Source organism: Thalassophryne amazonica, chromosome 23 (assembly GCF_902500255.1).
Source record: "Thalassophryne amazonica chromosome 23, fThaAma1.1, whole genome shotgun sequence".
Lineage (NCBI taxonomy): Eukaryota > Metazoa > Chordata > Actinopteri > Batrachoidiformes > Batrachoididae > Thalassophryne > Thalassophryne amazonica.
In genome coordinates, this window is record NC_047125.1 from 8,393,373 (window position 1) to 8,465,461 (window position 72,089).

General features: G+C 40.9%; 2 protein-coding genes across 2 annotated transcripts; one reads left to right on the forward strand and one right to left on the reverse strand.

Moving 5' to 3' along the window:
- Positions 1-4,625: 4,625 nt before the first annotated feature.
- Positions 4,626-38,167, forward strand: mpdu1b (mannose-P-dolichol utilization defect 1b). The gene is made up of 7 exons (XM_034164946.1): positions 4,626-4,799; positions 14,162-14,227; positions 20,655-20,787; positions 20,938-21,023; positions 29,299-29,417; positions 35,814-35,924; positions 37,684-38,167. The coding sequence occupies exons 1-7, from the start codon at positions 4,673-4,675 to the stop codon at positions 37,819-37,821; spliced, it is 780 nt and encodes a 259-aa protein (XP_034020837.1). The 5' UTR covers positions 4,626-4,672; the 3' UTR covers positions 37,822-38,167.
- A 14,656-nt stretch (positions 38,168-52,823) lies between these two features.
- On the reverse strand, positions 52,824-71,217 carry sox19b (SRY-box transcription factor 19b). The gene is made up of 2 exons (XM_034164769.1): positions 70,471-71,217; positions 52,824-53,116 (listed from the first exon to the last, which is right to left on the reverse strand). The coding sequence occupies exons 1-2, from the start codon at positions 71,094-71,096 to the stop codon at positions 52,855-52,857; spliced, it is 888 nt and encodes a 295-aa protein (XP_034020660.1). The 5' UTR covers positions 71,097-71,217; the 3' UTR covers positions 52,824-52,854.
- Positions 71,218-72,089: the final 872 nt, after the last annotated feature.

Sequence of the window (72,089 nt, forward strand, 5' to 3'; positions counted from 1 at the left end):
GGCAAATTGTTTTGGTTGTTTTTGTGTGTGTGTGTGTCAGTACCGAATTCCTTGTTTCTTATGTTGCTTATGTTAATTGCTTTAAATTTTAATTGTTTGTGGCAGTTGTGGTGGCCCGAGTGAGTGGTCACCAATAATGTTCAACCTTGTTCTTGTGAAGCACCTTGGGGCAAATTGTGATTTGGTGCTGTGGAAATAAGTTTTAATTGAATGGAATTACTTATGCAAATTATCACTTTTACAGCAAGTTTTTTTTTTTACAACTTTATTTAATTAATCATTAACAATTACAGTCTGGTAAATCTGACAGGAGTCAGCAATTCTGTTGACTCCTGCAACTTGGCTGTTGCACCACCAGCTGCTGCTTCATAGTGGAGTGGAACATAGAAGGCTTTTATATACAACATAAAGTGGGTCAAATCAAGCATTGAGTGTTCCATGTGTCTTCTGAAAACTGAAGCTGAAATCCTTCTCGACGATGTTATTTGATCATAAAGATTTATCTCTGTAGCAGAAACAATAAGAATCACCTCACTCTTCTTTGAGTTCAGACGTAAAACATATGAGCACAACTTCTCACTGCAGCCTGACGGGCTTCTGGTGGTGCAATGTGGCACATTATCTACATTTAGATCTGCAGAACAGTCAAAGTCAATCCCGTTGCTGTGTGTAACCCGGTGCTACAAGTCGTCTGCATCGCATCTGTTCCACATTGGATGTGAACACATGACCTCAGGCACGAGAGGCAGATGCTCTGACAAGAAGGCTGAAGCCCAAGGTCTGTCTTTTGGTGCTGCAAGAAAGGTCTACACAGTGCACAGCACCCACTGGCAACATTACACTCAACCTCATATCTTACCACCATGTACTTACTTGACGCCACCAATGTAACCTGCTTCGTGTCCGTCTCACAATGGGCTCAAACTCTGGATCTCAGATATAGCCCATGGGCCAAGCATGGTCCTGCAACACATGTACCCCTCCCAAAACCCTATAAATTTGGTATCAAAACAAAAATAACTGGTAATAGTAAAAATCCTGGGACTCACGATGGCATGAACCCAGTATTTTTGAGACTTAATGATCTATCCTAGCCAAACGAAAATGTCCGATTATGAAATCTGATATTTTGTGTTGATATTATTTGGGTTTAGGTTATGTATGAAATGTGACTTTGGGAAGTTTAAATTACAATGGCTGCCTTTTGTGTACAGTATCGTATCTAAAGCAACTGCCTAAATTAAACAGTACTGGGCCATGGGCTACTCGGGTCCTCGGTGTCCCCTCACCACAACTCAACAAAATGGGTATTTTTGGAAAGCTTGGGATGTAACAATATGAAATAAAATGGTAACGGTGAATAAACTGGGACTCATTATCAATTGCCAGCATTTCTACACTCAACAAAAATATAAACGCAACACTTTTGGTTTTGCTCCCATTTTGTATGAGATGAACTCAAAGATCTAAAACTTTTTCCACATACACAGTATCGCCATTTCCCTCAAATATTGTTCACAAACCAGTCTAAATCTGTGATATTGAGCACTTCTCCTTTGCTGAGATAATCCATACCACCTCACAGGTGTGCCATATCAAGATGCTGATTAGACACCATGATTAGTGCACAGGTGTGCCTTAGTATTTAATGGCCACCTTAAATACCCTTTCTCGTGATTGGATTCACTTGTGTAAGGAGGTCAAGGGTCAATGAGCTTACCAAACCAATTTTGTGTTCCATTAATTAGTGCTAAATGTATTCAAATCAATAAAATGACAAGGGTGCCCAAATTTATGCACCTGTCCAATTTTGTTTATATAATTATTGCAAACTTTCTGTAAATAATACAAACTTCATTTCACTTCTCAAATATCAGTGTGTTCGTCTGCTATATGATATATTTAACTGAAATTTCTGATCCAGACAACCAATGATTTATAAAGGAAAATCATGAAAATTAGCAGGGGTGCCCAAACTTTTGCATACAACTGTATCTATCACACTATTAAATATTTTATCATCCTTTAGAGGACAAAAATATTTATAATTGCCACAAATAAATAATTTATATATTCCCATTACACCCATCCCATCCAAATCCTACTTTTTTTTTTTTTTTTTTTTTTAACAAAATGCTGGTAACTGCCACACAGTTACCAGCATTACAATTTACTGTTTTGAAAAGTGCTACTTTTGTGCCAAAGTAAACAATGACATCATCAAATAAAATTCTTGAGTAAACTGTATTAAACATGCTGTCATTGTCACTTTCATTATTGTAGCATTCCACAAATTCTGGCTCAACTGCAAAAAGGTATTCATTTCCAAGTCCACGTTGTCAGTCAAAACCCTGTTGTGTCCATACATACTGATCACTACACCATACTGCCAGAAGTCTGACAACCTGGACCTTGTTTTCTTCATTTGAAAGAAAGAACTTCCAGTCTGTCAGCTTCTTGGTTGTGTTGCCTTGTGTTTCTCTCTCCATTGGTTCAAGTCTGAAATTCAAGGACAAGAAGTTCAAGACAAATTCCTAAAATCAGGTGTCACTGTTTCTAACCTATAAAGAGTCTCTGTAGGTAAAAACCTTGAGTGACTTGAATAAAACAGCCAAAGTTACCACAAGTAAAAGCAAGGTAATGTTGCTAAAGGATTTCACTTCATTGTGAAAGTCAACATGTATGCATTCTTCAAAAATATCATTGCTTTTATGCGCCATAGGAACCCATGAGAGATATCACATGAAAGGTGAAATTCTACTCTTTCTTGTGTAATTCATTAACATTGTGTGTGTGTGTGTGTGGGGGGGGGGTCCTACAACCGTAGCAGAAAAGAAAACACATGGAAAAAGTTGTTTTTGTTGAAGCTTTCTTCTGAAAAGATTGTATCAGTTTGTGTTCATACCGTACAATATACCTTAAAGGAAACGCACATCATTTACTCATGTTTGATTCTTGAATTGATAATGTTTATTTTGGCATATAAGGCAATAAGTGTCATATAAAAACTGTTGGCTCTGATAAAAAAAAAAAAAAAAAAATATTGAAGCCCCCTTTCTATTTTTAGCATCAAGCGCCAAAAAATTTTTGTACGGTAACAAAAATGCTGGAAAGAGATACTGATTACCAGTTTATTCACTGTTCTTTAAATTATTACATAATCTAAGCTCCTTGATTTTGTGTGAAAGACGAAGTGAACACAAGAAGCAGTAAAAGCTGATGCTCCTCAAACAGCAGGGGGCAGTATAGGCTTGCTCTGCACAGAGCCCTTTATTCAGACAGCAGCGTCAACTCAGAACATGGCGCCATTTTGGGGCCAAATGTACTGAGTCTTTTTTGTTTTCAAAAAAATGTTTTAAAATCATTTAACCACATACAGCAACACATCCAGGTACAAGTACTATCAAAATAAATATAAAAATAGTTAAGCTATCAAATTTACATGAATTTACAATTACTGATGATTTATTTAATGAATTTAAAGCCTGATTTATGCTTCTGTAACTCTGTAACTCCGTGTCATGATGCTGACGTCCGTGACAGTTTGAAATTGCTGTGTCACTGGGTGATATTTTATTCTTTACTAATGTGTCCCTCAACAAGCTTTTCTTTCTACAATCATCACTTCCAATTCAAAGGTAAGTTGTACAATTTCCTCTTTTCCAACTCCATGTTGTAAATCTGCAGACTTTTCTGCCAAATGTATGTGTTCTTGAAATGTAATCAGCATCCACACTGCAAAAACTATTAAAATAAGAGAGGAAAGAGTGAAAGCGGAAAAGTGTCAAATCACAACATTTTGCTGTGTCTGATTTAACAAGTGCACACCAGGCTGTGGCTCTGTGTCTGAACTGTTTGAAAAAAAATAAACGGTTTTAATCAGGGAAATGACTCCAGTCCCACATGCAAGGGGTTTTTAATGGAAATACATTGCGATCGGATAGGACTTTTTATCCGATGTGAGCGAAAAGATCTGTTACACAAAATCTGTATATGATTATTACATGGATAACAATGCAAAAACTTTGGGACTTTTTGTCTGGTGACTGCGAATATCCGGTTCATATGATGACAGTTCAGGGGAGTTTTACTGTACATGGGACTGATCAATAAATTTACATCCCACACAGCTGACTTTATTTTCCCAAATTTTTCTTTTGTTCGGATCTGAGGGGAATCTGTACATCTTGAAGCCCTTGTGTCTATTTGTGCTTCCAAATGCATAACAATCCGGCATTTTCAGCAAATAAATTAATAAAATTGCTGCATTTACATGCAGACACATTAACAGCGAAGAACATTTTGGCCCCAAGATGGCACCACGAGTCACGTGACCGTTTTTTCCGGCTCGTCATGTCGCTATTGGCTCTGCAGTCGTAAAAGCAGAAGAGGAACAATTTTGTTGAACACACACACACAAAAAAATGCTGACGCCTTCTCTATAAGGAACTTTTTTATTTTTCTTGTATATCTGTTTCAATTTATAACGGTGATACTGTGACTTTTCTGTGGCCTTGTGCTTTTTTCGTTTGTTTGTTATTGTATTTGTTGAAATAAAGTTTTGGGAAAAATAAAAGAGAAAAAAAAAAAGCAGAAGAGGAAGAAGTGTTCCGGTGGAATGTTTGTGTCGGAAGTGTTTATGTGTTACACGTGCGTCCAGTAAGGCTTTACAATGGCGGAGAGTTCGGATTTGGATAAAGCCTCCTGTTTTATGGATCCACTCAAAGGCGTCTTGTTGGCTTATATTATGCCAGAGTCATGTTACGACGAGTTTTTTCTTAATTTCAATTTTTTAGACGGTAAGTACTGAAAGTAGCTTCCAAGGTGTCACACAACCCAGCAGACTTTGACAAGACTCACTTCAGTTAGTGTTTGATTAACCTGTTATCAAAATGTACTCTGTGACTTCCGCAGAATCACCTTCAAAACCACTGTTATCTAGCAGGTACTTTTTTAACACAAGAAGAGTGATACAGACGGTCGCCCAGTTACGAATCACCTTTTTAAAAGTCGGAGCCATAATGCAACTGAATGTCCTTTATTGTGTATTGTTGTATTCGGGATTTGGATGTTATTTAGCTGAAAAGTCTGGGTGGAGTAGCGCTTCTACTTAAAGTGTGAAGCCACATTATGTGTGGCGCAAGCATTTGCCAGAAACGGATCACTTTTGCCAGTTCCGGATTACGACACTCTGCGTCACTTTGGGTTCGTTCCTGCCATCTGGCTGGAGCCCTTCTAATGCAGAATGATACACACTGCCCGAGAATGTGTTTTGAACACAAAATGATAGAAATAATACTTATTAAATGAGAATTTACTTCGTTTCGAAAAGCGCCGTTATACGTTTTTACGAGCAAAAAATGAAGTGTGGAGGTGAGATTTCTCCCGAATTACAAAGTAAAAGCCCCCACATTCATGCCCATTCGTGATGTTGAGATGACCCCCAAAGTCCACATGGATCACAACTACAGACACGAGGCTGCTACTTCAGTGATCAGCAACCGGCAAATTTTCGCGTCGGAGATAAATGCGCGCAGCAATTAAACAGTAAGACATAACACACTGACATTTTCTACCCAAGTAAGTATTTTCCCACTCTAGAACCAAAGACACTGAATGGCTAACTCACCTTTGCTACGTTTTAGAGATCGTTACTTTAAACTTGCAGGAATGAGTGAGTCAGAAAAAGCGCGCACACCGCAGACACCGGCATGTTTTGATTCCTCTGCTGATCACAAGGACGGCTGGATCCGGTCGTTTGTAGACAAAACAATCTTTCCATTGGTACCAAGTATTAGCTTATTCGTGCTGATTATGAGAAATGGCGGCACAAAAACTACAGCAGTGATCCGGAACTGGGCAAGTGACTGTATTTATTGTTGTTTTTACAAAGCTGGTTTTGCTGCCTTTTACACCAGCAATTGCAATCAAATATTTTTGTTACGTCACTTCCGCTCACCATTTCAAATCAGTTTAAAGCAGACTGAAAGAACTATCTCAAGTGGGATTAATGGCCTGCCCTGCGAGTTTTACCTCTGTTTTTGGAATCTTATTGAAACACCACTGATGGAAATGTATAATGGAGAGATGGATAGCTTTATTACCGTTGTCATTACAAGTGCAACAACAACAACTCACATTTCCACAGACAAACAACAATTAATCCACAATTATTACTTGTTTACCATAATAATGGCACACATCAGAATTAAGACAACACATATACATTTGACATTGTTTATGTGCACTAAACTTTGAAACAGTCCGTTTTCTAAATTGAGGCAATGTGAAAACAAGAGCTAATTAGCTTGATACCAAAACTTAACAAAGATCCCCTATCAATTGAAAATTGGAGACCAGTTACCCTTTTGAATATAGACTACAAATTACTAGCACTTGTATATGCCAAACAATTAAAAAGACACTTTGAAGAAATTAGAAATGAATCTCAATCTGGTTTTACGTCATACGGACACATTAGTAATGATATAAGACAGATTTTTGATTTACTTGATTATTCAGAGTTTGTGGAGTCACAGGTAGTGTTAATAAACTTTTAAATACATGTTATATAATATTGAGTTCAAATGCTCTAAACCCATGTTGATACATTGTTGCATATCTGCTGGGAGTTACGTGAGGTTAAGAGAGATTACGGTCAGCAGGTTTGCACTGGGTCAATATGGTCATGATAGCTGCACAGTAATTCACTGTTAAGATATTTGTCTGCACTGAAAGTACGTCTTGTGAAAGCTAGTGTCTTTCACTATCTTGTTATCATGCGAAAAGTTGTAACGACAGGCAGTGGTTTCACCAACGCAAGGCCTTGTTTTTACATCTTTCAAGTTTGACCCAGTTAGCCACATGGCCTAAGCAACATTTTTTGATCACATAAGCGCACACATGGGAGGACCACTTCTTTTTTGTGAATTATGTCAATGGATGTCTATAAAAACCTTACTTTAAACTATGTTCAGGGTCTTTCTCGGACGGTGCTCCCACGAGCTCTGTCCGTGAGAGAACCAGGCCTGATCAACTTCACATGAAATTCAATAAATTGTCCTTTTTGTAATAACTGAGTCTCGTTGATCCAGGACAGACCCAACGAATCAGGGTTTAATACAGCTATTCTTTTTTTTGGACTTCTACGAAGCATTCGATACAGTGGAACACCCGTGTATATATGGATCCTTAAAATTGTTTGGATTCCGGGAAAATTTTATTTCAGTTGTGAGGACGCTTTACAAGGGCATCAGTAGGTGTTTGATGATCTATCCCAATCATTGATTTCTGTTAAATCAGTAGATGGAGGACTGGGGAGATCCGCTCATTCATGGGCATGATCAATGTTTTCAAGAAAGTTTCACCATAAATCTGCTTTTTCTGTGCTATTACTGTGCTGTTACATTTATTCAAACTCAGTTCCACATTTGTACAGCCACTATTTGTCAAAACAAATACAGAAGAGGATCAGACTATTTCATTCAAGTCTATTATATTAGACTTGAATGAATTTGTTAGTCCCAGTCCAGATGTTGTGAAGCAAGATCAAAAATAATACCATCAGTTTGTCAAACACACTATGTCTGCTATGACACAAGATACTAGTCTGATCCTTAATTAATTTCATTATGAAGTTAAGTTAAAGATGAGAAATAATCGGGTGAAAATAAGAGCTTCACACGCTTGCATCATTTTAAAGATATTAATATTAAAGACTGTTCTTAACCCATCTGCGGTGCCACTTTTACAGAGCCCTTCGCCGTGAAAATAAAAAATAAATAAATAAAATGAAACAGCCACCCTTGCCAGGGTGAAAATAACATTATTCAATCATTTCTGGACCAAGTTGAAAGAAATCTGAAAACACTACACTGGAATATGGATTATAGAGAAATTAATGTCATTCGTGTATATTCTTATATTCGTCGTTCGTTAATGCTCTGGGTTCTAACTGGAACAAAGGGCCTCCACTGCAGATTTCCAACGTGTTCGCTCTTGGGCTGCCCGCTTTACCTCTCCCCAGGACAGTTTGATGGTCTTCAGTTCGCTGTCCAGGGTCCTTCTCCAAGTTGTCCCTGGCCGTCCTCTTTTCCTTTTCCCCTGTGGGTTCCAGTCCAATGCTTGCCGCATGATGTTGTTTGGGCCTCGGCATATAGTGTGCCCGATCCACTTCCACTTTCCACTATATTCTTATATTAGTAGAATATAAAATGTCATAGTGACTGTCATGTGACCCACCAAATTGAGATTAAAAAACATTTCCATTCTATGAATTTGCTCTTACAGAAAATCTCAGGTTGGAAAACCTGATGTGAAGAAAAAACCCGAGGCTAATAAAAAAGGGATCAATTAAGTCTTATGAAAGTGGGACTTTCATAAGTCTCAATTTATCAACTTAGCTTGTCACTGCACCCGACCGCTGCACAAAACAGCATTTTCAGATCACTTGAACCCAAGTTTAAGTCAGTGCACATGGATTTCTATTTAATCTACTGCCCAACGATGCGTAATAACACTAGGAAAGATGGCGGCTGCCTGGCAAAAGCTCACGGGCCGCGTCCGCCATCTAGTAGATTAAATAGAAATAGATTATCCCAACAATTTGGAGAGATTTTCAGTCTGTCGATCAGTACGTCACGGTTGTTCAATTTCTCCCTTTCTATATTATAATAGCCAAGTGGCCTCTGTGTGCGTGCGTGTGTTTGGCTTTGATCACTGCGGTATTGTATCACTTCCTGTTCCGGAGCACAGCAGTGTTTTGCTGTATCTGTTAGCTGTTTAATCTGCGCAGTTAGATTGATCTAGTTACCTAGATAACGATTTGTTTCACAGTGTTATCTTCACGTGCCTTAACTAAAGCACTCCCTCTGCTGAATCACCTCTAAATTATTTACATGTTATTTACTTTGCGTGTTTTTAGGAATCCGCTAGCTTAGCGCAGCTACTAGCTCTTAGCCGGTTTAGCATGGCGGCTTCTCCTGTCTCTCCCGCACTTTTCTGCTCTGGGTGTGAAATGTTTAGTTATTCCTCGGCCTCCTTTAGCAGTAATGGTACTTGTAATAAGTGTAGCTTATTTGTAGCTTTGGAGGCCAGGCTGGGCGAATTGGAGACTCGGCTCCGCACCTTGGAAAATTCTACAGCTAGCCAGGCCTCTGTAGTCGGTGCGGACCAAGGTAGCTTAGTCACCGTTAGTTTCCCTCTGGCAGATCCCGAGCAGCCGGGAAAGCAGGCCGACTGGGTGACTGTGAGGAGGAAGCGTAGTCCTAAACAGAAGCCCCGTGTACACCGCCAACCCGTTCACATTTCTAACCGTTTTTCCCCACTCGGCGACACACCCGCCGAGGAACAAACTCTGGTTATTGGCGACTCTGTTTTGAGAAATGTGAAGTTAGCGACACCAGCAACCATAGTCAGTTGTCTTCCGGGGGCCAGAGCAGGCGACATTGAAGGAAATTTGAAACTGCTGGCTAAGGCTAAGCGTAAATTTGGTAAGATTGTAATTCACGTCGGCAGTAATGACACCCGGTTACGCCAATCAGAGGTCACTAAAATTAACATTGAATCGGTGTGTAACTTTGCAAAAACAATGTCGGACTCTGTAGTTTTCTCTGGGCCCCTCCCCAATCGGACCGGGAGTGACATATTTAGCCGCATGTTCTCCTTGAATTGCTGGCTGTCTGAGTGGTGTCCAAAAAATGAGGTGGGCTTCATAGATAATTGGCAAAGCTTCTGGGGAAAACCTGGTCTTGTTAGGAGAGACGGCATCCATGCCACTTTGGATGGAGCAGCTCTCATTTCTAGAAATCTGGCCAATTTTCTTAAATCCTCCAAACCGTGACTATCCAGGGTTGGGACCAGGAAGCAGAGTTGTAGTCTTACACACCTCTCTGCAGCTTCTCTCCCCCTGCCATCCCCTCATTACCCCATCCCCGTAGAGACGGTGTCTGCTCCCAGACCACCAATAACCAGCAAAAATCTATTTAAGCATAAAAATTCAAAAAGAAAAAATAATATAGCACCTTCAACTGCACCACAGACTAAAACAGTTAAATGTGGTCTATTAAACATTAGGTCTCTCTCTTCTAAGTCCCTGTTAGTAAATGATATAATAATTGATCAACATATTGATTTATTCTGCCTTAGAGAAACCTGGTTACAGCAGGATGATTATGTTAGTTTAAATGAATCAACACCCCCGAGTCACACTAACTGCCAGAACGCTCGTAGCACGGGCCGAGGCGGAGGATTAGCAGCAATCTTCCATTCCAGCTTATTAATTAATCAAAAACCCAGACAGAGCTTTAATTCATTTGAAAGCTTGACTCTTAGTCTTGTCCATCCAAATTGGAAGTCCCAAAAAACCAGTTTTATTTGTTGTTATCTATCGTCCTCCTGGTCGTTACTGTGAGTTTCTCTGTGAATTTTCAGAACTTTTGTCTGACTTGGTGCTTAGCTCAGATAAGATAATTATAGTGGGCGATTTTAACATCCACACAGATGCTGAGAATGACAGCCTCAACACTGCATTTAATCTATTATTAGACTCAATTGGCTTTGCTCAAAATGTAAATGAGTCCACCCACCACTTTAATCATATCTTAGATCTTGTTCTGACTTATGGTATGGAAATTGAAGACTTAACAGTATTCCCTGAAAACTCCCTTCTGTCTGATCATTTCTTAATAACATTTACATTTACTCTGATGGACTACCCAGCAGTGGGGAATAAGTTTCATTACACTAGAAGTCTTTCAGAAAGCGCTGTAACTAGGTTTAAGGATATGTTTCCTTCTTTATGTTCCCTAATGCCATATACCAACACAGTGCAGAGTAGCTACCTAAACTCTGTAAGTGAGATAGAGTATCTCGTCAGTAGTTTTACATCCTCATTGAAGACAACTTTGGATGCTGTAGCTCTTCTGAAAAAGAGAGCTTTAAATCAGAAGTGCCTGACTCCGTGGTATAACTCACAAACTCGCAGCTTAAAGCAGATAACCCGTAAGTTGGAGAGGAAATGGCATCTCACTAATTTAGAAGCTCTTCACTTAGCCTGGAAAAAGAGTCTGTTGCTCTATAAAAAAGCCCTCCGTAAAGCTAGGACATCTTACTACTCATCACTAATTGAAGAAAATAAGAACAACCCCAGGTTTCTTTTCAGCACTGTAGCCAGGCTGACAAAGAGTCAGAGCTCTACTGAGCCGAGTATTCCTTTAACTTTAACTAGTAATGACTTCATGACTTTCTTTGCTAATAAAAGTTTAACTATTAGAGAAAAAATTACTCATAACCATCCCAAAGACGTATCGTTATCTTTGGCTGCTTTCAGTGATGCCGGTATTTGGTTAGACTCTTTCTCTGATTGTTCTGTCTGAGTTATTTTCATTAGTTACTTCATCCAAACCATCAACATGTCTATTAGACCCCATTCCTACCAGGCTGCTCAAGGAAGCCCTACCATTATTTAATGCTTTGATCTTAAATATGATCAATCTATCTTTATTAGTTGGCTATGTACCACAGGCTTTTAAGGTGGCAGTAATTAAACCATTACTTAAAAAGCCATCACTTGACCCAGCTATCTTAGCTAATTATAGGCCAATCTCCAACCTTCCTTTTCTCTCAAAAATTCTTGAAAGGGTAGTTGTTAAACAGCTAACTGATCATCTGCAGAGGAATGATCTATTTGAAGAGTTTCTGTCAGGTTTTAGAATTCATCATAGTACAGAAACAGCATTAGTGAAGGTTGCAAATGATCTTCTTATGGCCTCAGACAGTGGACTCATCTCTGTGCTTGTTCTGTTAGACCTCAGTGCTGCTTTTGATACTGTTGACCATAAAATTTTATTACAGAGATTAGAGCATGCCATAGGTATTAAAGGCACTGCGCTGCGGTGGTTTGAATCATATTTATCTAATAGATTACAATTTGTTCATGTAAATGGGGAATCTTCTTCACAGACTAAGGTTAATTATGGAGTTCCACAAGGTTCTGTGCTAGGACCAATTTTATTCACTTTATACATGCTTCCCTTAGGCAGTATTATTATACGGCATTGCTTAAATTTTCATTGTTACGCAGATGATACCCAGCTTTATCTATCCATGAAGCCAGAGGACACAAACCAATTAGCTAAACTGCAGGATTGTCTTACAGACATAAGGACATGGATGACCTCTAATTTCCTGCTTTTAAACTCAGATAAAACTGAAGTAACTGTACTTGGCCCCACAAATCTTAGAAACATGGTATCTAACCAGATCCTTACTCTGGATGGCATTACCCTGACCTCTAGTAATACTGTGAGAAATCTTGGAGTCATTTTTGATCAGGATATGTCATTCAAAGCACATATTAAACAAATATGTAAGACTGCTTTTTTGCATTTACGCAATATCTCTAAAATTAGAAAGGTCTTGTCTCAGAGTGATGCTGAAAAACTAATTCATGCATTTATTTCCTCTAGGCTGGACTATTGTAATTCATTATTATCAGGTTGTCCTAAAAGTTCCCTGAAAAGCCTTCAGTTAATTCAAAATGCTGCAGCTAGAGTACTGACGGGGACTAGAAGGAGAGAGCATATCTCACCCATATTGGCCTCTCTTCATCGGCTTCCTGTTAATTCTAGAATAGAATTTAAAATTCTTCTTCTTACTTATAAGGTTTTGAATAGTCAGGTCCCTTCTTATCTTAGGGACCTCATAGTACCATATCACCCCAATAGAGCGCTTCGCTCTCAGACTGCAGGCTTACTTGTAGTTCCTAGGGTTTGTAAGAGTAGAATGGGAGGCAGAGCCTTCAGCTTTCAGGCTCCTCTCCTGTGGAACCAGCTCCCAATTCGGATCAGGGAGACAGACACCCTCTCTACTTTTAAGATTAGGCTTAAAACTTTCCTTTTTGCTAAAGCTTATAGTTAGGGCTGGATCGGGTGACCCTGAACCATCCCTTAGTTATGCTGCTATAGACTTAGACTGCTGGGGGGTTCCCATAATGCATTGAGTGTTTCTTTCTCTTTTTGCTCTGTATGCACCACTCTGCTTTTAATCATTAGTGATTGATCTCTGCTCCCCTCCACAGCATGTCTTTTTCCCGGTTCTCTCCCTCAGCCCCAACCAGTCCCAGCAGAAGACTGCCCCTCCCTGAGCCTGGTTCTGCTGGAGGTTTCTTCCTGTTAAAAGGGAGTTTTTCCTTCCCACTGTTGCCAAGTGCTTGCTCACAGGGGGTCGTTTTGACCGTTGGGGTTTTTCCGTAATTATTGTATGGCTTTGCCTTACAATATAAAGCGCCTTGGGGCAACTGTTTGTTGTGATTTGGCGCTATATAAATAAAATTGATTTGATTTGATCACGTAAAAACCGGGGAGAGCTGAAATTTGTTGTTTGGTATGCTTTTGTATTTTGGGTCAAGGATCAATGCTGCAAAAATGAAAAGTTGATAGGACAAATTTTTGGAGAAATAATTGTTGCAATAAAGTTTTGAAGAAAAAAATTGGTATTTCCGCACACGTGCGACTGACCGCTCGGTGAGTCGCTCCTTCATGCTTTTCAGTTGAAATCAGTTGGTTTTGTATTGTCTGGTTTGTTTTGTCGGCCAGCTGAAGGTCTTGATGAGATTTAATCACCAAATTGAGATTGGCGTAGTCAATAAAGTCAGTTTAATGGACAATAGTTCATTTCATGGCTTTGAAAAGTGACCAAATTGTATGTGTTTGTACTGAGTTCTGCAATATTTTCATTGAGTGAGAAACGACCACCAGGGGGCCGTGACGGGTAAACGACTTTGAGAATTTGCAGAACTGCCTCAATTCCACTTGTCCTGGGAAGTAAATGCAAACCATTTACCTCCCAGATTAGATGTTGAAGGAATTCTTTGCTTAAATTTGCATATTGAGGATTTCTGCTGTGAATATGACAAAATAACATGCAGTATTTTTAAAGTTTGGATTTATGTGCCCAAATGTTCTGCAGAGTACTGGACATGTTAAAGACACCGGCAAGTGTTGGCAGAAAAGTAGACAGTTGTGCCTTGTGTGGAGTTGTGTTGGCTTTCATCCAAGCTGTCAGACTCTGCAACTCAGCCCTGAAATCTGCTCAGATGTATGCTGGGAGAGTTATTTGGGAACGATGGGACTAATCGGTGACTTCTTTTCTTTTGTCGCAGTGCCATGTCTGAAGATTGTGCTAAGCAAAGGTCTGGGGATTGGCATCATTCTGGGATCTGTGCTGGGTAACTACTCTCCTTGTTTATATTGTTTATATTGTTTGAATCTATGAAAAATATGCCTTCATTTTTTTGTCATGTAATATCAAGTATGTTTCTGGGTAATGTTTTTAAATTCAGCCCAAACGTAGGGTGCATGGTTTGCCATGTTTATTATTTGTCTAAATGGTTTGCCAGTAAAATCTCAGCCACATGGGGTATGCAGCCAGTACTGGCCAGTTGCTGGTCCTAAACCCAGATAAATGAGTAGGGTTCCACCAGGAAGGGCATGCCATGTAAAACAAGCCAACCCAACCATGCAGAGTACAAAATGGAATTTCCATACCGGATCGGTCAAGGCCTTCGTTAACACCCGCTGCCACCAGTGCCAGCGGCTCAATAGGGTGCCGGCAGAAATTGAGTTAATGCTGGGGGAAGAAGAAGAAGAAGAAGAGGAGGAGAACATGTTCACAGACAGTGGGAGAAGAGGAAAAACTAGGAAGGGTGGAAGTGAGAGTCGGGACTTTGAATGTTGAGGGTATGACTGGTAAAGGGAGAGAGAGCTGGCTGATACGATGGAGAGGAGAAAGCTAGACATATTGTGTGTGCAAGAGACTGAAGGGAAGTAAGAGCACGCACATCGGCGATGGGTTCAAGTTGTTGTATTGTGGTAAAGATAGGAAGAGAAATGGTGTTGGGTCATTTAAAGGAAGAGTGTGTTACGAGTGCAGCTGACAGGGTGATGAGTGTGAAGTTGAAAATTGAAGGGGTGATGATGAAGATCATCAGTGCATATGCCCCACAGGTAGGTTGTGAGATGAAGGAGAAATAAGATTTCTGGAGTGTGTTAGATGAGGTGGCAGAGAGTGTGCCCAAGCATGAAAGAGTGGTGATTGGAGCAGACTTCAGTGGGCTGTTGGTGAAAGGATCAGAGGTGATGAGGAAGTAATGGGTAGATATGGTATCAAGGAGAGGAATGTGGAAGGACAGATGGTAGTTGACTTTGCAAAAAGGATAGAAATGGCTGCAGTGAATACCTACTTTAAGAAAAGGGAGGAGCACAGGGTGACAGAGTGGAGGAAGATGCACACAGGTGGACTGCATTCTGTGGTGGAGATGCAAGCTAAAAGAAAAGACTGTAAGGTGGTGGCAGGGGAGAGTGTAGCAAGTTTCAGTGCTGCCGTTAATGGATATTAGGTCTTATTTTTCATCTGTTTCTCAGGGAGGAGCTGTCATGATTTTCCCTGGATCTGGGCTTATTTCCTGTTTTGCCTTTCTCGTGTCCTGTTTTTGTGAGACTTTTGTTCTTGCTTTTCTGTTTATCATGATTTCAGTCTATGGTTATATGTATCTGGTCATTGTATTTTAGTCACTTAAGTCTTGTTTTGGTTTTGTTCTGATTATCTCTTTTCTGTGCATATTACTTTTGTCGCTGGTTTTATGCTCTATATTTTATTTTCTGGGTAGTCATTAGTTGTATTTTCTGTTATACTGTTGCCACTTGTTTAGTCCTGTTCTAGTTTGGTCTCTGTCTTTATTTTCTTGCTGATCACTGTCTGTTCATGTTGGTACTCTTTTCTTGTCTTTGATATTTGCTTCTTCTCTGCATTAGGCATTTCAGTTTTTATCACAGTTGGTTGGGGTTTGATTTTCACTTACTCTGAGTCTGCTTCTATTAGTCACGCCCACCTGTCGCTCTTCTCCTGCTTCACCTGTCTTGTCTGACCACGCCCCTTCCAGCACATTCCCTGACACCTACGTCTTGTTTTCCTAATTATTGCACCTGTTATTTAAGCCCCTCACTTTCTCCACTCCCTGACAGTTCTTGTGCTTTCTAGTTCATGTTCCAGCCCTTTTTGTCTTGCTCTGTTTTGCTCTGCTGTGTTTTTTGAACATGTTTTGTTTTTGACCTTGCTCTCACCTCAGCCCATGACCATTGCTACCTTGTGTTTTGACCAATGCATGTTTTTTGACCTCACCTTAGCCTGACGCCTGCCTGTACTGCCGTCTCTCTGACTGCCTGCTTGTCTACCAAATCCCTGCCTGTCTTCTTGAGTTAAAGCCTTTTACTCTCATGCCTGTCTCAGAGAGTTTTGCATTTGCATCTATCCACCTTCTGTGCCACACCTATTCGGACCCAGACAGGAGCACAGGGTGACATATAAGAGTGGAGGAAGGTGACAGAAATGATAAGCTTACAGAGACAAGCAGTGGAAATGAGGTTCCTCACTTACATTAAGGGACAGGAAGAGAAGTTTGAATGTCCTGGAGAAATTCAGAATAAAGCTGTTACTCCTTTGCGTTGACAGAGCCAGGTCAGGTGGCTTGCACGTATGGTGAGGATGCCACCTGTTCATCTCCCTCGGTAGGTCTTCCAGACACATCCACCTGGGAAGAGGCCCTAAGGACGACTGGAAGGAGTACATCTCCCAGCACACTTGACAACACAGAAGGATTCCCCAAGAGGAGTTAGAAGGCCTGGCTGAGGATGGGGAAGTGTGGGATGAGCTGCATAGTCTGCTGCCACCCCAACCTGGATAACAGGCAGAGAATGAATAAAAAAATACTAAAGATTCAGGCAATAAAAGTCAAAGCAAAACAAAAAAACTGAGAAAGATTTCAGTTGTGACCAAAATTTGCATTCTACTGAAAAGTCCAGAGCAGTGGCATAGCAACCTCAGCACGGGCCCCAGTGCAAGATGTACTGATGGGCCCTACACACATGTTACTAGTTATTAGGTGTACGCGCACAATCACGCACATGCCTGCATCCCCCCCACACACACTATGAGGTCTATATAGATTTTTGCCAACAGTGTGTTGGATTTTACAATCGAATAAATGACTTGGGTTATTGTATTAGAAACTATTTAAGAGGTCACGAATCGAGCTTTCTCAGCCAACTCGGAGCCAAGTTCTGAGAGCAAATGCATCATTGGCTATGAAATGATTATTTTATATAGAGTGGTGTCAAGTCGGAAAAGCGGGACGCATTGGCATGACGAATTGCGCAGCAGTACAGGGATCAGATTCATGCAAGTGTCAAGGTGCCTGAAAAGCACAGACCGGTAGACCCCACGTGAAACTGGTGCACAGCGGTGATCAAACGGGGAAGGGGCATGGCAACCCTCCACAGTCAGATTATTATAAGATACCCCAAGTTCCCTGAAAAATATTTGGCTCAGTGGAAGGGCATCTTGCGAGCCTTGAGCTAGACTCTAGACTCCTCTATAACTTCCCCAATGTCCAACTCCTTGGTTCTTGAGGTTTCAGTGGAGAGGATATGTAAGCCACTCAGCCGTTCCTGCCACGTGGAGCTCCTCGGGTATGTCTTGATAATTTTTAACTTGAAAATGATCTCTCAGCTGATGTTGCTGTCGTTGGCAATGTCAGAAACAAGAGAAACAGCCTGGACTCGTCGGTGGGCTGCTGGCCATGCTGAAAAATCTAAAAATGTCTAATGGCCCGTAGCATGGGAATGCATACAGACTCTGGCCACCATAGGGTAGAAAATGAAATACCTTGAAACGTGATGTAATATATCATTTTAAACGGTCCTGTCAGCAGTATTAACTAGTGAAGTTTCAGAGCTTAATAGCTGATCAGTGTGGAGACACAGCTAAACATTCAGATCATCTCGCTGCAGGCAAAAAAAAAAAAGTATTTTTGAAGACTCTTGGACCATACTTTGAGTCTACTTCCTTTAAACTAATACAACCCCTGGCAATAATTATGGACTCACCGGCCTCGGAGGATGTTCATTCAGTTGTTTAATTTTGTAGAAAAAAAGCAGATCACAGACATGACACAAAACTAAAGTCATTTCAAATGGCAGCTTTCTGGCTTTAAGAAACACTATAAGAAATAAGGAAAAATAATTGTGGCAGTCAGTAACGGTTACTTTTTAGACGAAGCAGAGGGAAAAAATATGGACTCACTCAATTCTGAGGAAAAAATTATGGAATCACCCTGTAAATTTTCATCCCCAAAACTAACACCTGCATCAAATCAGATGTGCTCGTTAGTCTGCGTGTAAAAAGGAGTGATCACACCTTGGAGAGCTGTTGCACCAAGTGTACTGACATGAATCATGGCTCCAACATGAGAGATGTCAATTGAAACAAAGGAGAGGATTATCAAACTCTTAAAAAAGGGTAAATCATCACGCAATGTTGCAAAAGATGTTGGTTGTTCACAGTCAGCTGTGTCTAAACTCTGGACCAAATACAAACAACATGGGAAGGTTGTTAAAGGCAAACATACTGGTAGGCCAAGGAAGACATCAAAGCGTCAAGACAGAAAACTTAAAGCAGTATGTCTCAAAAATCGAAAATGCACAACAAAACAAATGAGGAACGAATGGGAGGAAACTACAGTCGTCTGTGACCGAACTGCAAGAAACCGCCTAAAGGAAATGGGATTTACATACAGAAAAGCTAAACGAAAGCCATCAACACCTAAACAGAAAAAAAACAAGGTTACAATGGGCTAAGGAAAAGCAATCGTGGACTGTGGATGACTGGATGAAAGTCATATTCAGTGATGAATCTCGAATCTGCATTGGGCAAGGTGATGATGCTGGAACTTTTGTTTGGTGCCGTTCCAATGAGATTTATAAAGATGACTGCCTGAAGAGAACATATAAATTTCCACAGTCATTGATGATATGGAGCTGCATGTCAGGTAAAGGCACTGGGAGATGGCTATCATTACATCATCAATAAATGCACAAGTTTATGTTGATATTTTGGACACTTTTCTTATCCCATCAATTGAAAGGATGTTTGGGGATGATGAAATCATTTTTCAAGATGATAATACATCTTGCCATAGAGCAAAAACTGTGAAAACATTCCTTGCAAAAAGACACATAGGGTCAGTGCTATGGCCTGCAAATAGTCCGGATCTTAATCCAATTGAAAATCTTTGGTGGAAGTTGAAGAAAATGGTCCATGACAAGGCTCCAACCTGCAAAGCTGATCTGGCAACAGCAACCAGAGAAAGTTGGAGCCAGATTGATGAAGAGTACTGTTTGTCACTCATTAAGTCCATGCCTCAGAGACTGCAAGCTGTTATAAAAGCCAGAGGTGGTGCAACAAAATACTAGCGATGTGTTGGAGTGTTCTTTTGTTTTTCATGATTCCATAATTTTTCCTCAGAATTGAGTGATTCCATATTTTTTTCCAATCTGCTTGGTCTAAAAAGTAACTGTTACTGACTGCTACAATTTTTTTTTCTGATTTCTTGTAGTGTTTCTTAAAGCCAGAAAGTTGCCATTTGAAATGACTTTAGTTTTGTGTCATGTCTGTGATTTGCTTTTTTTCTACAAAATTAAACAACTGAATGAACATCCTCCGAGGCCGGTGATTCCATAATTTTTGCCAGGGGTTGTACTCTTCCAAAAGCATGTCCATGTTTCTGGTCCAATAAGAGATACACAACAATGTGACGTACACAAAAACATCACGTACAGCAACTGAGAGAGATTTGTTGGCATTTTTAACTGCTGCTTGACCATACAAACCAAGATGTAGTGTGAGAACCAAACGACAGTGCACTCCAACTCATGGCATAGTTCCAAGCTGGTTCTGTTACAACTGGAGTGCTATAGAGCGTGACGTACACAGAACATGACGTATCATTTATGGACCTGGTATTAAATACAAAAATGTGAAATACTCTGTAACAGGAAACAGTGAGTGTACACATTCCCATCTTGTCTTTTTCTGTCCTTTCTGTTATTACTGCTGGATTTATGTTAATAGGAAGACATTTTTCCACAAGGTCTTTGGCGTCACTAGTTGTCATAAATCTAGCTATGTCATTAGTTGACATGGGGGCAGACATATAGTTTACCCATCATTCATCACTGCATAGTATCTTATGAAATACCCCAACAGACAATACGTTATTCTTTATTGTAAATTTAGCCTATTATTCATTAAAACACACCATTTTGAAATATATTGCACTTAACTATCACCAACTGGGAAACCATAACAGAGAGGTTTGCGTCAAGACTATATGGTAATGGATCGGCTGTGAAACATGCAGTGGTGCGCAGGGCACTTTTACGCACTGCGCACAGCATGCACAGTGAGTCACTGTGATAATAAATTAATTCAGACAAATTCACGGGCTCCTGTATGTCCCAGGCCCCAGGGCGATTGCGTGTGCTGCACGGTCTGTCCCTACGCCACTGGTCCAGAGGTATTCAGTTCTAACCATTGGAAACAAAACAAAAATGTTTTGAGCACTAGACTAAAAAAATTGTTTGAATGTATCAACTTTACTTTCTGTTTCTCTTTAGTTCTGTTTTCAGATATGAATGGCTAACGTCTAAAAACACTATGGTTTGGTGACACATGACTTTTCTGCCAGTCAAAATCTTGTCATATTAAGATATGAACCAAAAGCTGACCCATCAGTTTATCATTTGTCTTTGTTTTAACAGTGAAGATGCCTCAGATCATCAAGCTGATGGGAGCAAAGAGTGCAGAGGGACTCAACTTCAGTTCTGTGGTGCTGGAACTGTTGGCGATCACAGGAACAATGAGCTACAGTATAGCAAAAAGCTTCCCCTTTAGGTTGGTCAGCTGTTGGTGTTTTTTTATATATGCAATTGTCATACGTTGTTTGAAATCAACAAAGACTGGAAACGGATGTTTTAGGTGCTTCTTCTACTGAAAGTGATAAATTGCTCATTAAATAAGTGTATTTGTTTTAATGTGATTCAGTGCTTGGGGCGAGGCTCTTTTCCTCATGTTGCAAACTGTGATCATTGGGTTCCTTATCCAGCACTATGGACAAAGAACTTTCCAAGGTAAGACTAATGTTTCAATCAGTTTGAGCAGGTAACTCAGTGGGATAACGAGATGGGCTGGATGGGGGATATGTAGATGTGGGTTCAATTCCCAGTGACACTAACTGTGTCACAAACTGATTCTTGCATTTACTTTGACTTTTGTTTCATAGCAGACAAAATGAACCAAAGATATTTCAGGTTTTGTGTGGCTGATCACAGATGAACTGTGATCAACATCCATTCGTGCATTTAAGACCTGCAGCACATTCCCAAGTAATATTGGCAGGCCAAAGCATTTCCCACTTTGTAATGTTCTCATTCCTTCTCACAACACTTAAAGTATGTTTTGGCCTGTAGGATTCAACCCAATAGAGCAGTTATTTTGTCCCATTGTTCCCGCAACTGCATCTTAAGGTGTTCAATAGTACAGGGTTACTGTTATCTTTTTGCATTTCAAATTCTCCACCTAGTCTGCTATCATGCCCTCGTGTTCCATATCTTTGGAATGCATACAGAATGGGATTTTGATTGTCTTGTTGATAATGTTGAAGGTAGCACATGATGCTCTACAATCTCAATTGTACTTTTCTACATTAATGCTGTCATTGCGGGCATGTAAATTACCTTTGCCAAGGGCACTGACACAATCCCAAACTTGACAGACCCTGGCCTTTGAACTCTCTTTTTCATCTTTGAGCAACATCTGTTTCTTCCAAAAAATCCTTATAATAGCTTTTGCTATTATTACATTCTGTTCCAACACAATACACATTGTGTGATGTTCTAACCCAAATGCTTCCATTTTGTACCGTAATGTTTTGTGTCATTTGTGAATGTAGTGCTTGAAAAAGGTTTTCCAAAGTAATCCCTTGCCCATGTGGCTATATCAGTTATTGATGAATGACTGTTCTTGATGCAGAGCCATCTGAGGGATTGAAGATCATGGGTTTTAAGGGTGAATACCTTAAAGGGCCTTGACATGCACAAGTTTTTGATATCACACCTTGATGATTTAGCCAGTGTATGCCGAGCGTATTAAAAACACTTGCATATGCTGGCGAATGTCTAAGTTATGGGTAAGTTTTGTATAGGTCAAAAGCACATTGAAGCACGCTGGTATATGTCGTAATACGGCGAGTGCATTGAAATTTTGGGCATGCACAATATTTTCGATGTATGTCTCATACGTCCCACATATGTAGGCCATGAATTGTAGGTAAGTTATACGATTGTTGACATGCGTTTCTTGTAAACTAATATAAGTCAAATACGTTCATTGATGCTGTCCATTGATTGGCTGAAATACTGAAAGCTGCAGTTCAGAGTGCTTCAAATATTAAAACTATTCACACACGGAGTAAATATAAAGTCTTAGCTGTTCATTTCAGTCGGTTTCATCATTACTGCCTGATGAAAATGTATGCACAGAAAGCATCCTAATTTTGGAAAACGACCTCTGAAAATATTTTACTTCCTTGTCATGGCTGAAGAAATGTAGCATTTTAAATTTTTTGCTTGTCAGCCTGAACCAGAGAATGCTGCCGCTTTGTCTCACAACAAGAAAATTAACTTATTTTAAAAGTTGAAAGAGTCAAAGTGCCTCATTCATTCACGTTAGCGTTTAACACAGACATGAGTCGACTCTTCTTCAGCATTCTGCACACCATGAAAATAAATCCCATGATCCACCAAGACTAAAATAACTTTATGAAATTAAATTACTTTGTTTGGCCTCCTTGTGGCATGGAAAGGCTGTACGACAGTATACGACAGTGCTCAGTGCCATGCTTGCCAATATTCATGTGTTCCACCTGCCAAACAAAAGGGTTGTACCGGCGGTGGAAACGCAAACCAAGCCAGACTTGACTGTTTCAACCTGTATGTTTATTTGGCACAAGTTTTATGCTAATGCCCTTCACGATGCAACATGTGGCGAGTGGGCAGGGGTGAGTTTGAACCGGAAATTTTCCGCACTGGAAACAAGCACATGTAACCACTTGGACACCCCCCTTGATGCACACTAATATTAAAATGAAATGAAGTTGACCAGACAAAACTTGAAATATCTTGGGTTTGTACTGTCTGCAATGAAATCAGAGTCAAAGTAAATGCAAAAATCCCTGCAGGCAACTTGGTCTTTTGTTTACTAGTGATTTATGAAACCTTGTTGTACATTACACAATCTTGCTGGCCAACAAGGCTGATACATAGGGCCTGATTTACGAAGATCCCAGACAAACAAGCTTGGATTGCATGGGCAATCCAAGCTTGTTTGTCGAGGTGGACACAGTGTTGCGGGCGATTTACTCAGAGTAAATGTGCAATTAATAACAGGTGACTTGGACAGCAGTATGTAAATGAAGATTTTGCACATGTTAAAAGCAAGCACAAAATGAAAGGAAATTAGCCACTTGCGTTACTGGATGCAGGTGTAAAACACATCTTTGCCCAGATCTAATATACATATGGGTGACAAATCAGTACAGGAAAGCATCCTATTTGAATGATTTATTATTATAAGCACACTAACGCACAGTCTGCACGCAATGCATGCAGATGTGCTTGTGTCATTCCACATAGACAGCTGTGCACGGGCTCAGACTCTGTGTATGCAATACACACAGGTTTGCATGCATCATTCCACACAGGCCTCTAGATTTGTGTGACACATTAATTTCTCCTTATCATGAGTTGCAGCAAAATGTACTCTGGTCCACCTGTTCCATACAGACACATTTTTCTTAAAGAAATGAGCATGAGATGGGGGGACTTCCAGTATGGCGTTTAGTGAGTAAGCGTGCATTCGACTCGCTCCTCTGCACTTTTCAGTTTTTTTTTGCCGTGTAAACCTTGTACTTTTTGTTAGGAATCCCAGTTTTATTTTTCATATTTTACACTTTCTGATCACCTGCAAAATGTCCAAGTCTAAAACTAAGTCCAAATGAGACAGAAACTGCACCTGTAACTATGGCGGAGGTTAGCCTTTTGCTGGAAGACCACAGAGCTGTGCTGTGTGCGGACTTTAAGTTTGTCCTCCACGCTGGACAGTGTCCAATCTGCAGTGCGTGACCACAGTTTATGCATGAATTCACACTGATTTTGGTCAGCGTTTGGACCAGCTCAAGGCTGAATGCTCTGCACTCTAAAAAGACAACAAGTGGTTAGAATCCAGGGTTGGGACAACTAATGAAAAGTACCACTGGTCGTCGACTAGTCTGCGACATTTAATAAATTAAGTCGATTTCAAATCTTCATGGTGAAACTCAAATGTGACATTTACGACAGAGGTCCACAACCCCCGGGCCGCTGACTGGTACCGGGTCTGTGGATGATTTGGTACAAGGCCGCATAGAAAGAATAAATACATTTTTACTTTTGTTTTATTTATCCGAGTCTCACGACTTTTATTTTGAAAAATGGCCAGATTCTCTCACTTGCATCTGCCTATGACTCACTCTTGATGCATGTTAAGACGTGTCTGTCACAAGCTAGCAAAACCAGTAAATATATATATATATATATATATATATATATATATATATATATATATTTTTTTTTTTTTTTTTTTGGGGGGGGGGGGGGGAGAAGAGCCTACGACTTCCCAAGAAAAAGCTGCATCTAACAGACAATACCAGGAGTCCTACTTAAAATATGGATTTATTGGGATGGGTGATTCCCATGGACCAAGCCCGCTCTGCATAATATGTGGCGACCGGCTCTCTAATGAAGCATTGAAGCCTTCAAAACTGCTTCTCTGCTTGGAGACCAACCACTCTGCATTAAAAGACAAGCCTTTGGAGTATTTTGAAAGAAAAAAGCGTGAACAAGAACAGAAGCAATTACCGAGGGCCATCGCATCAACAAATGTGAGTGCACTGAGAGCCTCACACTTGGTGGCTAACTGTATTGCTAAGGCTAAGAAGCCATTCACTATTGGTGAAGAATTGATCCTGCCAGCCACGAAAGACGTTTGCTGTGAAGTTCTCAGAGAGGCTGCAGTTAAAAAGATGGCACAGGTGCCTCCTTCAGCTTGCAACATCGCTCAGTGCATTGAGGAAATAGCAGCGGACACTAAGACACAGCGTTGGAGAGGATCAATACATCACCGTGGTACACAATCCAGATTATCTACAGGTATTGACAACAAGGCTTGTTTATGTGCGATATCTTCATCAAGAGGATGTGCATGAGGATATGTTATGTGCACAGTCCTTGCCAACCAAAACCACAGCTGCAGAACTCTTCAAGTCGCTAGACGATTATACATCAGCAAAACTGAAATGGTCCTTTTCGTGTCGGCAGAAGGCTGTCTGGTTTAACTGCTCAGATTAAGGAGGTTGCACCTGAATGTGAGTCTACGCACTGCGCCACTTACAGGGAAATGCTGGCGAGCTGAAAAGTGCCACCGGAATTCAACACTGTATTGAATGATGTTAAAGTTATTGGCACACGCCCTTAACTGGCACCTGTTCGAGCAGCTTTGTGAGGAGATGTACGCGGAGCACAGGTACCTTCTCGTATACACAGAAATAGGTTGGTTATCCTGACGGAGATCTCTGGCCAGAGTGTTTGAATTACAAGAGCCACTGCAGAGATTTCTCTCAGAAAAGAATTCACCGCTGGTAGCAGATTTCAGTGACGCTCACAAACCTCACTTAGTTGTGTAACATATTCAACCAACTCAATATTTCACTTCAGGGGAAAATGACAACTGTCTTCAAGTTGGCAGATAAAGTAGCTGCATTTAAAGCCAAACTGGATTCCTGGGGACAGTGTGTGAACAGAGGTATATTTGACATGTTTCAAACATTACCATGGTTTTGGAAGAGCCTGAGCCTTCATTCTCCCAGCTGGTGTATGATCACCTGTCTTTGCTTTTAAGACTTGGAGTTCTATTTCCCAACCACACAAGACCCACAAACTGCCAAGGAATGGAACCACGACCCAAACAAACCACGTGAATAAATCCCATGATCCATGATCTTCTTGCATGTCTATGCAAGAAGAAGATCAACTGCTGGAGATTGTAGTCGACAGCTGCTTATAAGTATGTTCGAGACAACAACGCTGCCGGTGTTCTGGATTAAAGTCAAAGCAGAATACCCTGAGATCTCCACAACTGCACTGAAAACCCTGTTGCCGTTTCTGACATCTGTAGAAACGGCAACAGGGTTGCTGTTTAATTGGGTTTAATTGCAGTTTAATTACATTAATTGGGTTTTCAATATTAAATTTTAAACAGCTGCAAAATCTGTAACTTGGATCAGATCTGAATAAAATTTTGTCAGTCGATAAAGGATACCATCCTACATAATGCTGTCAAATATGAAAGAAATTTGATCTTTTTTGACAGTTAATGGATTTTTGAAAATTTGTTCGTTAGGGTGAACGAATTTTCCTCTGATAGGGATTTTTCCTGGCTTTGAATTTTGACCTTTGACCTTGAAAATTGAATCAGTTCTTGCCTATCAGAATATCAGAATTTCATAATGATATATGAAAAATTGTGGGCTCCAGGCTGTTCACAGACAGACAAACGGGGCAAAAACATAACCACCTCCAACTTTGTTGGTGGGGGTAAAATTTTGCAGCATTAGCATGAAGACGATACCTGCATTCGTTTACTAGTCATAGACTACCCATTTGAGCTGACTAGTTGACCTGCCAAGGTTCACACACTTTCTACACTGAGTGAAGGGAGTGGCAGAAGCTCTTTTAAGGGTTAAATGAATTTTACAAATGGGTTTTGATTAATTGACTAATAAATGAAAGCTGTCACACTGAGAGTGACAGGTAATTGCCAAAAGGTGAAAAAGAGAGACTTCCACGAGGAACGAGCACCATGAAGAGGGACTCACGAGTACGACCATTCACTATATTCATGCCAAATTTGGAGGCGAAATTTCAAAAATTGCAACCAGGAAAGCTGTTTTGTTGAATTTAATGTTTGACCTTCCTGTGACCTTGACCTTTGATCTCAAGCTTGATCTTTTTGTGTGCTGAAAAGTGTTGATAAGAATTCTATATGTGAACGCCTTGTACCCTTAAAAAAAAAAAAATCTAAATTTTGAAAGTTTTTTTGTGTGTGTGTCTGTGATTTAATTATGTCATCAAATGATGGTCAAGTGATGATCCTGAGGATGGATAAGGGTCGTTTGTTAGCAGAATCTGTGATCAGGTGAAACACTGTAGGTGAAACCAGCCCGACACAGCAAATATCGCCATAATCCGATGCAGTCGGGAGGAAAAGAGGCAAGGTCAGCAGTGTCAGAACGCATCCAGATTACCTCATCCACACCTGAGCGATGGCATCCAAAGTGCATGTAGACAACAGGTAGATGACTCAGACAGCCTCAAAAGGTGCTGAAGACTGACCGATGTCTAATCGTCTGGATGGCAAACACGGGAGGGAGTGGGAGGGAGTGCTGTGTTCCTCCCTTTGCACAGTCCCTGCCGGTACTGAACATCGCAGTACAGCCAACGTATGGACCGGACTCAGGCCATTTGGCCTCATATGGCTTTGATTATGGTGCACTCACTCACTCACCCATGCAGTCACATCTGCGCTCATCCTCCCCTTCACAGCGCTACTGATCTTTACGTGTGTGTGCGTGGAGCAGAGGTGCTGCACTGATGACATGACGTGTGTGTGTGTGTGTGTGTGTGTGTGTTCACAATGGTTGAATGAGCCATGTGTGCGCCGTTGTCAGCTGCTGGAACTGCTGGCAGTGGGCCATGCTGTCCCATGTGTTTTAAATTTTTTTTTTTTTGTGTGTGTGTGTGTTTTGGCTCACTTCAGCAGCACAACACAACTCTGGACACCACGATGGTTGGATGATCACATGGGATTTATTTTTGCCGTGGTTGATTCCAGCACACAGCAGCCCGGTGAGAGGATTTTAACCATGAGCTGTACCTGTAGTTTTGTAGTAGATGTACAGTTCTATCCTCTACAGACAGAGGAGAGCTGGTTTCAGCAGAAACTGCTCTATCCTCTGCAAACAGGACAGCTGCTCACAGAAGAAGACCAAAATGAGAGCCAAAAAAAAAAATATTCTTTTGACAGCCGGCAAATTCACCCAAGTCATCAACAGGCATACAGTTTTAACTCATGGTTAAAATTTTAACCAAACTATATATCAGTTATATGTTTTAATTTTAATGCACTAATCTTGAAGGTTTTAGTGGACACGCATGCTGCAGTGCATTATGGGTAAAGTTTCACAACATGAGAAATGCAATGAGGCACTCTGATTAGGCTGCACTTTACTGCACACGGACAACAGCATTAAACTCTGTATATTGTGCCTTACTTTCAGGGTATGCCAGAAGGAAGCTCAGGTTATGTGAGCTGAGATCGTTTCCTGTTCATGTCATTTTGGGGGAATGTGAAGTTTGCTCTTTAGCGTCCTGCTTATTGTCCTTTACAACGCTGTTTGTCCTCTTATTTATTTATATATATATATATATATATATATATATATATATATATATATATAAAATATGATATTTGTTTTGCGTTAATTAAATTCCACACAGATTAAATGTAGCAGACATGGGTTATTTGGAATATTTGTTTCAGTTTTCAGGGTCTCTACTGCCATCTATTGAGATATCCCATAATGCTTTGCACACCAGAGAGTTGCTGCGGTCTAAACAGCACAGAGAATCCACATGATGATAATTGTAAACGAACATACAACCAAAATGTACATTTTTATGCTTTTCATCACATTAATAAGAGTCTGCAGCAGCTCTGGTGCACAATCTCAATAGGGTGAATGAACACTGGCCATCTATTGGCCAGTAGATGGCCTTCATCTGTATAGTTTGTGGGGGGGTTCATTTTGTGATCTTGCTGACAGATCTGTAGTTGTGTATGATTTTTGTGTCCGATTGTTTCCAACATACACAACACAAAATGATCTGACACAAAATTTTAAAAGATGGAGTAATATCACATAAAATATTTCACAGTTGGTGTGAGGGCAGTTTCCACATTTTGATCATTCTGCTTTAAATTTTTATTTTGCATAATCTCATTTTAAACAAGCATCTGAACATCACAAATGTCATTCGCAGTCAGTGTCACACATCTCTCTTGCTTTTTCACGGTACACTGAAAATCAAGAGGTTGCCCGGTGTGATGTTCTTTTGTTGCGCCCGCTAGTAGAGAGTGCTGTTTGAGCTTGATTGAAGGTTGAATCTTGTAAATAATTTTTTAAATCCATTTTTTCCTGTGATCTGGTAAAATGTGGGTGTGAGCTTTGTCCCTGTGTGTCTCGTTTTCTAGGACTTCTGTTTGTGGTTTTATATTTTGGGCTGTTGGTCATCTTGCTGTCTCCACTTACTCCCTTGTCGGTGGTTACGATGATGCAAGCCTTCAATATGCCAGCCATCGTCATCAGCAGGGTATGCAAAGGACAACGGAACTTTAATATAATGTCAAAGTCTTTGTCTATGTTCTGAATTATAATTTATACAATAATCACTGTTCATAACATGAATCTTTCGTATCTGAGAGATTTTTGCTTTTCAAGTATAAAGCAAGGTATATCAGTCAGACCGTCCCAAGAAATTTACGACACCAGGATTCCAACAATTAATTCAACAAGAATTTAACCAATATACATGTATGTATATAGAGAGAGATTAGTGTATCTCTCTCTCTCTCTCTCTCTCTATCTATATATATATATATATATCTATATATATACAGTGAGGAAAATAAGTATTTGAACACCCTGCGATTTTGCAAGTTCTTCCACTTAGAAATCATGGAGGGGTCTGAAATTTTCATCTTAGGTGCACATCCACTGTGAGAGACGATCTAAAAAAAAAAAAAAAAAATCCGGAAATCACAATGTATGATTTTTTTTTTTTTTTTTTTTTTTTTTTTTTTTTTATAATTTATTTGTATGTTACTGCTGCAAATAAGTATTTCAACACCTGTGAAAATAAATGTTAATATTTGGTACAGTAGCCTTTGTTTGCAATTACAGAGGTCAAATGTTTCCTGTAGTTTTTCACCAGGTTTTCACACACTGCAGCAGGGATTTTGGTCCACTCCTCCATACAGATCTTCTCTAGATCTTTCAGGTTTGAGTTTCAGCTCCCTCCAAAGATTTTCTATAGACTTCAGATCTGGAGACTGGCTGGACCACTCCAGGACCTTGAAATGCTTCTTACGGAGCCCCTCCTTAGTTGCCCTGGCTGGGTCTTCCAGCATGACAATGCTGGAAGACCCAGCCATGACCCATCTTCAATCAATCAATCAATCAATTTTTTTATATAGCGCCAAATCACAACAAACAGTTGCCCCAAGGCGCTTTATATTGTAAGGCAAGGCCATACAATAATTATGTAAAACCCCAACGGTCAAAACGACCCCCTGTGAGCAAGCACTTGGCCACAGTGGGAAGGAAACCCCCCCCCCCCTAACAGGAAGAAACCTCCAGCAGAACCAGGCTCAGGGAGGGGCAGTCTTCTGCTGGGACTGGTTGGGGCTGAGGGAGAGAACCAGGAAAAAGACATGCTGTGGAGGGGAGCAGAGATCGATCACTAATGATTAAATGCAGAGTGGTGCATACAGAGCAAAAGAGAAAGAAACAGTGCATCATGGGAACCCCCCAGCAGTCTACGTCTATAGCAGCATAACTAAGGGATGGTTCAGGGTCACCTGATCCAGCCCTAACTATAAGCTTTAGCAAAAAGGAAAGTTTTAAGCCTAATCTTAAAAGTAGAGAGGGTGTCTGTCTCCCTGATCTGAATTGGGAGCTGGTTCCACAAGAGAGGAGGCTGAAAGCTGAAGGCTCTGCCTCCCATTCTACTCTTACAAACCCTAGGAACTACAAGTAAGCCTGCAGTCTGAGAGCGAAGCACTCTATTGGGGTGATATGGTACTACGAGGTCCCTAAGATAAGATGGGACCTGATTATTCAAAACCTTATAAGTAAGAAGAAGAATTTTAAATTCTATTCTAGAATTAACAGGAAGCCAATGAAGAGAGGCCAATATGGGTGAGATATGCTCTCTCCTTCTAGTCCCCGTCAGTACTCTAGCTGCAGCATTTTGAATTAACTGAAGGCTTTTTAGGGAACTTTTAGGACAACCTGATAATAATGAATTACAATAGTCCAGCCTAGAGGAAATAAATGCATGAATTAGTTTTTCAGCATCACTCTGAGACAAGACCTTTCTGATTTTAGAGATATTGCGTAAATGCAAAAAAGCAGTCCTACATATTTGTTTAATATGCGCTTTGAATGACATATCCTGATCAAAAATGACTCCAAGATTTCTCATAGTATTACTAGAGGTCAGGGTAATGCCATCCAGAGTAAGGATCTGGTTAGACACCATGTTTCTAAGATTTGTGGGGCCAAGTACAATAACTTCAGTTTTATCTGAGTTTAAAAGCAGGAAATTAGAGGTCATCCATGTCTTTATGTCTGTAAGACAATCCTGCAGTTTAGCTAATTGGTGTGTGTCCTCTGGCTTCATGGATAGATAAAGCTGGGTATCATCTGCGTAACAATGAAAATTTAAGCAATACCGTCTAATAATACTGCCTAAGGGAAGCATGTATAAAGTGAATAAAATTGGTCCTAGCACAGAACCTTGTGGAACTCCATAATTAACTTTAGTCTGTGAAGAAGATTCCCCATTTACATGAACAAATTGTAATCTATTAGACAAATATGATTCAAACCACCGCAGCGCAGTGCCTTTAATACCTATGGCATGCTCTAATCTCTGTAATAAATTTCATGGTCAACAGTATCAAAAGCAGCACTGAGGTCTAACAGAACAAGCACAGAGATGAGTCCACTGTCCGAGGCCATAAGAAGATCATTTGTAACCTTCACTAATGCTGTTTCTGTACTATGATGAATTCTAAAACCTGACTGAAACTCTTCAAATAGACCATTCCTCTGCAGATGATCAGTTAGCTGTTTTACAACTACCCTTTCAAGAATTTTTGAGAGAAAAGGAAGGTTGGAGATTGGCCTATAATTAGCTAAGATAGCTGGGTCAAGTGATGGCTTTTTAAGTAATGGTTTAATTACTGCCACCTTAAAAGCCTGTGGTACATAGCCAACTAACAAAGATAGATTGATCATATTTAAGATCGAAGCATTAAATAATGGTAGGGCTTCCTCGAGCAGCCTGGTAGGAATGGGGTCTAATAAACATGTTGATGGTTTGGATGAAGTAACTAATGAAAATAACTCAGACAGGACAATCGGAGAGAAAGAGTCTAACCAAATACCGGCATCACTGAAAGCAGCCAAAGATAACGATACGTCTTTGGGATGGTTATGAGTAATTTTTTCTCTAATAGTTAAAATTTTGTTAGCAAAGAAAGTCATGAAGTCATTACTAGTTAAAGTTAATGGAATACTCAGCTCAATAGAGCTCTGACTCTTTGTCAGCCTGGCTACAGTGCTGAAAAGAAACCTGGGTTGTTCTTATTTTCTTCAATTAGTGATGAGTAGAAAGATGTCCTAGCTTTACGGAGGGCTTTTTTATAGAGCAACAGACTCTTTTTCCAGGCTAAGTGAAGATCTTCTAAATTAGTGAGACGCCATTTCCTCTCCAACTTACGGGTTATCTGCTTTAAGCTATGAGTTTGTGAGTTATACCATGGAGTCAGGCACTTCTGATTTAAAGCTCTCTTTTTCAGAGGAGCTACAGCATCCAAAGTTGTCTTCAATGAGGATGTAAAACTATTGACGAGATACTCTATCTCACTTACAGAGTTTAGGTAGCTACTCTGCACTGTGTTGGTATATGGCATTAGAGAACATAAAGGAATCATATCCTTAAACCTAGTTACAGCGCTTTCTGAAAGACTTCTAGTGTAATGAAACTTATTCCCCACTGCTGGGTAGTCCATCAGAGTAAATGTAAATGTTATTAAGAAATGATCAGACAGAAGGGAGTTTTCAGGGAATACTGTTAAGTCTTCTATTTCCATACCATAAGTCAGAACAAGATCTAAGATATGATTAAAGTGGTGGGTGGACTCATTTACATTTTGAGCAAAGCCAATAGAGTCTAATAATAGATTAAATGCAGTGTTGAGGCTGTCATTCTCAGCATCTGTGTGGATGTTAAAATCGCCCACTATAATTATCTTATCTGAGCTAAGCACTAAGTCAGACAAAAGGTCTGAAAATTCACAGAAAAACTCACAGTAACGACCAGGTGGACGATAGATAATTACAAATAAAACTGTTTTTTGGGACTTCCAATTTGGATGGACAAGACTAAGAGTCAAGCTTTCAAATGAATTAAAGCTCTGTCTGGGTTTTTGATTAATTAATAAGCTGGAATGGAAGATTGCTGCTAATCCTCCGCCTCGGCCCGTGCTACGAGCATTCTGACAGTTAGTGTGACTCGGGGGTGTTGACTCATTTAAACTAACATATTCATCCTGCTGTAACCAGGTTTCTGTAAGGCAGAATAAATCAATATGTTGATCAATTATTATATCATTTACCAACAGGGACTTAGAAGAGAGAGACCTAATGTTTAATAGACCACATTTAACTGTTTTAGTCTGTGGTGCAGTTGAAGGTGCTATATTATTTTTTCTTTTTGAATTTTATGCTTAAATAGATTTTTGCTGGTTATTGGTGGTCTGGGAGCAGACACCGTCTCTACGGGGATGGGGTAATGAGGGGATGGCAGGGGGAGAGAAGCTGCAGAGAGGTGTGTAAGACTACAACTCTGCTTCCTGGTCCCAACCCTGGATAGTCACGGTTTGGAGGATTTAAGAAAATTGGCCAGATTTCTAGAAATGAGAGCTGCTCCATCCAAAGTGGGATGGATGCCGTCTCTCCTAACAAGAACAGGTTTTCCCCAGAAGCTTTGCCATTATCTATGAAAGCCCACCTTATTTTTTGGACACCACTCAGACAGCCAGCAATTCAAGGAGAACATGCGGCTAAACATGTCACTCCCGGTCCGATTGGGGAGGGGCCCAGAGAAAACTACAGAGTCCGACATTGTTTTTGCAAAGTTACACACCGATTCAATGTTAATTTTAGTGACCTCCGATTGGCGTAACCGGGTGTCATTACTGCCGACGTGAATTACAATCTTACCAAATTTACGCTTAGCCTTAGCCAGCAGTTTCAAATTTCCTTCAGTGTCGCCTGCTCTGGCCCCCGGAAGACAATTGACTATGGTTGCTGGTGTCGCTAACTTCACATTTCTCAAAACAGAGTCGCCAATAACCAGAGTTTGATCCTCGGCGGGTGTGTTGTCGAGTGGGGAAAAACGGTTAGAAATGTGAATGGGTTGGCGGTGTACACGGGGCTTCTGTTTAGAACTACGCTTCCTCCTCACAGTCACCCAGTCGGCCTGCTTTCCCGGCTGCTCGGGATCTGCCAGAGGGGAACTAACGGCGGCTAAGCTACCTTGGTCCGCACCGACTACAGGGGCCTGGCTAGCTGTAGAATTTTCCACGGTGCGGAGCCGAGTCTCCAATTCGCCCAGCCTGGCCTCCAAAGCTATGAATAAGCTACACTTATTACAAGTAACGTTACTGCTAAAGGAGGCCGAGGAATAACTAAACATTTCACACCCAGAGCAGAAAAGTGCGGGAGAGACAGGAGAAGCCGCCATGCTAAATTGGCTAAGAGCTAGTAGCTGCGCTAAGCTAGCGGATTCCTAAAAACACGCAAAGTGAATAATGTGTAAATAATTTAGAGGTGATTCAGCAGAAGGAGTGCTTAGTTAAGGCACGTGAAGATTACACTGTGAAACAAATCGTTATCTAGGTAACTAGATCAATCTAACTGCGCAGATTAAACAGCTAACAGATACAGCAAAACACCGCTGTGCTCCGGAACAGGAAGTGATACAATACCGCAGTGAGAGCCAACCACCAGTAGAGGCAAGCAAGAGCAAATCTTTGGTGGAAGTTGAAGAAAATGGTCCATGACAAGGCTCCAACCTGCAAAGCTGATCTGGCAACAGCAATCAGAGAAAGTTGGAGCCAGATTGATGAAGAGTACTGTTTGTCACTCATTAAGTCCATGCCTCAGAGACTGCAAGCTGTTATAAAAGCCAGAGGTGGTGCAACAAAATACTAGTGATGTGTTGGAGCGTTCTTTTGTTTTTCATGATTCCATAATTTTTTTCCTCAGAATTGAGTGATTCCATTTTTTTTTTTTTCCCTCTGCTTGGTCTAAAAAAGTAACCGTTACTGACTGCCACGATTTTTTTTCCTGATTTCTTATAGTGTTTCTTAAAGCCAGAAAGTTGCCATTTGAAATGACTTTAGTTTTGTGTCATGTCTGTGATCTGCTTTTTTCCTACAAAATTAAACAACTGAATGAACATCCTCTGAGGCCGGTGATTCCATAATTTTTGCCAGGGGTTTTGTGTGTGTGTGTGCGTGTGTGTGTGTGCGTGTGCGTGTGTGTGTGTGTGTGTGTGTGTGTGTGTATTTTTTTTTTTTTTTTTTTTTTTTTTTTTTTTTACATGAGTCAAAATACACGTGGAGCTTATTTTTTTTATTTTATGAAATGGTAAATAACAGAATAGGTACATCAATGGGATAAGAGTCAGTGTACCGATATACCGTCTTTGAATTTAAGGAATAAAATTTTTGAATTTTTTTTTTTTTTATGTTGAGAAGCCTTATTTGAAATGCCATAAACAAATTAAATGTGAAATACCAAGGGGCCCAATACTTTTGCATTCTGTATGAAGAACAGAATATAGGACTGATTATTTTGAGAGTGTGAGTACACAGAAGAGGCTGTTCAAGAACAAAATATGTCTGTGTCTCAGTTGATGCAGGCGGCCACAAATTTCTGGAATGGACATACGGGCCAGCTGTCTGCAGTGTCCTCCTTCCTGCTATTTGCAGGAGCTCTCGCTCGCATATTCACTTCACTACAGGTAATGTGTGTATGTGTGAGAGAGAGAAACAAACAAATGTGTTCAAATACAGCTGTTAATGGATAAGTTCAGATGTTTTTTTTTGTCTCTGTCATATTAAAACATTGTTAGTCAAACCTCCTCTGAGCGCTCTACTTTGATGACTGCACAGTGAAGTCTTTTTAGAGCATCTGAATGAACAAAAGTTTTTTTACAGTGTAGTTGCATAGTGTAGTTAATGTGTTCTTGCTTTTCATGGGGACTTTCAGCATATAGCAGTTATTTCACAAAGCCCCTGATCCCGATATTCTGCCTTCGCTCCACATCACACTTTTTGTTTCAGTCCAGATCAAACCTGCAGTTTGTGTTTAAAATGTTTAGATAGGATTGGATTTGATCAAAAAAAAAAAAAAAAAAAAAAAAATGGTTTAGTCTGATCCCAGGAGAGGGGTGGATTTAGCTTAACACTGCTCAAATGTTAGGGTTGCACTGTGCAGTGTGTACAGTAGTGTTCAGAATAATAGTAGTGCTATATGACTAAAACGATTAATCCAGGTTTTGAGTATATTTCTTATTGTTACATGGAAGACAAGGTACCAGTAGATTCAGTAGATTCTCACAAATTCAAAACAAGACCAAGCATTCATGATATGCACACTCTTAAGGCTATGAAATTGGGCTATTAGTAAAAAAGTAGAAAAGTGGGTGTTCACAATAATAGTAGTGTGGCATTCAGTCAGTGAGTCTGTCAATTTTGTGGAACAAACAGGTGTGAATCAGGTGTCTCCTATTTAAGGATGAAGCCAGCACCTGTTGAACATGCTTTTCTCTTTGAAAGCCTGAGGAAAATGGGACGTTCAAGACATTGTTCAGAAGCACAGCGTAATTTGATTAAAAAGTTGATTGGAGAGGGGAAACCTATACACAGGTGCAAAAAATTACAGGCTGTTCATCTACAATGATCTCCAATGCTTTAAAATGGACAAAAAAAAACTTTTTTTTTTTTCTTTTTTTTTGTCCATTTTATGGACAAAAAAATCTGCTGGATCATGTAACAATAAGAAATTGTTAAAAGAAAAAGAGTTGCTGGATCATGTAACAATAAGAAATATGCTAAAAACTTGGATTAATCTTTAGTCACATAGCACTACTATTATTCTGAACACTACTGTATGTACATGCACGTTTATTTTTAATTTGCACTTGATTTATTCAATCATAATGATAAATTATATAAAGCAAAACAGTCTACCTATTAAACTCCTCAGTACAGTAAATTGCAAAAATAATAAAATTCATAAAATAATCCCCCCAAATAATTTATCAGTATCAAATATCAATATCAAACCAAAGTTATTTAAATTTAAAAATGAATCACGGGGCATTGATCATTTTATAACTAAATTGCAGCCCTTTGAATCGTAATTGGATCGACTTTTTAAAGATTCCCACCTTTAATCATTTAACACTGACGCAGTTGAAGTAATTTCATTTTTAGGATTTAAGACATGTACAAATATATGTAAATAAAACTGGAACAAAAGTAAAGATTCCATGATCCTAAATGGGGAAGAAAAGGGGATTCCCAAATCACTTTTATCCAGATCACTGTAAATCTTTGACCAGCAGAACTTGTAGAATAGAATCAGCCGTTATTCCTTGTTTTTTGGTTTTTTTTGGGGGGGGGGGGGTCTGTTTTTCCGTCATGGTGACCTGTTCCATATTTACTGTCTGTGTTTCAGTTACAGGTCTTTGTATTTAATATAACTTTTCTTATCAGGAAACTGGCGACTCGCTGATGGCCCTCACCTACGTCATATCTTCTGCCTGTAACGGCATCATCGCTTTCCAGGTCGTCTACTACTGGAACAGCTCCCCAGAATTAAAGAAGAAGAAGAAGAAGAAGAAGAGCGAGTAGGCTGGAAACAGCCCCAGAATTAAAATAATAAGAAGTAGCTCTCTGCAACATATTCTGAGAGATCAAGAAATGTCTTTGGAACAAATTTACACTTAAGTTACAAGTATAAAGACTTGAGAAAGTTGAAAGAATGAATTTGCTGGATGGAAAAAAGACTTAACCTCAAATATCAAACAGGCTTCAAATTCTTTGAAGCCTGACAATTTCTTTCTTTCTTTGGTTTCAGTGTCTTCAGATGAGGAGAGTTATGGGTCCAAACTTTTATTTTATCTTTTTTTTTCTTTTGTATTTTCCTTAATTTTTTTTTCTTAATTTAGAGGAATAAACTGGTATTTTGCAATATTTGGAAGAAGTTTGTGTAATGCTTATTTTTCATGTTTTTGGGGTAATTTTGGGTGGGAGTAAGGGGGGGGGGTACTGGCACTATGTAGGAAAAAAAACACTATTTCCACTTTAAATCATGAGTTGAAACAAAATATTTACTTTGTTTTAATTAAACAGTCGGATTCCCCTGGTCCGCACCAGTTCTAAGTCAGCTGCCAGCTGATCAAGTTGAGGTTGTTTTTAAGCTGAATTTTCATTTCCAAGTTGAAGTATCATAAAATGTTTTGCAGTGTTCACGCCCAGATTTAGAATGTTTTCCTGTATGAAAATCCATCTGCTAGTCTCCTACGTGAAGCTGTGACTTGATGCAACAGACAAATATTGTGCTATTACCTCTAACTTCTTCAGAGTTGTCACTGGTGGCTTCCCTCACTAGTCTCAGCTTTTGAGAACTGTTTACAGATAGAGTGCCATTCTCTTTATGTCTGAATGATATTCATAAAATTCAAGTGTATGTGGGTATGTGTTTTGCTCATGACTGGCCTGTTGCATAGCCACACTAACTGGCTAACCCCCCCCCCCCCCCCAAACACACACACACACACACAAATCTATTAAATAATGAGTTAATGTCATTACATCATCAAATCCATGAACATATAACAATCGGAGGCAAAGCAATCATGAATGTCTACAAAATCCCACATCTGGGTACCCTGCTAGTAAACAAATAAAGCCTAGCTAGAAGGGGTGCTTTTCACTGAGGTTCTAACTTTTTATAATTCAGTGTTGTCATATTTGTGAGTGGATCAAATGTGTGACATTAGATCCACTCAGTCCAAAATGGAATCCTGGAGTCCTTCATTAACACACAAACCTTCCACCATGTTTAATCCACTTTGGTCTAAAACTGTTTAAGTTAAACAGTTATGACCTTGACTAAAATTGAGGTAATCGATGTAAATGGGGTGTAATAGCTCCTATTAGTGTTTTATCCATATTGAATATTTGTTTTGGCTTCTAATTTTTTTTTCTCAGGGATCAGTGTGGTAATTTTGCACAAGAATTACACTCATACCCAACCTGACACAAATGACTGAGCCAAGGGTTGTAAGATGAAGGATGAAATGGAGTCACGGGCAGCTCAATATCATCAAGAATGTTTTTTTTTGTTTGTTTGTTTGTTTTTTTATGGCATCAGTGATTTGCTGCCCCCTTTTAATTTACCGGAAATGTAAAAGAGTGACACACAAAACTAATCCCAAACCATGACAGTCAAAGTAAAAACATCATGTGTATCAGTTGTACTTGTGTTCCAGGCCGTACATACTGGGGTGGGGGGCATGATCCCAGCCCCCCACCCCCACCGAAGAATTTTATGCTCTGACATGTATCTGAGTTGCTAGTTGAGAAACGGTGAACATTTGAGTTGCTGTGATTCCTCTGGCAGCAGGACGTTGTCCTCCAGGTGTCGAGTCGGGTTTGGGCGCAATAAAAGAAAGGACCCTTTGAAAAAGTACCTCATATTTACACAGATTATGAAAACATCTGACATAAGTGACAGCGATGGAAAAACAAATGTAATCGGCCAGAATCATTTTGTGTGTAAATGTCCGGAAGGGGACATGATATAGGCCGGAGAAGTCCCTGAAAACCTGTCTGTGCTCCTGGAAGAGTCGAGGAAACACCTCCAACTCATGGCTTCTTTCGACGTGTTCATTTCCTTGAGTAGTGTTGATTATCTCTGTGTGTGTTGTGTGTCATTGTGTTCACTAATATTTGATTCCTCCAGTTTGTATGAACTGTTCAGCGGCACAAAGAAGAATTTCAACAAGAAAACGTGTCAAATCCCGAAGACTCTGCTGCAAAAACACTTTTTAATGACGAAATTGTGCTGCAAGTAAATATCAATTGGTGCTTAAAATTCCTGGTGACCATCACCTGATTCTCTTTTGTACACACATGCACGACTGCAAGCGTGCATGTGTGTACAGATGCACAAGTGCTTTATTGAAACTTTTAAGTCACTCAACAGAACCATGGCAACCACTTGTTGAAGCCTCACTGCTTGTTGCTAAGAGATGCGATGCAGTGGAGCAGAAAATCCTTCCATTGACACCCCCCCCCCGTAATCCACCCCCCCAACCACCCAGCATACTCAGCCAAAACAACCAACTTCCAGTGGGAAGAAAAATGTTGCTTCAGTATTTGCCGTCTTCTGTGCACAAAAGAGGTTAAAGGGTTAAAAACTAAAAACACCCATAAAATAGTTTAACTTTTATTAGAGAGAGTTAAAAATTTAGATCAACATGAAAATTACTATTCAGGATTTCCAGAACTTTAACTTGTCTGGTTAAGTCCATTTTTAAACTTTTTCTGAATATTAATTTCAAATTCATCCTGGAATATGAGACTGAAAGAAGGTCTTGTTTCAGTGCACCCGTCAGGGAGCAAAGAAAACAGTCAAAGTGCTTCAATCTACAAAAAAGTACATAACATCAAAAAGCTGATCAGCATAGGTTTTTGTTTTGTTTTTTTTTTATTCACTGGCTTCACTCGTGGTTGACATGCCGTTCTTAAATGTGGACGATGCCACATTTCTATGATGCTTCTGATTCCAAATGTGAGCCTGAGGTTCTAGTGGACCTTTAGGGGTTTTTTAATAGTTGTTAACATTTTTAATTTTAATAGTTTTTAATATTTTTAATACCATGAATCTTTTCAAGATTGTTCAGAAAGCCTATGCTGGCATATGCCAGCTTTCAGAACAACCTTGAAAAGATTTATGGTGATGACGCTGGATGACCCAAAAGGGCATAACCTTCACTTGCTTGGTTTCACAAAGCAATGTGAAACCAAGATTGAAATATTTTTCGACTTGACTGAGGAGGGAATTTCCCTTTGGCTCGCCTGGTAGAATGTTGGTTTCACAAGTGAGAGATCTATTGTTCAAATCCCATTTTAAGCATAGTTCAGGATCTGTTGGGGAAGCTTTGTTTGTGTCTTTAAGGCCCACCTGTAGAAGCAGTACTGCTTCTGTTTCAGAGCAGGAAAAACACATGAAGTAGGTTCAAATCCCACCTCAAGCCACAAAGATCCTTGTGTCTACTGAGTTCAATTGAAATCACGATCAGCTTCTTTTATGTGCTCTTGGTTACAATCACGTGCCCTACGTGCAAAACGGTGACAACCAAGTTTGACCATTGATTTCTGGACATCCAGACTTTGGATCAAATCACATTTGGAGTTGGACAATTTTGATATAAACTCAACTCCATGAACTTGAAAGTGTACCCAGATGTGTTCATCCTTATGAAAAAGGTGAGTTTAAGCCTTGAGGTTTTTGAATGTACACAAAACTCCACAACTGAGCCTTAACACCCTGATATCATTCTGGGGAGACTTGAATTCTACTGACACAAACCAAACAGAAAAGTTCTGAACAAATTTCATGTACGATCCTCCCGTGTGACACTGGCTTCATGGGGAAGCGTAATTGTGAAGACCCAAAATGTGGCTATTAATGGTAAACTAATATTTTGCTTATATTTAAGACATGAACTGAGGAGAGTGACATCACATATATAAAAAAAAATCAATATTCCTTTCAAGGGATCCTGTCATCTGAACTAAGTAATCCAGTCAGTGGATGTCCAAAGCACAACCGGCCATCTAGTTGTAAAGAGAAGTACTGTACTGTACTCACTGTTCTGAATCAGTTTTCTTTAATGGTGACCATATGGGTGTAAAAACTTTATATTCCACCATTCCATTCCACTTTACATATATAAACAGATAAATGAAACGTATGTTACAAAAGCAAATACAAACTTTATTTGTTGTTAATTTACTGTTCCCAAATGCACAAAGGGCTTTCCAATGACGGAAAGTTTATATAATGTCCCAGTCATGAAATTTAACCAGTGTGGTTATCCACTCTTAAAGAATTTTGAGAAGATCTTCCTTTGATCCTCCCATCCCCTCCCTTCAGTGAACAATTAGCCGGTGCATGGTTCTTTGCCATTTCCATGAGAAAGGCAATGGTCGGTGAAAGGGTCAAGCCTGACAACGAAGCCAGAGAAAGCAGCCCCAATTTTCTGCCCGGCAGGGGAGTGGGTGAAATGGGGAGAGTGAACAAAGACACTCAGGGGAGGAGCGGAGACTAGGGCTTTACTATATGCACCTGCGGTCTGAAAAGAAGTCGACAATACGCCTCTGAAACGGCCAATTACAATCTCTCTCTGGATAGACATGGGGGAAGGAGGAAGAGGAAGAATCTGAGTTGGAGAAGAATGTCTACAGAGAATTTTTAAGTTTGTAAGATAAAGTACAATACGCACAAGATGATGGAGTCAGCGAGTTGTAATCTTATCGTGTGTACATGATCCCATAATTGCTTTTAGAAATAAAAGTCATGAGTCTTCTTGCAAAATATCATTAAAAATGCATAAAACACTTTGTTCTCCTCACGCTATTGTCCCAATTTTCTGAAAATTAATTAAATCTGATGGCTATTTCAGTCGCTAATATTCATGTACAACAGCTTTTATAAAAGGTCCTGGTTTGGCAATTTTGGCCAGTCGTTTTCAGGCTCGTTCCAAGCACCAGAAAGTGTTTGAAGTGGCATTCTGCAAGTGCAAGCCAGAGGAGGATGATGATGATGGTCTTCAGTGTACAGACCGACGCCAATGAAAAAACTGTGACAACATGGAGTCTATACTAGTAGATGCAGGTGAAGATGCAAATAATCCAATTGATGATTCTGATGATGAGGAGCAGTAAATAATGGGGTGGTCTTAACTGCGCCTTGCTCAGTGTTTGCATATTCAGTTGTCAATCAAAAGAAGAGCTACAAGCACATTGTATTATAGTCTTGTCATGAATTTGTGTTCTTCCAGATAACAATTGTGTTGCAAAACATGTATGTTAATTGTCAATTCCGATGAAGTTGGGACGTTGTGTAAAATGTAAATAAACAGAATACAATGAGTTGCAAATCCTCTTCAATTTATATTCAATTGAATACACTACAAAGACAAGATATTTAATGTTCAAACTGATAAACCTTGTTTTGTGCAGATATTTGCTTATTTTAAAATGGATGCCTGCAACACATTTCAAAAAGTTGACAGTGATATGTTACCACTGTGTTACATCACCTTTCCTTCTACAACACTCAATAAGTGTTTGGGAACTGAGGACACTAATTGTTGAAGCTTTGTAGGTGGAATTCTTTCCCATTCTTGCTTGATGTACGACTTCAGTTGTTCAACAGTCCGGGGTCTCCATTGTCGTATTTTGCGCTTCATAATGCGCCACACATTTTCAATGGGCGACAGGTCTGGACTGCAGACAGGCCAGTCTAGTACCTGCACCCTTTTACCAAGAAGCTGTTGTAACATGTGCAGAATGTGGCTTGGTATTGTCTTGCTGAAATAAGTAGGGACGTCCTTGAAAAAGACATTGCTTGGATGGCAGGATGTGTTGCTCCAAAACCTGGATGTACCTTTCAGCATCGATGCTGAAAGGTACATTCACCATCAATGCAGCAATTGATTGGCGCATTGACGTTGTCGTGACTAGTCTGCTTGCTAGTGCTGGCTGATTTTGACAGATCTGGCAACTTGCTTCTGACGGATTGTTTATTGCTGTGACGCCACTCTGAACTTCACACGGTTGTATACGCTTCTTTTATTTCTGTTTAGCACTCTTCTGGTTATTAATTGTATCTACTCTGAACGTTATTTAACAACAGTCCTGTTGTGAATCACTAGCAGTTAGTATTCGCTAGCTAGGTCGACACCTCCCCTCTCCGTTGTTACTTTTTATAGCGTTTATAGCGGTTTCTTTTCTACCCGTTTAATACTTCTGTTCGTTTTTCAGTTGAACTGCTGTGAATTTTAAGTCATTTTTACTCCTGTGTAAAATCTTAGGAGCGGCTAGCATTTTCGCTAGCGGTTAGCTTGCGTTAGCTATTTCTGACCCTTCTCATCATTTTTTAATTTCATTTTTTACACTCCTGTTAGTTAATTAACTGTTTAGTGTATTTTATAGCTGCTGCTTTTTTACCTGTTTAATACTTCTGTTAGTTTTTCAGTGTAACTGCTGTGAATTTTAATTCATTTATCTGCGTCTGTGTGAGCCTTAGGAGTGGTTAGCTTATCCATTATTGGTTAACTCGTGTTTGCTTGGCTACATTTTTGAATTTCTTAGTGCACAAAGTACACTACTTATTATACTTTACACCCTCCGTAAATCCTGCGTGATGTTGGAAGACAGGGTGGCTCTCTTGAGAGCCGTGTCCGTAAGTTAGAGCAGCTTCTTAGCGCAGTGGAGTTAGATGTTACAGGCACTCCAGATGAGGTTAGTGTGGGGCCGGCTAGCGAGCCCACTAGCATCAGCTTAGAAACGCCGGCTGTGGAGGACGGCTTTCAGACTGTGGCTAGGCGGAGGAAGCCCCGTAGGGCTTGGTGCCCGGTTGTGGCACCCCGATCACACAAGCCAGTGCAAACTGAATCGGTTCTCCCCTTTGGATTTGCCAGATGTTAATTCTCTGAGCCCACGAGTGACTTCCACTCCTGTCTCCAGGCCGAAACACTGGACTTTAGTGATAGGGGATTCTATCACATGCAAAGTCAGGTTACAGACGCCGGCTGATGTTAAATGTATTCCTGGGGCCAGAGCTCCCGACATTGCATCTCATCTTAGGGTGCTGACGCTGCAGAAGGGAAGACAGACAAAGGAACATGACATCAGATATAGTCACATAGTTATTCACGCTGGCACCAATGATATCAGGATGAATGCACTCAGAGGTCACAAAAATGGACATAGAGAGGACTTTGACCTTGCCAGAAACATGTGTCGGCATCAATTAATAGTCTCTGGTCCCCTCCCCTCCTGGGGTACTGATGAGGCGTTTAGTAGGCTGACATCATTAAATAGGTGGCTGGCGCAGTTTTGTATACAGCAAGGCTTTAGCTTTATTGATAACTGGCCTTCGTTCTGGGGCCACCGTGGTTTACTGATGCCGGACGGCCTCCACCCTACTGGGGAAGGCGCCGCCATCTTGTCTGCGAACATAGCTAGAGCTCTACAGGGAGGGTAACATTAGGAATCTACAGCAGGCCACGGGGGAGCAGGTGATAGAGACCCTGCAAGGCCTATGACAAATGTGGATGTGGAATCCATTAGCTTAGCGGGAAATTTAGTGCAGAAAATCCACTGTGGTGATAGTGCAGTTTATTTGCCAGGGAGGGATTTTCAACAAGTTGAGACTGTGGCCTGCTTCCGTAGTCGTGTCCATAAAAATCATAGAGGGATATGCTTTCCAAACTTAAAACCCATTACTATACTGGATGATGTTGAAATTGAGGATGGCCCAGTGGTTGTTCCAGCAATAGCAAAGATTTTGTGTCTGCTATCTACAACGCGCGTGGAATGTCTTAAACCCAAACCTACTTCTAGGCATCTTATATATGCTACTCTGGAACCACCCCTAAACCCAAACAGTTCAACTGTCAACCCCACTGAGGTTCTTAGACTGGGTCTCATTAACATAAGATCACTGTCCTCAAAATCATTGTTGATCAATGATCTAATTATTGATCATCACTTAGATATGATTGGGCTATGTGAAACCTGGCTTAAACCTACAGCTGTCCTTCCCTTAAATGAGGCCTGCCCACCAGCATATACATTTAGTCACGTCCCTCGTGATGTGAAGCAAGGCGGGGGTGTTGCTCTTATTTATAAATCTAGGTTTAGCTTATTAGCTGTTGGGGGTTACAAATATCACTCATTTCAGCATCTGATTCTCCGCTCTGCTCAGGATATTACACATTGCCAAGGTCAGAAGAATAAAAATCGGTCGTATTACTTTGTCACTGTATGAATTTTTAGATGAATTTGGTGCGTTCATCTCTAACTTGTCAACTAGTATAGATAACATTCTGATCATTGGTGACTTTAACATTCATAATAAATAAGCCTTCTGATCCCCTCTGCAAATCATTTATGGAAATTGTGGATGCATTAGGATTTCGGCAATGCATTCAGGATTCGACGCACATTAGTGGAAATACCCTGGATCTGGTTCTCACATGTGGTTTTGCTGTCACGAATATTGACATCATGCCTCTTACATCAGTGGTGTCTGATCACTCACTTATTAAGTTTACAGTTTCGCTGCCGTGTTTAGTGGAACAACAACCTTATATATCTTTACGGCGATGCATCAACTCCTCAACTAAGACTGAACTTGAAGCTAGACTGCCTGATGTCTTAGCTTCACGTTTGACAAATACCCATTCAGTAGACAGACTTGTGGATAGTTTAAACTCAGTGCTCAAAACTACACTTGACATGATTGCACCACCTGGGTTAAAACCCATCCATCCATCCATCCATCCATTTTCTTCCGCTTTATCCGGAGGTCGGGTTGCGGGGGCAGCAGCTCAAGCAAAGCCGCCCAGACCTTCCGATCCACACACACCTCCCCCAGCTCCTCTGGGGGAACCCCAAGGCGTTCCCAAGCCAGCCGAGAGATGTAGTCCCTCCAGCGTGTCCTGGGTCTTCCCCGGGGCCTCCTCCCAGTGGGACGTGCCCGGAACAACTCTCCAGGGAGGCGTCCAGGGGGCATCCGGAAAAGATGCCCGAGCCACCTCAACTGACTCCTTTCGATGTGGAGGAGCAGCGGCTCGACTCCGAGCTCCTCCCGAGTGACCGAGCTCCTCACCCTATCTCTAAGGGAGCGCCCAGCCACCCTGCGGAGGAAACTCATCTCAGCCACTTGTACTCGCGATCTCGTTCTTTCGGTCATGAGCCAAATCTCATGACCATAGGTGAGGATCGGAACGTAGATCGATCGGAAAATTTTAACGGCTGATGAGAGATTTTGAGGTGATACTGTCGCTTTAAGGACTTCCCACGGTGTGAGACGTCACGCAGCGCTCTCAGGCGCCGTCGTCAGCCTGTTTCAAGCTGAAAACCTCCACATTTCAGGATCTATTGATCCAGGACATCGTGAGAGAACAGAGAAGTTTCAGAAGAAGTCGGTTTCAGCATTTTATCCGGATATTCCACTGTTAAAGGAGATTTTTTTTAATGAAAGACGTGCGGACGGATTGCAGCGTCGGCTCGCAACTGCCGCGATGCTCCGCCACAGGAAAAACACCTCCGTTGGAAGCCTTAAGGACAAGTTGGAACATGTCCAGCTGTTAAACAATTTCTCATATACTCACTCCACTGAAAGCCATCAAAAGCCGCCTGGATTTTACAAATGGTTATCAACACGGAGGTGTTTTTCCTGTGCCGCCGCACCGCGCCAGCTGCGTCCCCATGCGCGGACCCGTCCACACGTCTTTCATTAAAAAAAATCTCCTTTAACAGTGGAATATCCGGATAAAATGCTGAAACCGACTTCTTCTGAAACGTCTCTGTTCTCTCACGACGTCCTGGATCAATAGAGCCTGAAATGTGGAGGTTTTCAGCTTGAAACAGGCTGACGACGGCACCTGGGAGTGCTGCGTGACGTCTCGCACCGTGGGAAGTCCTTAAAGCGACAGTATCACCTCAAAATCTCTCATCAGCCGTTAAAAGTTTCACTGAAAACCAGCTTAATTTTTCGAACCGTGTCCACTTCGATGTGTCTCACAGGTTTAGAAAAAATTTTGATCAAACAAAGCACCAGTCTCCCAGCAACTTCTCAGACAAAGGAATTCCGACGAGGGGCTGGACAACTCCTCCCACAAGGAGTGCTCACACGGTGAATGACGTCACCGACAGGCGTGGAAAAACTCACTCATGCGCACGAGGGTTCAAGCATGTCTGACATAAAAACATATGAATGAAATCCATATAGTTTTTGAAAAAATAAAAAAGGACCTATACTTTATTGACAGCCCTCGTACATTCAGGCAGATTGTAGATAACAGTTTTCCTTGAAATATTAATTCAACAAACGGACCTGTCAATCATTCACATGCACTCGGCCAACAACGTGCTCACAGTTATGCTGTACAATACTTGCTCCCACAAGGTGAGTAGATGCCTTAAGGCTAAAAATTAAATGGCAACCCAAATAAATTTGTGCATTTTTAACAACACAAAAGGCAGCGACCATTTCTGTATAACATTATAAGAGACAGAAAAGTGGACATCATAACAACGTACGCTGCCTTCTGAGCTCGAAGCAAATAAACACACAAATGTTTGGCGTCCCTCTTGTCTGAACCTGCTACACACCTGAACTAATCATCCGGTTTAGGAAGTCTGACTCAGAGCACCACTTCCATGGCACCTTTAAACTCTTCCCAGGCCCCCATTTTAAAACAAATGGCCCCATTTTAAAACATCACCGTCCTGGTGACAAATTACACCCAGCGTCTAAACACCATCTGAACTACTTAGTAGTTCGTGGTGTAGGGCAATTGTGAATTTGTAGCAAAGGTTTGATTTACTGACCTTAGTAGGTGAACGTTATTACTATGCTTCCCTGTTGTATTTCTCTAGGCCACGAAGGCATCATTTCTGCTCTTGGCATTGAGCAAACAATAAATACACAACCTAATCTCTCCAGTTTTTTTAAAAACCACTACGCTTGGAGAAGAATATGGGCTGCAACTTTCGGGCACAATGCCTCGGTCCAAAAGCTCCTGAATGAGCTTCCTTATTACATTTGGAAGGTTCACTGTTTTTGAAATGACCCCACACAGACATGTTTATTCTGTTTATTTCTTTTTGAATTAACATTTTTCAGTTCTTGTACCCATCTTATTGATGAATAAATACAAATAAATGAAATGGCAATAAAATGGCTGTCAAGTCTGGGAACATGTACTGGTGCTGCACATTGCCACATCCTCCACTCTATGGGATCACCTTGGGTCCTGGATGGCAACCACCCACCCACTTCTTCAGAGTTGTCTTGTCTCGGTGGCTTCCTTCTTTCATCTCCTTGCAAAGTCACTCAGTTTTTCAGAACTGCTATCTCCAGACAGATTTATTCCACAGTTTGTATTTCTGAATGTTTGATGTCGATGATATCCAAGACGTGTTTAGTGATTTGGTAATGTTCAGCCCCTGACTTACCTGAAAAAAATAGTAAAATTGACAATTTCCTTCAAAAACACTCATTTTTAGTTTGTTCGGTTACTTATGGACTTGGCGACTGTTGGTGTCTGTTTCTGTAACCTTCCTGTCCTGTGCACCAGCAAAATGTTCTGTATATTCCTTTTGTCAATTGTGTTGGTAGCATGGCCCAAGCAGGGGGTCACCCCTTTGAGTCTGGCCTGCTTGAGGTTTTCTTCTCAAATCATCAGAGGGAGTTTTTCCTTACACTGTCGCCCTGTGTTCTTGCTCTGGGGGTTGGTAAGGTTAGACCTTGTGTGAAGCACCTTGAGACAACTTTGTTGTGATTTGGCGCGATATAAATGAAAATAAATTGAAACTGGGACTGCGGCTAAAAATGGTTCTAATTACAAACACTTTAATTTCAACTCTATTGTGATAAGTATTTGAACACCCTGCTGTTTTTCAAGTTCTCCCACTTAGAAATCATGGAGGGGTCTGAAATTTTCATCTTAGGTGCATGTCCACTGTGAGAGACATAATCTAAAAAAAAAAAATCCGGAAATCACAATGTATTATTTTTTTAATTTATTTGTATGTTACTGCTGCAAATAAGTATTTGACCCCCTACCAACCAGCAAGAATTCTGGCTCACACAGACCAGTTAATTTTTCTTTAAGAAGCCCTCTTATTCTGCACTCTTTACCTGTATTAAATTGCACTTGTTTGAACTTGTTACCTGTATAAAAGACACCTGTTCACACAATCAATCACACTCCAACCTGTCCACCATAGCCAAGACCAAAGAGCTGTCTAAGGACACCAGGGACAAAACTGTAGACCTGCACAAGGCTGGGATGGACTACAGGACAACAGGCAAGCGCCGCCCCCCACCATATACCTGAGCTGATGATGGGTAGCATTTTTATACTGAGAACCCTGATTTACTTTTTGGATTTGAAATGGCATAAATAAAATGTGTGACCTGCCAAGGGGCTGAATAAGGTGCCGTATTAACCCGTAGAAAGCAATACATCTTAAAACCTAGAGGACACTCAACAACTTCAGACATCCTTTTCATTCTCAGTAGCCCAAAAATTAGTAAAGTTTGACCATATTTATTTTGGCTTTACCCCAGTGTTAGTAATACTGTTCAACCAATATTTTGCTTCATTTTTTACCAAAATTGGAGCAACTTTTCACTTCTGAACTGAAAATGACCTTTAAGATATTTTTCCTTTTTTTGCCATTACTCCTTAGCATAGTTGGTCTGATCTATACCTTTTTGGAATCCCTATGATCAGACAAATAACATGGTATAACTTTCAGTATGATTGGAGCATTTTTAAATGTTGGTCCCTACCTGCCTGCAGCCGTCACGTTTTTGTTGCTGGATTATAAATGTCATTAAGTGGTACTGATGAGGTCAAAACTGGCTTCATGTTCATGGACTATGATGCATCAACAGATGAGAAACCATCACGTTTCAATCTTAATTAGCTTTAAAGACAGATGACCCATTCATGGGAAAAGGTATTTTGTACTTTATTTTGGCACAAATGTCAAAATCCCTTTTTGTAAGATTCCAAAAAGCCGAAATGTATACAACACATCAGTGCTACAGAATTCTATACAGTCTTTAACAACTCAAGCATCCCCAAGTGCATTCATACTTAAAAAAAAAAATAAAAAAAAATTTAAAGTTTCTGGACTGCACACACTCCAATCTAACCTACTTAAGGCATTAAACTGTCCCTTTTTACAATTCATCATCGATGTGTCCCACGGGTGGTCTCTCCACCTACAAGACGTATCTCGCAGTGTTGCTATAACACCAAATGGCTACAATAGAACCCAGTAGTGTCAGTCAATGTACTGCAGTCCTCCTGAAATTCCACTCCCCCCACTGCCCCCAATTTTGTAGAACTTTTCATCATTTTGAGTACTGTTAAAAACCCCAGATCGCATGTGATGTAGCCACACAAAGAATAAACACCCATATGATATGGCTCAACACTGCATCATAGTATTGTGTACTGTAGTAGTAGTACTGCAATACACTGCTCATTGCTGATCCTACATGGCTGTTGTAGCCGCTTAGTGTGTCACAGTACAGCAGAAATGCCTCATACTTGTGGGTACTACCTCTTGGGATACAGCCCAAGAAGCTAAGTTACGGGGAACCGTGTACAAACAAGTACCCACCTTATATTGGAAGTTGGACCTTGCCTTTTGGTACATATTTACCATAGAGTAGATTATACAAGTAGAAAATACAAGAACTGCCATTTTACTACTTTCACACACCCTGCCACCAAAAGCAGAAAATAACATCCATTTGTTCTTAGAAGTCAAACATTTGAACTGCCTTTAAACAAGTTAATGTCAGTTAGTGTCAGATTTCCTCCAAAAATCATTTCAAGACCTACAATTGTCACCACTGATAAGAAAATAAAACATTTGATAAGTCATTAAACATGAAAGCCTTTCAAAAACCCAGAGCTGCTGTTTTAGTTGGTAGATGTTCAGTCCAGGTTGAGATGCAAGTCTTTCTCTCCCATGTTCACCTTAAAGAAACTATATCAACCTACAGCACGATGCAAAGGTGCAATGGATACTCTGCAATCAAGGGTGCTGACAGAACAACACTCAGCATACTCATCAAAAAAGTGTTAATCCTAAAACTACTTAAACCACATTAATAAACTCAGGCAGTTAAACACAGCATCATGTCACCCCTGAACGAGACCTCCAGCTTAGCATTTTGTACGCAGTGGCCTCCAACGCTTCTCTTGGAGATCATGTCAGGCATAAATTTTCTCCGGACATGATCTCCTTGCAGCTGATGACCTCAGTCAGGTGTGTTCAGCCAATAAAGAGCTGGCAGACTCCAAACTTAACTAGTCAGGTGTCAGGGAGAGAATGTGCAGGATGAGAGATCTCCAGGAGCAGTGTTGGTGACCAAAACCAGTCTGTGTGGTCCATCAGCGGACGCAGACATGATTGTCCAACAGGAGGTTGCCATTTCTTTTAAAAATAGATTGAAAGAAAATTCAGAAAAAAATATTTAACTAAAGAAAAGTTTAAGAAAACATTCTTCAAGTTAAGGTGCTCTGCAGCTCCTTAAACATTAAGAGTCCTTTCTGCTGCTGAGTTTTGGAATGTCAGGGACTGACATGATGATGACGTTGTGTCCACAGGCATGACTAAAACAATCCCCCACCCCCCCAAGCACTGACACGGTGGAGCTCGTCACCGTTACAGGATCTCTAGAGCTCTGATGCAGTTGTGAGTAACATTTTCTCAAGTCTTGAAAACATTTATATGTACAACAATAAGCAGACATTATTTCCCTTTTTTGCATCTTTGATATAGTACACGTATGTCCCCCACATGCAAGTGTTGGACACACGTGTACATTGACGGGGACATTTAGCTGAATCAGGTGGTAGTGAAGAGGTACAGAACTCCTTCACCGCCCTAACATGTACTAGTCAAAGGCTTCCTGTCAAAGTAATTATAGGGAAAAACTGTGTCCACATTGTGTCTGCTCGTTTGTCATTTAAAACAGTCCACGGCTCAGCCAGCTGTGCATCAGGCGCGCGTCACCCCGACAGTCACTGTGCTAGCAGCATCCTTCTAAATGTGAGTGAGTGGGACGGTTCCGGGGAGGTAGTGCTGCTGGACCGTGCTGTACCCCCGCTGTGCAGCCGCCAGCTCGCCGGCGTCCCCTCCTGTTCCTGGAATGTACATGCTGATCATGTCCCTGAGGTCTCCCTGCAAAGGTCCGCGGTGATGACTGGGCGTTCCCGCCGAAGTCGGATGCGTCACCGGTTCGGTTTTCACCATTGACATTGTGACAGGACTCGGCTGCTGTGGACTGCTGCTGTAGGACATGGAGCTGCAGGGACGAAGCAAGTGAGGAAGTTAAGCAAATATAAAAACTGACACTAAATAGCAAAAGGCAATTAATAATAATAAAAAAAAAAACCACCATGTAGAAGTGTTCACTGCAGTAATCTGTACACAATTACATGCATTTAATAACTAGTACGGTTTGTCTGACACCAGCTCTGTGCACATACACTCATGCCACATGCTTGCTGGTGATGCTTTGTTTTAATTAAACAGTTGGATTCCCCTGGTCCACACTAGGTCTAAGTCAGCTGCTCGGCGCCAGCCGAGGCAACCCACCGGGCAGCGCATGTCACGGAAATGTTGCTTTGAACAAAATCTATACAACAATCTATAATAGGGGAACGAAGAAAGAAAAATCTGGTACACAAGTTGTAATTTATTTGGAGTTTTCTGAATTCAGCACAGATTCAAACACCGTCACCGTCAGCGATTCTCAAAACTGCAAAATATCTTTACTTGGCCGAGACCGTTTACCCTTGAAACAACAAACTCAACTCAAGTTACCAAAACTACAACCACAGTGGAGTCACACCACAAGAGCCAATATGACTGAAGTGTTCAAATGAGACAAAATACAGAAAATGTTGAATGGTACTTTAAAAAAAAAAAAAAAAAAAAAAAAAAAAACCCTGCAAGATAATATCCATTAAGAGGTCATCTACACATTCAAAGTAATTTGTTTCTGGACTCAGTAAGAGGGAGTATTTATTTTTCTTAGTGTCAACCATTTGTCTTTGAAAAGGCTGACCATTTCATATAGTAAATTAATTTAAGGCTCACTACGATGGATACATACTGTAGCAGGGAGCCTCGCTCAGAAGGTAAAGGCCAAAGAAAAAAGCATTTTGTGTGTATGGAGCGAGTATCACTGCCCGATGCCAACACAAATCCCAAAATACTAAAGTGGGTCAAGACTTTTAAAAGGATAAAACTCCACTTTATGAAACCATGTTCAACATACCTCCAAATGTTGACAAATTTCATGGAGGTTTTAAAACTTGGAAAGACACGATAAAGTTTGTTCCAAACCAACTGTGAACCTTTAAGAAATTTAGGTAACAACTGTTTCACCTAATAAAACATTCATACTTTATCCTGTAGCGAGTATCACTCTGCCATTTTCATCCTTTTTGCAAAATCTATCACCATCTAGCCTCAACCACATTCCTTGATCTACTCATTACTTCCTCATCACCACATGCCCATTGAAGTCCACACCAGTCAACACTTTTTCATGCTTTGGTTCACTCTCCACCACCTCATCTAACTCACTCCAGAAATTTTTCTCCATCTCACAACCTACCCAGTGGGCATATGCACTGATGACATTAATCATGCCTTCAATTTCCAACGCAACACTCAACACACCCTCCAACACACTCTTAAAATGCTCTTCCTTTAAAATGACCCCAACACATTTTTCTTCCCATTCACACCATGATGCAACAACTTGAACCCACCGGCTATGCTTTTGCCTTTACCTCTCTCTTCCTCTCCCACTTGCCTTCAGTCATGTTCTCCGCCTCTTCCTTTTCTTCACTACACAGCAACCCCATTATTGCTGGCAGCCTGCTGGACAACAACACCGGTGGTGGCTGTCAACCCAGGCCTCGACTGGCAATTTGATGCACATTTGGTTTCCTAACATAACCCTACTCGTGTATCTGAGCATGGGATCAGCATTCTGAATACATCGACTTGTGCACCTGGTGTGACTGAGTTTTGACCAGATTTATGGTGTACGCCTTTTCTGCACCAGGCCTGAGATCGGCACTCAAAATGGACTGGCCCTACACTCCATCTAGCTGAGTTAGCGTGACAAAGTAATGTGTTTTGTTTTTTAAATGCCATGCCATAATGCCATGGATCTAAATTATGATGCTGAGCTGCTACCAGGACATAGCCAACTTTTCTTGTTCCACAGCCTGAAACTTGCAGCCAGCCCCCCCCCCACACACACAGTACATTACAGAGGCTACAATCACAACCTTATTAAGGTGCAAAATGCAACTGGCCTTGTGCCCCAGTTGCATTTTCCTGGGTCATTGCCTTGGCACTTCTAACGTTGAAAAGGTCCCAGGTTCACTTCCAGACTGGTCCTTTGTGTATTTATTTGGGTTCTGTCCAGATGCTCCAGCTTTTTCACCCCTCCGCAACACACACTTCCAAAAACCTACAGGTTAAGTGAGCTGGTGATTGAAATTGAGTTTGTCTTTCGATGTCGGGCCTGTGAGAATGGACCCTGCCTCCTGCCTCTCACCACGATTCCTGGGACAGACTCCATGAACCTTGAATGAGCAGATTTAGAAAATTAATGGACGGAAGCACAGTCTTCTGCTGGTGACACTCCATTAGCAAGTTGACCTGGTGAAGGTTGACATGACACATCACAGGAGGTACAGCAGAGTAACAGCATGACCAGACAAACCAGCAACCCTGATCAATTACCTTCATCAAATCCGTTGCTGTCGGAAGGGTTTGGAAAAAGGGTTATACAAATACCACAAAATGATCCCCTTATTGTCCCCCACCTGCCAAAACAGAGTAAGAATACCATCCATATTTTTTGTGCGCGCGTACGCGCACACACACACAACTGAAGCACAAACTTAATCACAATCTACATCTGACTCACTGGGTAACAGATGACCTTACTCTTTATGTTATGAGGTCATCAATGTTGACTTCCATTTCAACCAGATACCACATTCACAGTTGAGATACAATAAATTTGATTTACTGCGCTGCTGAGCAAAAAATTTAAAAAAATTTAGAGACCACATCCATATATCAACTACCATCCATCCATTTTCTATACCTGCTTACTCCAGTTAAGGGTTATTGGGGGGGGGGGGTGCTGGAGCCTATCCCAGCAGTCATAGGGCATGAGGCGGGGGTCACCCTGGACAGGACACCAGTCTGTCACAGGGCCACATGCAGAAGACAAACAACCACATGCACACCTGCACGCACACCTACGGATAATTTAAAGTTTCCAATCCACCAAACCTGCATGTCTTTAAATGTGTGAGGAAGCTGGAGCACCTGGAGGAAACCCACAGAGCCATGGGGAGAACATGCAAACTCCACACAGAAAGGCCACAGGTCGGAATTGAACACATGACCTTCTTGCTGTGAGGCAACAGTGCTAACAACCATTAATCCACCATGCTGCCCACAAATCAAGAGCCATTTACAGTTAATCCAGCACTTCCTGGGGGAGCGGGGGTGGGTACATTTGTGGGCCCAATCGACAAAACCACAAATTAATCGTACAAATTATAATTGAATATGTGATTGCAGGTGAGAGTTCTAGCAGACACACACCTGCTATCACATATGTAATTAATGAAACAAAAATACTGTATGTCAAGTACGTTACAATATTACAGACTTTATTTCCCCATAAAGTTATTCTACAATAATAGTTGAGAGTTCCTTCAGTTTTTTCTGCATCATGTACAATCAGCAACCTTTAAAGATCATAGCAACATCTTCAAACAACATGGAAGATTCCAGATTACTCTATAAATTGATGAAATTACTTTAAGAAAAGCCTAAATGGTTAACTGGCATAATTTGAGATTAACAATGGCTGTATTAAAGGGCCTCAACCTGAAAAACCAGCGTCTTCTTACAGCAAATGGACCACAGTTATACAACGCTTTCATGGCCAAAGTGTTTTACAGTGATGCCTCACATTCACACATATGTCAGGGTGCTGCTACACAAAATGCTCACCTACACACCGGGAGCAACTCTGGAATTAAGAACTGTGCCCAAGGGTCCTTAGGAATTTTCCAGTCAGACTGGGATTTGAAAAGAGATTCACAAGTCACCAGTTTAACCACTTGACCATCATCTCCCCTAATTGCATTTAAAAGTGTGAAGGCTGGGATGGGGGGCGGGGTGTAATTAAAAAAAGTCAACTAATCTCACAGTGCCACCCTGCAACTTGGCCACACTTGTTACTATATATTAGTTTTTGTGTGTGAAATGCCTGAATTAAACAAACAGTCTCAGCACTGTAACAGCTTCAAATTAGGCTTTTTTTTTTTGTTTAAATCCAATATCATCTCTCCTTGGAAATGTTTGTGGAGAACGGTGTGTTTTATTAAAAATCCACAAAGCAGCTTGTTCAACCATGTCAGTTGTGTGAAGATGTCCACGTCCACTTATCTTCCTTCAAGACATCAGACCAAAATTATTGTACCTCATATGGTGGCGAGTCAAGTTTCAGTGAAATCCACAACTGCTTTAGGAGAAGTGATGGTTACAATGCAGAGTTTGATCAAATGGAACATCCAGCTGAGGAAAACAGAGACTGAAAGTTTTTCGGCAAAACTTGTCTGCAACTGGGACACTAACGCACGGCAGCCAGACCACCAGCAAATCCACGCTGTCGGTAGGCCAACTCCTGTACCGGACGTCCTCAGCAAACCTGAACAGTAAACTGACCACAACAGCAGCCAAACTAGGCAGCCTGGCTGTGCGAAGTCCTGACTTGTTTAGAACTGGAGGCCTACAGAAGTCAGTTACAAGAACCATTTAAAAAAACAACTCTACTAATAATACAGACCAATAGTTTCAAGTAAATTAAGTGTTAGAAATAAAATATTCCCATCTTTCAACATTTTACCACTGTTACCTTTAAAACAGAAGCACAAGCACCCCAGAAATAAATTAAATAAAAAAACAGTTAGTGTTAAACACTCCGTCTCTGAACAACTCCTGGTTTATCATGTTATAATTAGGGATGGGCATTGACAAGATTGTAAATCACTATTGATGCCATATCGATTCTTCTTACTGATCCGATTCCTTATCGATACCTCTTGTGAATTTTCTGTGTACTAAAAGTAGGCTTTACAGGTTTTCTATGTCAACATTTTAAATTGGTCACTGGATCCCTGATCTCTGGACATAAATAAAAATAAATATAATCTGTAGATTTTGTCAAAAGCATCTCCTTTCAGACATTTTGGCATGAATGCCTGAGCTGAGCTCAGCCGGCTGCTGCACGTCAGCACAGGATGTCTCAGGGGAGGAAAAAAAATGTTTTTATCGACTGCAGTTTGTTTGTATTACAATGTTTGGAAAGAGGTGTCATTTGATTTAAACGGTGTTTCGCTTTGAAGTTATTAATTCTGACTGGACTCTATTGTTGTAACTTGACTCGGCAGAGAGCCGCGCAGCGTTTGGAGCTGTTTGAACAGAACAGAGGACGATTCTCGTTTCTCGCAACAAGACAGGAGTCCCCAGTTAGTAACTTTAATCTGCACAAAAGTGACTCACGATTGACACATCAGGGATGAAAGTGCTGGAAAACAAAAAAAACTGAAACCCAAAATTACCTCCCCAACACCACCTACACGGAAAATTTTGGAATTCTAGAAGCTCTGAAAATGCAATCTGGGACTATTCCAGACAATAAACTGTAGTGAGTGCAGCAATCCATTTAGGTTCCTTATTCAAATTCACTCCAGTAGTTTTCTGCTCTTACTAGGATGCAGTTTTTCTAGCTTGGCAGATAGTTCTGGAGGAGAAATTAACAAATTGAAAATATGGTTTTGACCAAAAACAAATTGTCATTCAGTTAAATAAAACAGGGATTAAGTGAAGGTGTAAGAGGTCACTCGGTGTTCGGTGAAAGTTATTTATTTCTATATGCATTTATTTATGTTCATTGTTAGTTGGTTTTATCTTTTTTGTTTTTGTTTTATCAGGTTCTTCTTGTCTCTTTCTCTAAAATTGTTGCTGCTGCTGCTATTATTATTAATATATAAATAAAAAAAATTACAATTTGTAATACATTTGACTCTTAAGACGACAAACGCTGAGCCATTAATTATTATACAGAAATGCACATACATAAACATGCTGAGATGCGAACAGCTTAATGCTAACTTTAACATTGAAACGCCATAGACATGCTAGCGTGTAGCATCGGTCCCCGTTTTTAAGTTATAAAATACATCTATCAACTGTTTCAGAAAACCATAACAGGTCGGTTTAACATAATAAAGGTAAATATTACTCAGACATATGCTCTTTGGGATTTTAGCAGGGAAACAATCTTCTGGGGCCAACGGCTGAGACCAAGTTTTAATAAATTATAAATAACTTTTTAATGATACGAGATAGAAACTTACTTTTTTTTGCTGAAAAGTTAACACCGCGGACTTCCGAGCCAGCTGTCAACCATCTTTGTACTCCTCATAGAAGCTGTGTGATGACGTATGCAATGTAAGTGTCCAATCGGAATTGGTTCACCGTCACATGGTTTTCCAAAATCCAATCGTAGGGCAGATTTACCTCACGTGATAAACCAAAGATCGTTTTTAGCAGTGATGTGTTACTAGTTGGCCCGTTTGAATAGCTATCTGGGTGCTTGCTCCAATGCGCCCTGCGCCATTACGGACAGCGATGAGTGGAAGTGAGCAGACGGAGGGCCTCTGATGACAATCTCACGTGCTCAAACACAGATTGTGTGAGTTTAAAGCCCCTTTCACACCGGGGCTGCTCCCAGTTGCTTCCTGTGGTGTCATGACGACGCAGAAATTTCTGCATCAGGTGCGCACAGGAGGGGGCAGACAGGAGGTGAGAACGCAACCTGCAGGTTCTCTGCACAGAGATGTCAGAGTGCACAGTTTGGCTGCAGACAGACTGTGCACTCTGACTTCTCTTCTACTTGTTGTTGTGCTGAGCTGCAGGGCTGCACTCTGAGTTCTGTTATAGTTTATCTTTCCTCCCTTGACTGTGAGATGCGCGCGCACGAACCGTCCTTGAGCAAATGTGGAGATGTCTGGAGTTCTACTTGATGTTGACATGTCCCGGACTTATGTCCTTTAACTGTGATGAGAGAGTCTGAGGAGAGAAAGGAACTAACTGCCTGCAGACAATTTTTTTCTTTTCTTTCCTCCTTTGACCGCGAGATGCGCGCGCACAAACCATCAAGCAAATGTGGAGATGTCTGGAGTTCTACTTGATGTTGACAAGTCCTGTCTCAGGACTTATGTCCTTTTTTGTCCTTTTTTTTAAACTGTGATGTGAGAGTTTGAGCAGAGAACAAGGAACTAATGCCTGCAGCCAGACTTTTTTTTTTCTTTTAATTGTTCACATGTGCGCACGTGAACGAACGTCCATGAGTGGACTAGAGATGTCCGGACTTTTTACTGGATATTTTTGGCAATCAGTCTGCATTTTTTTTCTGTGGTATTTTTTTTTGATTTTTTTTTCAGTGTGTAGTTTTTAACTGCATTAAGTACACGGTATAAAAACAGTCCTGCGTGATTTATACTGCGGGAACAATGGAACACAGCAGGAATCATAAATTGGCTTCCGAGTCACACCGGGTAAGGCCTCTTTGCCCCGAGTTATGCCTCTTTGCCCTGACTTGCGCTGGAACCACTTCCTTTCTGCGTCGAGCACAGGACGCCAAAAAAAATTAAACAGGTTTAATTTTTCAGTGCTTGACTTGCTTCCTCCTTTGCGCCCCTCGCGCTGTTGTGGCGCCGAGCTGCATTGTCTAGGCACTGAGTTGCTTCCACGCAGCGTTGTCATAATGACGCACGGCGCAACCGGGCGCTTTAGAGATGCAAGGAGCTTTAGAGATGCGCCACTCATTACCTGTGAATGTTATTGAATAAGCCTGTGGCAAGCTCTCTAGCTCCGGCGTAAAGCACAGTTTAACATATCAATGGCCCGAGGGGAGAGGGGCCGCTCCTCAGAGTGTAAATGGGCCAAAGTGTCAAAGCTGCTTTCAGAGCAGGACAGAACACTCCAAAACACAGTAAAAGGAGAAGTTTGTGATGTGACCTTTGTGTAATAGCAGACAGAAATTGCTCTGAGATGAAGACAAACAAAACACAGACCATTTTGTATATATTGTTCAAAATTTGCATTTGTGTTTATTATTTGAACTTTTGTTGTACAGTCTTTCACACAAGAGCCCAAATTACCTTTATAAAGTGTCAAAACAGTTGTTTATTATAGTTTACTGTGTGTTTTGAATAAATGTGTGAAATTATTTTCCGCTTTACTTTTTCCTTTCTTATTTCTGATTAACCTTTATTACACTTATAAAACACAACTATAGCATATATATTCTGAAAGTACAAGTTGTCCTGAAAAAATGAGACATAAAACTTGATTGTGGGATGCAGGGAGAGCTGTTAAGAGCAATAATAAAGCATTTTATGCCAGGTGAGTGAACTATCCAAAAAAATACCCTCAGACCCCAGAGGGTTAAGATAAAGTGAAATAAAACAAAGAACCAATGAAGCAGCAAGTACTTAAACTCATCTACTTTCACCACTTCTACTCCTTGTATCTGCACTATTCCACTGGGCTCCCTCTCATTCACACACACATGTACTCAGTCTTGCTCCTAGTGACTTTCATTCACCTTCTCTCCAGAGCATATCTCTACCTCTCCAGGCTAGACTCAAGCTGCTCTCTACTCTCACTACAGATCACGTCATCCACAAACATCATAGTTCATGTGTAATACTTCCAAAAGTGTGCAAAGCAGATGCACAATTCTCCAAACTGCTATTGGTTTAAAGACATGCAGGTTAGCTTAATGGCTTATTTGTTTAATTTCTCCAAAATTCAGAGTTACTAGGCAGCCTCATTCTTATTTGAGAAGCAGTCACCACAGTGGAGGCAGCTGAACTCAGAAGCACTAACACTTCTGATTTAGTCCGCCTTCTGATACTGTGCAGAAGACATGCTCAACTGCATGAATCAGAAAACCCATACCCCTTAGTCTTCTTCACGGACTAAGGTTAACTATGGAGTTCCACAAGGTTCTGTGCTAGGACCGATTTTATTCACTTTATACATAATTCCCTTAGGCAGTATTATTAGAAAGTATTGCTTAAATTTTCAATGTTACGCAGATGATACCCAGCTTTATCTATCCATGAAGCCAGAGGACACACACCAATTAGTTAAACTGCAGAAATGTCTTTCAGACATAAAGACATGGATGACCTCTAATTTCCTGCTTTTAAATTCAGATAAAACTGAAGTTATTGTACTTGGCCCCACAAATCTTAGAAACATGGTGTCTAACCAGATCCTTACTCTGGATGGCATTACCCTGACCTCCAGGAATACTGTGAGAAATCTTGGAGTCATTTTTGATCAGGATATGTCCTTCAATGTGCATATTAAGCAAATATGTAGGACTGCTTTTTTGCATTTGCGCAATATCTCTAAAATTAGAAAGGTCTTGTCTCAGAGTGATGCGGAAAAGCTAATTCATGCATTTATTTCCTCTAGGCTGGACTATTGTAATTCATTATTATCAGGTTGTCCTAAACGTTCCCTGAAAAGCCTTCAGTTAATTCAAAATGCTGCAGCTAGAGTACTGACAGGGACTAGAAGGAGAGAGCATATCTCACCCATATTGGCTTCTCTTCATTAGCTCCCTGTTAATTCCAGAATAGAATTTAAAATTCTTCTTCTCACTTATAAGGTTTTGAATAATCAGATCCCATCTTATCTTAGGGACCTCATAGTACCATATCACCCCAATAGAGCGCTTCACTCTCTGACTGCAGGCTTACTTGTAGTTCCTAGGGTTTGTAAGAGTAGAATTGGGAGGCAGAGCCTTCAGCTTTCAGGCTCCTCTCCTGTGGAACCAGCTCCCAATTCGGATCAGGGAGACAGACACCCTCTCTACTTTTAAGATTAAGCTTAAAACTTTCCTTTTTGAAAAAGCTTATAGTTAAGGTTGGATCAGGTGACCCTGAACCATCCCTTAGTTATGCTGCTATAGACTTAGACTGCTGGGGGGTTTCCCATGATGCACCCAGTGTTTCTTTTTATTCAACCTCTTTTTGCTCTGTATGCACCACTCTGCTTTTAATCATTGGTTGATTGATTGATTCTCTGCTGTCTTCCACAGCATGTCTTTTTTCCTGATTCTCTCCCCTCAGCCCCAACCAGTCCCAGTAGAAGACTGCCCCTCCCTGAGCCTGGTTCTGCTGGAGGTTTCTTCCTGTTAAAAGTGAGTTTTTCCTTCCCACTGTCGCCAAGTGCTTGCTCATAGGGGGTCGTTTTGACCGTTGGGGTTTTTCTGTAATTATTGTATGGCTTTTGCCTTACAATATAATGCACCTTGGGGCGACTGTTTGTTGTGATTTGGCGCTATATAAATAAAATTGATTTGATTTGGATTTGATACATCCAGTATTGTACCAACCAGCCATAAATAAAAACAAAGAGTCCAAACTCATAATGATGTTATTTAAATGGTACCCACTGCATGTATTTGCAAATTTGACTGACTGCATACTTGGTGCAAACTGGCAAATGTATAGAAAAGTCTATTTTATGTGAACTGAGTAATATAGGCAGCAACAATTATTTTCACAATTGATTGATTTTCCCCAATCAGTTCTTTGTTTGGAATTTTTTTTAAACTTTGATGGCTCCCATCGAAAGTTTTTGTAAAAAATAAGAAATGTAAATTAAATTTGAAAAAGAAAGAAAAAAAAAAAAAGCTTCGGTTTAAGTTTTGCTTCGGGAAACACGAGTTTCCAGATGAGTCTGACGTATGGTTTTTGAATGTACAATGTGTGTGAGAACATAAATCGTGTGCTCTGAACTTTTACACCGTGCGGTTCTGTGGTACAGTGATTGAAAATATCAGCCCAGCTTCAGGGCAAATACCGCCATGAACACTACTGGCCAGTAGATGGCAGTAGAGACCGTAAAAACTTGCCAAAACAAAATTCCAGATAATCCGTGACTGCTACATTTAAGATGCATGGAATTTAATAAAGCAAACACAATAACAACGTCTATAAACCCAGAGAATATATTCACGAGAGTTTTAGGCACAAGAGTTTAATGCTGTTGTCCGTGGAGCCTGATCAGAGTGTCTGAAATGCATTTCTCATGTCATGAACGTACTGAGATTACCCTATCATACCCATAATGCACCTGGACACAGCATGTCCACACTTAAAACCTTAAAAATTAGCGCGTTACTTTAAAACTAAAACATATATTTGATATTTTCACTTTATAAAACTTCAGACGTAACATTAATTTAAATAACTTGTCCGAAATTAGTTTGGTTAAAATTTGAACCATAAGTTAAAAATGTGTCCCTCTGGATGACTTGGGTGATATTACCCACGTATCAGTATGGGGTTAAAAGAAATTAGTTTTTTTTTTTTTTGGTGACAAGTTCTCCTTTGCCTGCAGAGGATAGAGTGGTTTCATCTACAAGCAGCTCTCCTCTGTTTTGCAGAGGGCAGAACTACACATCTGCTATGAAACATTTAACAGGTAGGTGCTCAACTGATTTTAAATTTTATAATTGTTTGTAGCTGTTCAGCTTTATTACCACGTTATCGGTCTACAAATTATCGGACAAAAATTTATCGCAAGACAATTAGTCCAATAATGGTTTTTAAAGTTATCTAAAAGATAATCCGATAATGGAAAACATTATCTTCGATAATTATCGGTTATCGGAACTGTGCCCACCACTGTACTTAACTAAATGTGATAAATGTTCAATCAGTTCACAAGTTCAAAGATTGACACCCATTTCCACAAAATATAAAAAATGTAATATTTAGCATTACATAAACTACTTCAAAAGACATTTATACAGGTTTAGTAGCAGTATACCTCTTTTAAACTAAAAATCTACCACATATAACTTCACAATATTGCTAGGCATCATTGTAAAGCACTTCAGCTTCTTATTCAGATGGAAAAAAGTGCTATTCGCCCTACTGATGTTTAAAATCCCGCAAAACTTCGAAGAGGTAGCCGCACTGCTCTCAGTAACATGAGACGCTCTGATCGGGCTGCATTTTAAACCGCTGCACACGGACACACCATTAACAACGCAACATAAAATTATTTTTATATTGTGCCTAAAACTCTCATGAATATATTCTCTGGGTTTATAGACGTTTTTGCGTTTGTTTTATGTAAACATGCGAGAATCACAGGCTGTCTCGCCGTTATTTTCAATGGGAGCTGCTGTGAGCTACAATCGCTTTCTGATCATTCCCAGTCGTTCTGGGGGAAAGTGAAGTTTGCTCTTTAACGTCTTGATTATTGTTTTTACAACACTGTTTGTCCTCTTTGTTCCAGACTAATATATATTTCTGAAATTCGGTTTGCGTTTATTAAATTCCATGCAGATTAAATGTGGCAGACACGGATTATTTGTTATAATTGTTTTAGCAAGTTTTCAGGGTATATGCATGCAGTTTCTTATTAACGTGACGAACAGCATAAAAAAAATTGCATTTTTGTAGTATAATATTCATTTACAATTGTCAGGTGGATTCTCTGTTTTGACTGCAGCGACTGGTTGCGCAAGGGATTTAGGGATACATCAATAGGGCAAAAATAAACAGTCCATTTAACCTTCCAAAGTTAAACATTTGTGTGGCTGGTCTTGTGTTGTTGCCCTTTAAAGTTTTACAAGAGTGTGAAGACACAGAAGTAGCTGTGAAACAAACTCAACAACCAATAATCATAACATTAAACCTGAGCCATCGATTGGTTCCTGGTACAGAGCAAGTCAGGGGTCTGTGTACCAGTATAGTCATAGCTTTTACTAAACTCAATTAAATATGGCTGTGGGGTAGTTTGGCAGGGATTTGGTTTGGCTGGGATGCTAAGTGGCTGTGAGGCGATACGTTACCTATAAATCACTGGCTATAATACTGGACTTCATGATCTAGGTATCCCTAGATCATGATTAGGGAAGTGGGTTTGTCCTTTGTCAAATTCTAATCAGACTGGGAAAAAAAAAATGCTCAGGTCAGTGGGGTAAGTGTGTGCGGTCATGAAGTAAGTAGTGGGCTACAATCATAACTATTAAGTTCACCTGCACTGTAAAAGCTACGTCAAACTAGTTACTTTAGTTTGAAAAAGTTAGTTGCTTACAGTATACTTTTAAAAATTGAAAAGTGAACCAATATTGGTCCCAAATATTTAAGCCGTACAAGAGTAACCTTGAATTTACATAGTAAAGTGTATATATATATATATATATATATATATATATATATATATGGGTGACCAGAATTCCTGGGTTTAAATCTTGGTCAGACTACAAAAATCATTAAGGTTCCTGCTTAACTCTACCTATTAACCAAAAAAGTGGGCTACAAGTATGCAACTACTACCTATAACTTTCACTTGTATTGGACTTAAAATAAAATTAGTTTTTTACTCAGACTTTAATACGCTTACATTTAAGTTGTATTTGCAAGTAAACTTTTATAAAACAAAGTGGGTCAAATCAGTCCTGAGAATTATTTAAATAGTTTCCCTTGAGATTTACTGGGGGGGTACTCGAGTAAAGTTGAAGTATCAAAAGTGTGTGTGTGTGTACTCGAAGGTAAAGTGTGTTTTTGTGTGTGTGTGTGTGTGTGTACTCGAAGGTAAAGTGTGTTTCTGTGTGTGTGTGTGTGTGTGTGTACTCGAAGGTAAAGTGTGTTTTTGTGTGTGTGTGTGTGTGTGTGTACTCGAAGGTAAAGTGTGTTTTTGTGTGTGTGTGTGTGTGTGTGTACTCGAAGGTAAAGTGTGTTTTTTGTGTGTGTGTGTGTGTGTACTCGAAGGTAAAGTGTGTTTTGTGTGTGTGTGTGTGTGTGTACTCGAAGGTAAAGTGTGTTTTTGTGTGTGTGTGTGTGTGTACGCGAAGGTAAAGTGTGTTTTTGTGTGTGTGTGTGGTGTACTCGAAGGTAAAGTGTGTTTTTGTGTGTGGGTGTGTGTGTACTCGAAGGTAAAGTGTGTTTTTGTGTGTGTGTGTGTGTGTACTCGAAGGGTAAAGTGTGTTTTGTGTGTGTGTGTGTGTGTACTCGAAAGGTAAAGTGTGTTTTTGTTGTGTGTGTGTGTGTGTACTCGAAGGTAAAGTGTGTTTTTGTGTGTGTGGGTGTGTGTGTACTCGAAGGTAAAGTGTGTTTTGTGTGTGTGTGTTGTGTGTGTACTCGAAGGTAAAGTTGTTTTTGTGTGTGTGTGTGTGTGTGTACTCGAAGGTAAAGTGTGTTTTTGTGTGTGTGTGTGTGTGTGTACTCGAAGGTAAAGTGTGTTTTTGTGTGTGTGTGTGTGTGTACTCGAAGGTAAAGTGTGTTTTTGTGTGTGTGTGTTGGTTGTGTACTCGAAGGTAAAGTGTGTTTTTGGTGTGTGTGTGTGTGTGTACTCGAAGGTAAAGTGTGTTGTTTGTGTGTGTGTGTGTGTGTGTACTCGAAGGTAAAGTGTGTTTTGTGTGTGTGTGTGTGTGTGTACTCGAAGGTAAAGTGTGTTTTTGTGTGTGTGTGTGTGTGTTGTACTCGAGGGATAAGTGTGTTTTGTGTGCTGTGTGTGTTGTGTGTATCTCGAAGGTAAAGGTGTGTTTTTGTGTTGTGTGTGTGTGTGTGTACTCGAAGGTAAAGTGTGTTTTTGTGTGTGTGTGTGTGTGTACTCGAAGGTAAGTGTGTTTTTGTGTGTGTGTGTGTGTGTACTCGAAGGTAAAGTGTGTTTTTGTGTGTGTGCGTGTGTGTGTGTGTGTGCTCGAAGGGTAAAGTGTGTTTTGTGTGTGTGTGTGTGTGTGTACTCGAAGGTAAAGTGTGTTTTTGTGTGTGTGTGTGTGTGTGTACTCGAAGGTAAAGTGTGTTTTTGTGTGTGTGTGTGTGTGTGTACTCGAAGGTAAAGTGTGTTTTTGTGTGTGTGTGTGTGTGTGTACTCGAAGGTAAAGTGTGTTTTTGTGTGTGTGTGTGTGTGTGTACTCGAAGGTAAAGTGTGTTTTTGTGTGTGTGTGTGTGTGTGTACTCGAAGGTAAAGTGTGTTTTTGTGTGTGTGTGTGTGTGTGTACTCGGAGGGACAGTGTGTTTGTGTGTGTGTGTGTGTGTTACTCGAAGGTAAGTGTGTTTTGTGTGTGTGTGTGTGTGTGTACTCGAAGGTAAAGTGTGTTTTTGTGTGTGTGTGTGTGTGTGTACTCGAAGGTAAAGTGTGTTTTTGTGTGTGTGTGTGTGTGTGTACTCGAAGGTAAAGTGTGTTTTTGTGTGTGTGTGTGTGTGTACTCGAAGGTAAAGTGTGTTTTGTGTGTGTGTGTGTGTGTGTACTCGAAGGTAAAGTGTGTTTTTGTGTGTGTGTGTGTGTGTGTACTCGAAGGTAAAGTGTGTTTTTTGTGTGTGTGTGTGTGTGTACTCGAAGGTAAAGTGTGTTTTGTGTGTGTGTGTGTGTGTGTACTCGAAGGTAAAGTGTGTTTTTGTGTGTGTGTGTGTGTGTGTGTACTCGAAGGTAAAGTGTGTTTTTGTGTGTGTGTGTGTGTGTACTCGAAGGTAAAGTGTGTTTTTGTGTGTGTGTGTGTGTGTGTACTCGAAGGTAAAGTGTGTTTTTGTGTGTGTGTGTGTGTGTGTACTCGAAGGTAAAGTGTGTTTTGTGTGTGTGTGTGTGTGTGTACTCGAAGGTAAAGTGTGTTTTTTGTGTGTGTGTGTGTGTGTGTACTCGAAGGTAAAGTGTGTTTTTGTGTGTGTGTGTGTGTGTGTACTCGAAGGTAAAGTGTGTTTTTGTGTGTGTGTGTGTGTGTGTACTCGAAGGTAAAGTGTGTTTTTGTGTGTGTGTGTGTGTGTGTACTCGAAGGTAAAGTGTGTTTTTGTGGTGTGTGTGTGTGTGTACTCGAAGGTAAAGTGTGTTTTTGTGTGTGTGTGTGTGTGTGTACTCGAAGGTAAAGTGGTTTTTGTGTGTGTGTGTGTGTACTCGAAGGTAAAGTGTGTTTTTGTGTGTGTGTGTGTGTACTCGAAGGTAAAGTGTGTTTTTTGTGTGTGTGTGTGTGTGTACTCGAAGGTAAAGTGTGTTTTTGTGTGTGTGTGTGTGTGTACTCGAAGGTAAAGTGTGTTTTTGTGTGTGTGTGTGTGTGTACTCGAAGGTAAAGTGTGTTTTTGTGTGTGTGTGTGTGTGTGTACTCGAAGGTAAAGTGTGTTTTTTGTGTGTGTGTGTGTGTGTGTACTCGAAGGTAAAGTGTGTTTTTGTGTGTGTGTGTGTGTGTGTACTCGAAGGTAAAGTGTGTTTTTGTGTGTGTGTGTGTGTGTGTACTCGAAGGTAAAGTGTGTTTTTGTGTGCGTGTGTGTGTGTGTGTACTCGAAGGTAAAGTGTGTTTTTGTGTGCGTGTGTGTGTGTGTGTACTCGAAGGTAAAGTGTGTTTTTGTGTGCGTGTGTGTGTGTGTGTACTCGAAGGTAAAGTGTGTTTTTGTGTGCGTGTGTGTGTGTGTGTACTCGAAGGTAAAGTGTGTTTTTGTGTGCGTGTGTGTGTGTGTGTACTCGAAGGTAAAGTGTGTTTTTTGTGTGCGTGTGTGTGTGTGTGTACTCGAAGGTAAAGTGTGTTTTTGTGTGCGTGTGTGTGTGTGTGTACTCGAAGGTAAAGTGTGTTTTTGTGTGCGTGTGTGTGTGTGTGTGTGTACTCGAAGGTAAGTGTGTTTTTGTGTGCGTGTGTGTGTGTGTACTCGAAGGTTAAAGTGTGTTTTTGTGTGTGTGTGTGTGTGTGTACTCGAAGGTAAAGTGTGTTTTTGTGTGTGTGTGTGTGTGTGTACTCGAAGGTAAAGTGTGTTTTTGTGTGCGTGTGTGTGTGTGTACTCGAAGGTAAAGTGTGTTTTTTGTGTGCCGTGGTGTGTGTGTGTACTCGAAGGTACAGTGTGTTTTTGTGTGCGTGTGTGTGTGTGTACTCGAAGGTAAAGTGTGTTTTTGTGTGCGTGTGTGTGTGTGTACTCGAAGGTAAAGTGTGTTTTTGTGTGCGTGTGTGTGTGTGTACTCGAAGGTAAAGTGTGTTTTGTGGTGCGTGTGTGTGTGTGTACTCGAAGGTAAGTGTGGTTTTTGTGTGCGTGTGTGTGTGTGTACTCGAAGGTAAAGTGTGTTTTTGTGTGCGTGTGTGTTGTGTACTCGAGGTAAAGTGGTTTTTGTGTGCGTGTGTGTGTGTGTACTCGAAGGTAAAGTGTGTTTTTGTGTGCGTGTGTGTGTGTGTACTCGAAGGTAAAGTGTGTTTTTGTGTGCGTGTGTGTGTGTGTACTCGAAGGTAAAGTGTGTTTTTGTGTGCGTGTGTGTGTGTGTACTCGAAGGTAAAGTGTGTTTTTGTGTGCGTGTGTGTGTGTGTACTCGAAGGTAAAGTGTGTTTTTGTGTGCGTGTGTACTCGAAGGTAAAGTGTGTTTTTGTGTGCGTGTGTACTCGAAGGTAAAGTGTGTTTTTGTGTGCGTGTGCGTGTGTACTCGAAGGTAAAGTGTGTTTTTGTGTGCGTGTGCGTGTGTACTCGAAGGTAAAGTGTGTTTTTGTGTGTGTGTGTTTCGCGGCCCTGAGGCGGGACTCTACCCTCTCACCTGTAGGAGTTGGCTCCGTTCATGTAGTTCTGGCCGCTCGGATACTGCAGCGCCGTCAGCTCGTACCGGTGCACCTGCTGCGTGTAGCCCAGCGCGTCGCTCTGCATCCCGGCGTAGCCGCCGGCGGGGCCCCAACCGTAGGGCTCCACCCGCGGGCTGACTTGGCCCTGCGCGGCCGCCAGGAGGTTCCCGGCGGACAGCGGGTACTTTCCCACGTGGGAGTCCTTCTTCAGCAGCGGTTTGGTTTTGCGGCGCGGCTTGTACTTGTAGTCCGGGTACTCCTTCATGTGCACGGCCCGGAGCCGCTTGGCCTCGTCGATGAACGGCCGCTTCTCGGCGTCCGTTAAGAGTTTCCACTCGGCCCCGAGGCGCTTACTAATCTCGGAGTTGTGCATTTTGGGGTTTTCTTGGGCCATCTTGCGCCTCTGTCCGCGGGACCAAACCATGAAGGCGTTCATGGGCCGTTTGACTTTGTCCATGGGGTCGCCTCCCGGCGGGCACTCGGTTTTGGAGCCCGGGTGCGAGTTGCCGCCCATGCTCGCGCTCATGTTGCCCGTCACCGGCGACATGCCTTGTGAGGGCGGCTGGCCCGGGGGCTTCAGCTCGTGCTCCATCATCCCGTACATGCTGAGGTCCAGGTGACCCAAACCAACTAATCAGGACCGAAGCGCTCAGAAAAGAACTCCAGCTGTCATCACGGTGACACGGAAACTTTTCTTCTGTCCACAGACGACGAGCCCACGACCCGCTCCCAGGTCCAAGTGACGCGCGCGTCAAGTTAAAACTCTCCTTTTTCTCGTGCGCTCGGCTGAGTTTGGACCAATAGGAGGGCGGCGGTGTGTGCGCGAGCCGTTTGCAAATGAAAAGGCCCCGGCAGTGCGCGAGATGCCCCCCCCCCCCCGGTTGCGAACGGGGTAAACTTCCACCCAAAACCAACGCCGGGTCCAGCCCTGAGAGTCCGTGGGCCGAACAGGTTTTGGTACCACTTAAGGAGACTAAACTCCACTTACAGTCCGGCCTCAGTGTCTGCACGAAAAAGTACAATAACCAGAGAACCGGAGCTCTACAGAGGCGCCCCTCACCCACACCAAGACAGGCAACTGCTTGGGGCCCAAGACCAATGGAGGGCTGACAAACTTTAAACTGCAGCCACTGCTGCCTGTCCCTGATGTGGTTTAGACTAATCTTACACCTGGTTCACATGGCAGGATTTTAAAATTATCTTTAGGTTTCCAAAACATGAGAGACCACACATGTGAAGATAAAAAATCATGGATCTAACAGGTTTGGTTGTACAGTGTGTGGTGTTCAGCCACACGGTAAGGACAAAAACACCACACATGAACAGATTTCACACACAAACATTCACAGCTCAGACAGGAAATCTTGCAAAATCTTTCGAGATTAAATGTGACTTCAGAGTAAACAAACGGAGATACTTTGTGGACTATTTAAAACAGGAAAAAAAACATACAAAAAGAAAAAGCGTTCTTTAAAGGAGTGGAGACGGCGCGACCACCAGACTTTCTGGTAAGTCAGAACAGCTGTTTTTTTTGTTTGGTTTTTTTTTCACTCTGTGCGTCTGTCACCTCACTTTCTGATTGGCTGGACGTCACATT

Excerpts from the sequence above, each read along its gene's own strand:
- sox19b (XM_034164769.1), bottom strand. The coding sequence starts at position 71,096 with ATGTACGGGATGATGGAGCACGAGCTGAAGCCCCCGGGCCAGCCGCCC. Across the intron at positions 53,117-70,470 it reads AACGGAGCCAACTCCTACAG|CTCCATGTCCTACAGCAGCA; the intron begins GTGAGAGGGTAG and ends TCGTCCCTGCAG.
- mpdu1b (XM_034164946.1), top strand. The coding sequence starts at position 4,673 with ATGGCGGAGAGTTCGGATTTGGATAAAGCCTCCTGTTTTATGGATCCA. Across the intron at positions 29,418-35,813 it reads CAGCCATCGTCATCAGCAGG|TTGATGCAGGCGGCCACAAA; the intron begins GTATGCAAAGGA and ends TCTGTGTCTCAG. Across the intron at positions 35,925-37,683 it reads GCATATTCACTTCACTACAG|GAAACTGGCGACTCGCTGAT; the intron begins GTAATGTGTGTA and ends TTTTCTTATCAG.